The sequence below is a fragment of the Coffea eugenioides genome, unplaced genomic scaffold (genome assembly GCF_003713205.1).
Source record: "Coffea eugenioides isolate CCC68of unplaced genomic scaffold, Ceug_1.0 ScVebR1_3499;HRSCAF=4721, whole genome shotgun sequence".
NCBI lineage: Eukaryota > Viridiplantae > Streptophyta > Magnoliopsida > Gentianales > Rubiaceae > Coffea > Coffea eugenioides.
The window spans coordinates 1-53,321 of NW_020864082.1; the positions used below are offsets into that span (position 1 = coordinate 1).

The window sequence follows — 53,321 nt, forward strand, 5'->3', positions numbered from 1 at the left end:
ATAAATAAATAAATCTATTTTTTGAAAAGTAATTTCATTTATTTTTGGAAAACAAATTTATTAACTTTTGTTGAAATTTTTGCATTCTAAAATTTTTTATTTTCTGAAAAAATAATATTATTAATTTTTGAAAACTAAAAGTATATATTTTTATGTATTTCAAAAATAATACATTGTTATTTTCTAAAAATAATTAGATAATTATTAAACAAATACCCAACACTTTAAAAAATTAGATAAGAGGTTAAAGAAAACAAATGATGCAGTAGAAGAAATGATGGAGTGGGAGAGTAAGAAATTGAGAAAACGTTAACAATATTTATAGACCAAATTTTGAGAATTGAAAGTGAAAAAAAAATACTGCTGCACACTCGTGAAATTGAAACAATGCTACCATTATTTTACCATTGCAAACATGTTGAAAATTGGATTCAAGGGACCATTGAAAAAGTTTTGAATAACTGGATAAAATGAAACTGTTGGAAAGCTTTGAATAATTGGACTAATTAGACCCACTCTTTCGGCTTTTTTGCTTCAATTATGCATGTAGTGATGGTTATGCATGTATAGGCATTATATTCTTACTATGGGACAGTTTATAATGCATGGGTGTAATAAAGGGTAATTGTGGATACCCTAAACAATATTTGACCCCGAAAGGGCCAAAACTAGAGTTCAATAAACTAAATTGTACGGCTTTCGAACACCATATATTAAGTCTTTCGAACACCAAATAAAAAGTCCATAACTTCCCCAGTTGAAAGTTGTGGTGTGTTGTGGACTTTTTCTCACTTCAGCCCACCTCTAACCGATCCTGTGTGGCCCAATAATTATCAGCAACCTAGGTGAAGAATATTAATGGTTTTTTTATAATCATTCCAAGTCATGTACTTTCATAGTTAGGAGTTTATTCTCGTTGCCCACTATGTTGATTGTAGCACTTCAAAGTTGATTATAAGTAGGGATAATTTCATAAACGTCCTCTAAGGTTTTAGACAATTTCACTGAGCTCCCTTGAGGTATTAAAAATTGTACTTACCGCCCTTGATTTGATACATTTGGTAATCAAACCTTAGAACTACTCAAAAATTTAAATGAACATCCTAAAATGTCCTTGGTTTATATAGTTTATATTGCTTTCCAAAACAATTGTAAAATCTATAGCATCAAATATTAAAAAAAAAGCACCAAATTTTCAATACCTATATTTATTATTTAATAAACAATTATTACAATAGTTTTATCACTATGACAGGCTACTGTACATAGTGCTTTACTAGGGATACATATTCCTTGAAGGTTGGAGAAGAAAGTATTATCATAATTGTTTTAGAGTTTGTAGATTTTTGAAATGTTAGAGGTATCAATAATTTAGTAGTAGTTTTGGACAGTTTCTTTTTAAATCACTGTTGTTTTTGGTGCAAAGAAAAAAAGGATCAACAAAAAATTAGATCAGATTCAAATTTGTCAAAAAAAGGTCACTAATTCAACATTTGGTAATGATAATGACTAGAAGCAATATTTATAGTTTATAGTTCTGTGGTTTTACTGGTAAAATATGAAAAAAAAAAAGAGGAATAAGAAGAGAAAAGAAAAAGAAAAAATAATTATAAATATCATTCTTTCTATATGCATACCCAACAAAGGGAGTTTTATTAAAATGGTAAGACTAATATTGTCATTTTAAATGGGCAACGAAGGCTTTCTTTCGTCCGTCCACGAGGCTCTAAAAAGAGAGAAAGGGGCGGCTATCTAGCGGGAGTCGTTTCGGTTGTATGCCACGAGGTCCCTATGGACAAGGGGACAAGTGAATCATCGCTTTTGGGCGCAGGCAGCCCTCTACCATCTATCCCATTGCATTCCATCGTCTCGTATTGTACTGTACCGTATCAGACCAGATAGATCTATTGAGTGAGAGAAAGGTAATGTAACTAATTATATATTCTTTTTATATTGATAGGGATCCGCATTCATTCCTAGATTCCCGTCACTACGGATTGATTGTCCACTTTAGCCAAAAAAGTTTACAATGATAGTTCAGTAACCTGTCACTTCCACATTCGTCTTTGGTGCACTGTTTCTCAAGAATTTAACATGAAAAATGTGTTACTTCAAATTTTGTGCTCTGATGGCAAACATTCTAGGAAGGATGAGCTTCAAAATCTGGATGAAGATGACTTGGTTCAAAAGCTCTGCAAAAAGCTATTGAAGAATCGGTATCTTGTTGTTTTTGATGATGTCTGGGACATTAAGGTATGGAATGAGCTGAGAACTGCATTCCCCAATGACAAGAATGGAAGTAGAATCATCTTTACGAGTCGATCTTCTAATGTAGCTTCACAGGTTCATTATGGTGGAGAACCTCACTATCTTCACCCACTCAGTGAGAAAGAAAGTTCCGAATTGCTGCTGAAGAAGGTGTTTGGAGAAGAAGAAGAATGTCCTCAAGCATTGCATGGATTGGGAATGGAGATTGCTGAAAAGTGCTGGGGATTGCCACTTGCACTTGTTGTTGTAGCTGGAGTCCTAGCAACTAAAGAGCATGATATTTTGGTTTGGGAAAAGTTTGCTGAAAGTTTAACTTCAACCATGGTGTCTGGTACAGACCAGTGCAAGAAGTCGTTGGAGCTCAGTTATGAGCATTTACCATACCACTTGAAGGCATGCTTGCTGTATTTTGCTGCATTTCGAGAAGATGAAAAAATTGGTGCCAAGAAGTTGATGTGTCTATGGATTGCAGAAGGATTTGTGGAAATAATTGAAGGAAAGAGATCAGAGGATACTGCAGAAGAATATCTGATGGATCTAATTGGTCGAAACTTAGTTATGGTAAGTAAAAGCAGATCCATTGGTGGAGTCAAAACTTGTTACATTCACGATTTGATATTTGAGTTCTGTAAGGGCGAGGCGAAAGAAAAGAAATTTCTTCAGGTCCTGCGAGGTTATGATGAGCTTTCTACCTTTAATGAGCATCCCAACCTACCTCGGTTGTCCATTTGCTCCAGTGGAGAAGATTTTATAAAGTCAAGGCTATTTTGTCCGCATTTAGCCAGTCTGCTATTCTTTGATGCTACTGCTTTTTTGCATAAGTTTAAGTTGCTTAACATCTCCTTCCTTTTTTGCATCTACAAACGTCTTAACGTTCTGAATTTAGAGGGCATTAACCTAAGGCTGAACGAGCTTCCAGCTGAAGTGGAATCACTTCTTCGTTTGAGGTACTTAGCCCTTGAAGCAGAGCGCATGCGATTCATTCCACCATCTATAGCCAAGCTCTCACATTTGGAAACCTTCTGTCTAAATTCTCACCAGATAGTTTCATTGCCAGATAGCATCTGGAACATGAAGAAGTTGAGGCATGTACATGCAAAGATGGGCGTTGTTATTCGTGTATCTTCCAACGACAAAGGTGTTGAAAACCTCTCCACTTTACCCAATTTAGGCACACTCTCTTGTTTGCGTCTTTATAAAGAGGGAGAGAACTTATTGAGAAGGATTCCCAACGTTCGCCGACTTAATATTTCCGATGAACGGACTGGAAATGGAGTGTTGAACATGAGTCGACTAGACTGCCTAGAGTCACTCACCTTAGGTTCACGGGAACATGTTGAGCTTTCCTTTCCCATGAATATGAAGAAGTTGAGTCTTTACAATGTGGGTCTTCCCTGTAGAAAAATGTCATTGGTTGAACAACTACCCTATCTTGAAGTCCTCGAATTAAGAAAGCAGTCAATGGTCGGCCATATGTGGGAGCTGATGGAAAAAGGATTCCCTAAACTCAGGGTCTTGACGTTGGAAGAAGTAGAGGTGGAGGAGTGGACAGAGGCAGACCCTGACAGTGGTTATGGTTACTTCCCGCGTCTTCAGCAATTAAATCTTCAAAGAATTTCTAAATTGGAAAAGACGCCTGCTTGTTTAGGGAGTATATCTAATCTAAAAACAATTCAGGTGGCGCATTGCGGAAGTAGAGTCAAATCTTTAGTACGGGAAATTGAAGAAGAACAGAAAGATAATTATGGAAATGATGTGAATCTGAAGATCATCATCATAGATTGAAGGGCATCAGCTGGTGCAATATCTGGTAATTTCCTTTTTTGTCATTACCGTTAATCGGCTTGTAGATATTTTTAATTTATATTTACCATTTGTCATTACCGTTAATCGGCCTGTAATGCATGCGCGAGCACATTGAAATTGATGAACAAACAACTAATTATTGCTACGGTGGTTTTTCCTCTTGTGATTGTAATTGGTGGTCTGGCTTTCTTTGGTGCTTTTGTGGAAGATTGAGGTAAAAGTTGGAAAGGATCGATGGCTCTTTTCTTGTCAAGATATGGTGGAAACAATCAATGAGATTATTCAGATATTTTGCTGTTGGCCTATTTTGTGTAATTTCGTTTTGCTGAATTTAATGATGGTTTTGTGCTATTTCTTTTCAAACATGCCTTGACAGCAAATCATGTCTCAATTAGTCTTTTATAGGTTAGGGATATTAACTGTCAGTTAATAATCTTTTCAAGTCATGCCCCACTTTCATCACACATGCTGGCTCACTTTCATCACACATCATGGTCATTTTAAATTTGACTAATTCTAACTCTTATTAATAAATGAAAATACATGTCATACATCTAGATGAATACTGCGGAAAATGGAGAGAGAATCAATTAGAGATGAACCAAGTCCCACGTTCGCTTGGTTTCCAATTTTGGCGCTTTTGTATTCCGTGGATCTTTACAATACAAAATATGATTACTTTTGGTCCGTGAAGGTATTACTATTATTTAAAGTGAAATTGCTCTGGCAAGAATATAATCGTTTTGACAATATAGCTAACCATTTTCTATATTTTGCTACCAAGACGTACTATCGATAAGGTTTTGTTAAACAAATGATTTATATGTTTTGTTGGAGGAGAAAATTGATAGCAATAAGAAATTTAAATAGTTAAATTTCTATTCTTTTTAATTAATTTTAAAAATTATCTTAGTACGTATTCCTAAAACAAATGCCCACTATGTGCAACGCTTATGCTCCTATGCTAATTTCATCAAAATAGATCTTATAAATTTTAGTTATAAACTTAACAATTTTCATTTGAAGTTTAAAAACACCATGTAAGATAATTTTTATAGGCTTTTCAACGGTGTTTTGTTATATATGCGACCAAAGGTATATTCATGACATCCTTCTTCAACATTTTTACTCTAACCTAGTCTTTTTTTTTTCGGAGACAATAATTATTGTATAATCTATTCTATCCTAGTCTTTTTACTCTAACCTTGTGTTTGGATTGTAAATTATTTGAAATAATTTTGTGAAAAAGTATTATAGCATTTTTTTTGATGTGATGTATGTGAGATAAAAAAGTGATTGGAAAATATGTTGATGATGCAAGCAAATCAATGTGTGTAAATAAGGTGTAAATAAAGTGAAATAGAAGACAATCCAGTGACTTTTACGTTTTTCGCAAATACATTTTTCAATTACTTTTTTGATGCATACATTAAATTGCTATAATACATTTTTCAAGAAAAAACTCCAAAAAAATAGAAATCCGAACATAACTATTTTGTATATTACAATTCTTTCAAGAGCATTTGATACACTAAAATTCTCATTATATAACAAGCCACATTGTGATACATTTCAAATTCTCTAGAGGCAGAAAACTATGATGTGATTTGTCTACCACATATGGGGCAAAGTACAAATCAAAGAAAATGTAGGAAGAACAAGTCTTGGTTCCTCGTATGACAAAATAATTTCATTATTAGTTCCCGATATTGCATCTTTACCATACATGATTCTTTAAGATATAAATAATTTAACTTTAGTCCTTTACCTTTTAAATTTTTAAATTCGGTCTCTTATCTTTATGAAATTTGCACTTCAAGTCCACTCCTCCAGCATCCAACATGCCTTTCAAGAGTATAATGTTAGAAATAAGAGGGATCAAATATGTCAAGAAAAATTAAGAATTGAAGATCTAAATGAGAAGTATGCAATTCTTAAGGAAGAAAATATTATCTAAAGTGAAACATACTAGGCTATAGTAAGACTAGCCAAGCATGCATAGGACTAAAACTGCAATTTTTACTCGTACTCTATCCATTAATATGTTCTTTACCCTTTGCGCTTAGAATAAAGCTTGATAGTTGATACATGATTTGTATATATCTCAACTCGTTTATTGAAGTAAAGCTTTAACTTTCATTTTGTTTCATACTAGTAATTATCGAGTATCTTAATAAACTCAATTGTAGATATTTGAATGTAGATATTAAGAGAAAGCTGAAAACATATTTGCTTTTAGAGAAAATGAGGAACTTACTTTGCTACATTAGCCCCATGAACTCAAAAAAGATTTTACAACATATAACCATCATTTTTGGGGGTATAAACTGTACAAAAGAATATTTCTAGTTTAAAGTCTTCGTTTTAATAGAATTAATATTCTTATGGAAGAAATAGCAAGAGAAGTTAGACATTCAAATAAGATAGAAGTGTATAATGTGAACAAGCATATTGATTATAACATATTTGTGTTGGAAATTTTGCCTTAAATTTAAGTGTTCTTCATGCATTTTTCCTAAGCTTAATTAATATATTCATTCCCTTTTAGATTCATTCTTATATTCATGAACCTCTTGGATTCATTCCCTTTTAGATTCCTTCTTAAATTCATGTACCTCTTGGAATTTACTAGTTCTTTCATATAACTTCTAAATTCATGTACTTTGTAATAATGATGGTACATGCATCTCTATTCTTGTGTTCCTATAAATAGAGGATTTGGGTTTTGAAGTAAATTCTTTTTTATTCTTCTCTTTTGTATTTTTATTCTTTTTAGAAACTTTGATATAAGGTAATCCATTACAAGGTCAAAAACTTGATTTGTGAATCGACGATCGATATAGTCGTTTGTTCGTTGTTCTATCTTGGAAGTGACCGCTTAGTGACCCATATTGCACCATGGACATATTCCTGTGGGAGTAAGATCACTTTTACGGGCAATAGGGTATCCTACATTTTGACTTTCCTTCTAGTCGTCAATTACTCAATTTCTTTGAATTCTTTTTCCTAAATCAGAGTACTTGCATTCTAACAATTTGGTCCTATAAATTCTAAACAAATGTACTTAAGCCTCGAATTATTAAATTCCATTAGTATGCTCCCATAACATTTTTGGATGGACCATAAATTTTTATGCATAGAAACCATATGATAAACCAATTGTTGGTAATCTACAAAAGGAATCTTATGAAATCCCACATTTTACATAGTGATTTTGCAGAGTGCCCTGTATATAGGACCACAAGGTCAATACTATAAACAAAGCCAAATAGATGTGAACAAAAGGTCATGGAATAAGTGACCACGTTAAGGAACATGTAGCCAATTATCCAATTACCCAAAGATCCTCATTGATTGCCAAATCAATATCTGCCACCAAGTGGTTCCGGCAATAGCATTCTAGGTGGAAGGTCACCTGCTTTTGATGGAGAAATCAACTCACAAGTAAACCAAACCCCACCATCATATCCACCACCTAAATTTACTCCTACTAGAAGTTATTAGTGTGAATTAATTAATACTTTGTTTTTTTTTTCCTAATTTCTTGTTATTGAAAAAAAAACATGGTTAACTCCTATTTTGTCCTTTCGATTACATTCATGGATCATATGATATGAGATTATTGACTTGTACAATGCCTTGTTTGTTTTTAAACCAACAACTCCATGGTTGTGGGTTGAACCAATACTTAAACTTGTGGACCATAATTGAAATGTTTGTCCTTTTTTTCTGAAATTCATTGATCATATGATATGATGATTTGTCTGTTTTTTTATCGACAGTTTTGAGTTGATTTAACGCTTAAACTTGAGATGATTGACTTTTGTGGATTGATTTAACATTTAAATTTGGAAGCCATATAACATGAGATAATCAACCAGTAACATTATGGTACTGAATTGAACTTGTGCACATGGCAAGAGGACTTGTCTCATTAAAAGCCACATCCTGTTATTCATAAAACATATTCTTGATCTCAAGTAAAAGGAAGAATTCTTTAATAACAATGATGGCAATGGGAAACTTTTTAAATCATGACCTATTATTACAAGTAAAAGAGCTGCTTTAGAAATAGGAAACAATCCCAAATGAAAAATCCACCTACATAAGCTACTGCTTTATCTACACCTTCATTTCAAGGTTTCTAGAACCTTTTCCTCACAGGACTAAAAATATCTTTCTTTTCAGTTTCCATGATTGCTGTGTACTGGTGCAGACAAAGACAGACATTGACAGAAAATGACTGTAACCTTTTATTTCTTCTCAATTTTTGTTATAGTTTGTAATATACTTTCTGATGCATTTGAAGATTTGCCCCACTTAGTTTGACCTCCAGTGCCTTGCCATTTCAAAGCCATTCTTGGCATAATGATAATCCTCTACAGTTTGATCAATTTCAGCCTGTGTATTCATGACAAAAGGACCATATTGAACTACTGGTTCATTCAGTGGCTGCCCTCCTATTAGAACAAATCTCAGTGGCCTGGAAGACCTGTTCCATACACTGAGGCCTTCTCCAGGACCCAAAAGCAAAGCATGGTGAGCAGCAACAGGTGATGAATTCGGTATTCCAAACACCCCTTCTCCATCAATTGTGTACACAAAAGCATTCCAGGATTCTGGGATGCTTTGATGATATTGAGCTCTTGGTTTCAGAGCGAAATCCAAGTACATTGTTGGGGTTCGCGTGTAAACCGGAGAATGGACTCCCATTGATTCTCCTGCTAGTACTTTAACTTCAACTCCATCTTCCTCTGCCCTTGGAATGTCCTCATCCAGCAATTCTTGATACCTTGGCTCAATCCTGCAATGAGTACGGAGGGCGATTTTATTAGAGGAAAGTAGCAATAAGTCAATATTTACGGACTAATGATGTACTACTGTTGACAGTGCATTAGGCACCAGTACCATCCTTACTAAAAAAGATTCTGAAATCATTAGGCACTTATCTGAACCTTAGTGGATCAAATAGAAGGGCTTATTGATCAACACAAATTCGCAGAAAGTAGCCTTCTAGAACACCGTGTATAAACATGACTTTCTAAAATTAATGGAGTAATGTCACAATCCACAAATAGCCTGCTAAATGCTAAAATTCGATGTCTTAATCAGAAAGGTAATCTACATATATTCTGTGCAGTACATGTGTCTGGAATCAGGTCAAAATGGACTAGAAAATGGACATGCCTGGTAACTTACATTTTGTCCTTGGAAGCAAGATTGATCCAAAGCTGCAGACCTGTCTGTGTACCTCCTGCTGCAGGCATTTCCGAATGAATTATGCCTCTTCCTGCAGTCATCCACTGCACAAAACCCCACATAGGAATTGCTTACTACTGAGTTTTTTCATTAGTTCTTAAATTAGCAGTACAATACTTCAGTGAAAAAGTTGTAAGGAAGGTATGAAAATTTACCTGCACATCACCGGTGCGGATTGTGCCCGTGTGACCAGCAAAATCTTGGTGTGTAAAAGCTCCCTAAAGAAAACGAGTCCAAATTTCCGGTCATACATAAATTTTGGTAATCTAGGACAGAATTTTCAGTTACAAAAAGTTGGTCTCTTTACCTGCAACATGTATGTAACAGTCTCAAAACCTGCACAATATCAGGGAGCAGAAAGTAAGATAACTGATCAAATCCAACGAATGGAAAACAGAATCAGGTAATTTGATTGAAACAGAGTAAAATGTGTGTGTCATGAACCTCTGTGCGGGTGATCCGGGAATCCAGCAGGGGGTGAAACTGCAAGAACACATTGAATCAACAATCAAAGACAAAATTAAGCAACATTTTGCTTTCGGGCAAAATTAAACAGCTCTGAAACAGATAAAACATTGTGAAACGCATCATACATCAAAAAATATAGAATGCGTTACCAAATTCAGCACAAATTCAAGAATTCTGTAAAAGTTCTATCCAAAGAATCATGAAGAAAACCATATGCAGAGTTTTATTTCAGAAACACCATAATCAAGAACACTAGGATTTTAGCAAATTGTACCTGCGAATTCATCCAACATGAGGAAAGGATCAATATACTTCAGTTCAGACCTGTCCATCCATTCAACCAAACAAAATTCAGAGATAATCAGAACCCATGTCACCAAATGTACCAAAAATGCTCAAAATCAGATGAATTTCAGAAAACAAGAATGCAAGAATTTACGAAACCACGTTCCCGGATGCAATGCCTACGTATTACTACAACATAATTTCATTAAACAAACCAAAAAAAACCCACAAAAAAAAATAAGAAATTACCTGCCAATGCTCCTTCTAACAACAGCACCATCCCCTTCACTCTGTGGCTTAGCCAAGACTTTCTTGACAACAAGTCTTGGACTATCAAAACCAGAACTTTGGTCTGACGACGTAGACATGGTTATCCCTCTGATAAAACTGTAAACTCCTTTGTTGTTTCTTGTATTTGCAATTCTTGTTGGATGCAAATTCACTAGAAATTGTCTAGACAAAGCTCTCATGTAATATTTGCTTGTGCTTGATTTTCCAACTCTTGCTCTTCTTGTCTATATATATATATATGGACACGCCGAACAAGAAAAGATGGCCGTGGTGTTCCCGTATAATTTTAGTGTGTGAGTGTGTGTATTTTATAACGACTTTGGGGATGCGGGAAGCCAGGAAGGCTGGGGTTGGTTGGGAATCTAAAGGGGGCGTGGGGGAAATTGGAAATGGGTCCACTTCTTCCTCTTTGGACCAATGATTTGATGACATCATACTCATGTCACCATGATGGTGGACTACTAGCCTGAGCCGTTGGCCCAAAAAAAAAAAAAAAGAAGAAGATTTACTCAAAGTAAAAACATAATTTAAAATATGAAAATATGGGTCTATTTCTGACCCCAGAAGGAAGCTTTATTAGGATTTGAATCTATTCCAAAAGTTTTTCCTTTTGGGCAAAAAATTTTTTTAACTAAATGATATATAAACCGATTGAATAACATTTACTTGTTGGGGGTGAAGATGTAAAAATCTTTTTTTTTTGGGGGTAAACGTAAAGTATGCTTCTGTAAATGGGGAAGTGGATTAATTTAAAATTTTGGGGTATTTTACGTGACAGCATGGCAGGACTTCATTGAAAAATTAACCAAAGAAAAATCATAATAAACTTTGGCAATCAGCCAAAAAAAAATTTTGAGGTGAATTTAATAAAGTGTTTGACTTTTGTGGGGGGGGGGGGGGGGGGAAATGAAAAAAGAAAGATGATGAACTAAAAGCCAAAGTGAGAAGTGGAATGGTGTGAAATCAATTGTGCTCTTCATTTGCTTTAAAGTTCAACGTACAGGTATGAAAGGGAAGGTTGAAATTAGCTACAAGTGGATAACTAATATTTAGCCCATGCATTAGAACTGATTTTTTTAAAAAAAATTATAATTAGTTATGAATCGATGCAAAACATAAATAATTCATCAACAATGTTTATACATATTATTCACGTTTGTATTAGAAAATTAGCCTTTACAAACTTTTATACATCAATTTATTAGAATGTGATAATATTCATTAAATAATATAATACATAAAAAAGTAATAGGCATTCTTTAAGATAGTAATTAAATTTTCTCGTGAAAATAACTATAAACCATTTTATAATCATTTTCAGTTCAAGACCAAAAGAAAGCAGCAATCTATTTTTATATAAATCATTCATTAATTTGTACCAATGTTAATAAATTTAACAATATAACAATTAATTTACACTAAGAAAAGTTACCATATATGGATAAAAAGTAAAAATTCAAATTGATTAAATGAGATACGTGTTGTTAGAATGGAGAGAAATTATAAGTAAAATTGATTAGAGGAGATTTAGATGCAAAAAAGGGTAAAATTTACGTATTCATTCGTCAATAATTCTCTTCGATTAAGCACACCACTTGAGAAAGAAAAAATGATTAATTGAAATGAGAACTTTCATGAGTGTAGCCTCTAGGTAGGGTTTAAGTTCAGATCTATATCATGAGATGAATCACGCAAAATTAGACCCTATCCAAACCCATGATTTTGGTAAAGAATCTGGATCTAGGTAGAGTTTAGGTTGAAAAGTTGGATCCAAATTCAAGAAAAACACAATAGATCTGAGTTGCGATTGGTAATACTCTACCCATTTTCATGCTTACTAGTATTAGCCATTGACATGTACATTGATGTTTTAGAACAAACACCCTTTCTAAACAAATACCACTACTAATCAAACAAATACCACTATTTGTCTTTTTGTGTTTGTTTTTTATCTTGATTTTGCCAACTAACAAGTTCCGAAGAAAAGATCTGGTCTTCCTGTGTGCTATCCATGTTTAGACGTAATTGACAAGAATCTGTTAAGACTTGGAGAAAAGAAGGGGGTGGGAAAAGGTTGGAAGATAAGAATGAGTCCAAATTGAGTATCTAAAAAAAATTTTGAACCTACAAAATTTTTTAAATAAATTTATTTAAGAAAATCTCATGAGATCTTGAGGGTAAAATTGTGAATGGTTAAGCATGAATCCCAGTTTATTAAAATGAAGTAGAAGAAGTTACAAGAAGAGGAGAGCGAGGAAAAACGTAGCACCCGTAAAAATCAATTACAGTATTGATATATAAAAAAAAAAATCTCCCTTTATTAAAGGAGGTATATTAGATTTTTGAACAACAAATATATTGTGTCAAATTACTCTCTTATCATACCCATTATTTCATGGTTATTTTGTTATAGGAATGTTGACAATATGGGAAAATAATGCTGAATTTGAAAGTTTTGTTGACTTACTACATTATTTCTTCTTTTCACATCTGTTTTTTGAAGTGTCAAAATGACTATTATGTAGACTTTAAAGAAGAGAGGACAAAATGTTGGTGAAAGATAATATGCTACATATTGTAGTGAAAGCTAGTCCATGTTAAAATTGATAAGGGAAAAAGAAGTGTGATCGTAAAGAGAATAAGAAAAATTTTGTAATTATGACAAAAATGGAGGACATATGGTGATCTATTCAGCAATCCTCCAGTAAAAGTAGATTTATGAAGATTGAATATGGTTTGAATAACAAATATCACAAATTTGCCCTATTTATCCAACGTGTGATCAATGTCACATATTTACAAGGTAACAAGTGTTTTTTTTTTTTTTTGGCATTTTAGAAACATAAGGTTAAATCTATAAAGACTCAAAGAAGCGAGAGAAATACATGAGTGTTTTTGTTTAGATAGTAAATTATGTTGGTACATATTATAAATTACCGATTATCGATTGGACACCTATAAATTAAAATCATCTTAAATATGTATGATATGAATTGATTACTATTACACATATGTAAATCTTTTATATACTATCAATGTAAATCTTTTAATTGCACCTAAATGCTTATGGCATAGGCAATTTTTAAAATATATGACTAAAAATGATACGTTGTAAACCCTAAATTTGGTTGTGTTAAAAAAAATCTATATACAACCCATGAAACACTTTTTATGCCTAAATATATAATCATAAGTATCTCTTATAACACGAAAATTATAAATACATATACCACGAAAACCTAAATCCTTCGGGTGGAAAGGCAAAAAAAAAAATTCTTTACACTGAGAATGCGTAAAATTGTCTTTCAGGCTTTTGATTCTGGAACATCTTTTGACCAATCCTCAGCCTTCATTCTGGTTAATCTCTAATAAATGGCCTATATGATATCATATACGTCATCCAACAATCATCAATACCATCATTTTCACACTTTGGAATATGCTACTTATACATATCCACACCAAAACAATAGAACACCCGTATGGGTTCTGATGTAAGGTTTATGTCCCTATAACGTCAATGGCTGTTCTTCCATTTGTGAATCAACTGATCTGATTATTGTAAACGAAGTCAATTGTATGAGGATCACGTAAAGAATTTCAGCATAATTTTGTCATACTTTCCAGCTTGCAAAATGGGTCCTCAGGAATACAGTTTCCACTTGAAAAGAAAACAGAACAGTTTTCTTGGTATAAGATAAGGATCGAAAGGAAAAAAAGGTGCAGATTAGTTTAGTGTCATTATCTCATTTATGGTAATGTTTTATTCTTTTTGAAACCAATTTTCAAGTTAAAATTTTGCTTAATAACTGAATAATTAGTAGTCTTAAGCTACTGCTACAGACTAATTTTCGACTGAAATTGTGCACTTCAACTGTTTTTTTTTTTTTTGCTACAAGAAGAAAATACATAATAGCCTTGCATTTGGAAATTCTAGGGTTAATGTCCACAACGTATTATTGTTAAAATTGCATTAATTTCAAGGATTAACATTCCACTTGTTGATTGTGGGAAAGGTAAAAAAAAAAAAATTAATATTCATACTTTTTGAGTAGCTATCACAAATCCACTATTTATTCGGGTTAATTTGCAAAGTGGAATCGTCACCTATTTATCCATATTTTATTTAACTGTGCTTGTATATATCCGGCTTGTCTTTCTCCTGCAACAGAAATGGATCTTTGGCAGAAATTAAATGCATGCGCACCTTCCAAGTAGCAACATGGAAAAATGAGTCACGCCAACTATACCATGTTGTCATTGTTGAGTGTTAGAATTTGGAGGCATAGGTCATTTTTTTTATTGGAAACGGATCAAATCAGAACTTTGGAATCTCTTGTTTTTGGCAAAAAAAAAAAAAAAAAAAAATTTCAAGTTTAGTTCCCGAAGTTTGGAAGAGGAGCTATTCTAGTTCTCAAAGTTTGGGCCAAAATAAATCTAATCTCTAATGTTTCTAGTTTGAAACAAATTTAGGATAGTTGACTGGTTTTTTCAATTCTCATAGGAATGGAGCCACGATAGATCATGTGACCATTGTTAAAAATTTTGGTCTTGCATTTTCTTTTAGAGGGAGAAGAGAGAAAGAAACAGAGTTGGAATCGAGATTAATTTTGCGATGCACGAATGTATATCTTTATATTTTTACTAATTTTTTTTTCTTTTAGTTACACATATGTGATTATATGAGTAATTAATTATTACTATCATGATTTATTTTATTTAATTTTAGGACAAGGGTCACGCGTCTCCATTTTGATAAAAAAAAAAAAAAAATCACTTGTCCTAAATGTGCTTCAAATTTAAAACATTAAGGGCCAGATTTTTGACCCAAACATTGGGGACTAAAGTTGCTCCCATGCCAAACTTTGGAGATCAAAAATGCATTTTTCCCATAAAAGAAACTGTAATTTTTCCCATTATCAAATAAAAAAACTGCATTTTTCCCTTAAAAAACAAAAGGAGTTTGATTGGATTCCTTTCCAATTCCCGAAATAACTTAAACCAGTGTTTGATTTATGGGTACGAGGGTTACGAATAGGCACCAAAGTTGTTTACACATGTTAGGTCCACCAATATGATAATTATCTTACCAGAATGACAATATCAAAACTTACTCCACATCACGATTCTCTACTTTTGATTTAGCAAATATAATGAAATTTACTCCTTTTCCAAAATAAACCTGCATGAAGGAATAACATAAACTCTTACTCACAGAGGGATTTATAATTATTCTTCTATCTGTTAATTTACAGATCTATTATTTTTAGTGTATGTTTATCCTATCATTAGTGCAGATTTTTATAATATATAAATAAAAAAAGATCGTATTGGACGATTTCTAATAATTTTGTTAATGAAATTCACTTTTATCCCAAAAAAAAAAATTTCTCATTTTGATTCTTATTTAGATTCCACAATGAAAGGCAAAACAACTTCTGAAATGACATAAATCATACCTAAGCATTGCGCTATAAATCATACCTAGGCATTGCGTTTGCCAAATTGGACCGACAACGAAATGAAAGGCGGCCGACGACATTATTGGAAATTTCTAAAGGAAGTGAATTTGCATGATTCGTGCATGCACCTCATGCAACTTTTACGCTTTTTCCACTCTTCTTCCCTTCTTTTCTCTTTTCAGCCATATCTAAATAGAGTATTATATATATACATATTTAATTAGATCCATCTTTCAAACATATCTAAAAAGAGGATTATATGTTTGGGTCCAGTCTTTTACAAATACTAGTATAATTTATGTCCCTTTATACCAGTCTAGTAATCACAGACTATATACAGATTCAACTCCATCATAGAGAAATTGCCAATTTGACTATCCAATAGATGGACAATCCAATTTTCGGAGCAAACTTTTTCATTTTTCAGTCGCCCCTGAAAACTTCCATGTTACATACAGGTCAGAATATAAAAAGGAAAAATGCAGCACTGAATACCAAAAATTTTTTTTAAAAAAAAATTCTATTTGAGCTGAAAGAAAGTCATATGAAAATATATTATCTTGAGATAATTAAAATCTACCTAGAAAAAATGGAATGCTATCATATTAAACCAACGATAGATTGTAGCGATTTTTTAATTTGGCATTATTTTTTTTGTGAAATAATACGGATCATTTATTTTAATAATATTTACGTTGTTATTTCACCAAACTATTGTGGAATTTTTAATAAACTTGGAATGCTTGTCAGCCTATCTACTTTTTAATTAAAATATATTTAAATCTGTAGTAAGACAAATCCCTTCTTGGGAGCTCATTGTCGCCATCATACTGATGGGAGTATGATGGGATAGTTGCAATTGAATTGCTATATTAATTGGTCGTATCACAGCCTGGATTGTTGGTCAACCTCTGTATCTGCCTTTATTATTGGTTCATCTATGTCTGCTTTCAATAGCTGTCACATTTTCAAATAACAATATAGATTTTACGTATTCAATTAGAATAGATTTTCAGTTCTAGAGTTGATTAATGTTTTCTTTGGTCAAAAAAAGGAAAATAAAAATTCTGCAGTCAATAGCCATCATATTTTTTTAAAAATAAAATTATGCGTATAAAATTCAATTAGTACAGATTTTCTGCTCTTTAAGTTCTTGGGTGTCTATACCTCATTCGTTTAGCTTCAAATGCTTACGTTACTAAGTCTGAATCATTAGCCTCTCATATTTGTTTGGGTTATTCTTAAAAATTTGAGGTGTGCTATACATTAGAAATATGTCATGAAATAGATTTACCCCTTTAAGAAATAAATAGTCAACTTTGTTGCCATGAACCATGCGTTTTGTTTGGTTTTTTATAATCTTATTTAGTTTATCGTCTTACTTAGTTGATTAAAGAAACGGATAATAAAGTAATGATTTAATTAACATTTTGATTTACTTTGTATTAGCTATAAGTATAGGTAATAAGTGATTTTCCCTTTAATGTCAAATTAATTGCACTAGACTGCAAAAGAAGAGTGATAATTGTTAATATTCATGTGCAAAAATGATTAGTATAATATATATATATATATATATATATTTATATGGTCCATAGAGGGATCTCAAGTCTTATAAAAGGGACATAGGAAAGGGTTTCAAATGCTAGCAAGACATTTCGGTAATAAAGCTAGTTTATTTGTTGTGTTAAAACAACCAAAGGTAAAATTTGAGCCAATTATAGTAATGAATGTTGATATTGTGCTAATAAATCTAATGACTTTAATATAAAAAGATTATGAAACAACTTTTTCATGTAAAGGTACGGCATTAGCCAAATGATTTTGAAACTTTAGTAAATGTTTGAGGCATTAGACATTTATTCTTTGTTAAATAACTTGTGAGAAGAAGTAAAACATTATTTTTGTCTACATGTTTCATAGACTTGTGAGAAAAGATCTTTGTAGAAAATGAACTTGGTAAATAGGATATGATAATTTTCTTGTAAAAAATAATACTCCCTCCATCCCACTTTAATAGTCCTGTTTTTCTTTTTCATCTGTCTCAAATTGTAGTTCACTTTCCAATTGAAGAATGTAGTTGTATTTTAATTTTTCTAAAATACCCTTATTCAATGTTGGTTGTTGTTACTATAAACCTACCATATTTAATGAGAATTGACTCTTTTTTTACCATCAATTCAAGTTTCCATAAAGTTGTACTCTACTTAATGTGAGGATATTTTAGGAAAATAGCAATCTAAATTTACTATTCCAACAAAGTTAACTACTTTTTCTTCAACTGTGTGAAAAAAGAAACAGGACTATCAAAGTGGGACGAAGGGAGTATTACGATTCCCTCAAAGAGTTTTTTTTTTTTTTTCACTCTTCTTGCTTCCATCCTCCAATGACAATCCCATTTCTCTCTCTGATTTATCTCATCTAGCCCCTCTTCTCCAGGTTTCTTTCTTCTTATCTTCTTCTTGACTAACCTTTTTTTTTTTCTTTTTTAGCAAACCCCCACACACATGAGAGGGATACAAACCATGAAATTTTATTAATAATCAAAAAAATAAATTCAAGGAAAGGGAATAAACTAGAAATCCAATACAAGAGCCAAAAACTTTAAAAAAGGAGTACTGCTCCTTTATAGTGATTTCTCTAACAAAAGGTAAGCTAATACTATCTAGAGAAAGAAGAGCATTTGTCCGATCTAGAAACTGAGAAATAGAGGTGAAAATATGCCATCCTTGTGGGGGTAAAGTAGCTAAAGAATTGGTAGCTGAATTTGTGTCCCAATAAACATGCCTAATAGAACCACGAAATTGTTGCAAAGGAACTCGATTTTTTCCTAAGAACATTGAAAAAATCCAAAATAGCTTTTAAACCCTTCTTAGGCCCTATTTAGAATTGTAGTGCTTTTGATTAAAAAAAAAAGTATTTTTCAGTGCCAAAAGTACCTTTGGAAAAACGCCATCCCATAAAATTAAGAGTTGAACTTTTGGTGTTAAAAGCACTTTTAACAAAAACTCAAATTTAGAACTTTTACAATAGTTTTTATGTTTTAAAAAATAAAACATTAATTTAAAGAATGTGCTAGTTCATAGTTCTCTCTACTTAAGTAATAAATTATGCATTATAGATTCATTTTAAGTTTCATTGTTAACTTCCTTCTTTTTTTTTGTTTTGTAAGAATATTCTTCTTTAATAGTTGGTTTAAAGTGTTGAAATTATTTTTTTGATATATGATATTGAACATTATTTTGCTACTATGTGACAAATTAATGCTACAATGTAGTAGCTTAGTCAAAAGGTCTGTTTGCATGAAGTAACGAGTAGACTACTTGTTATGCTACCCTGGTCATTAATTATTCTAGAACTATTCCCAAATTTGGTTTGAAGTATAATATAGGGTAAAGGTAATCATTCTTGAGACATTGGTGGGTAAAATATGAGAAAAATAAAGTAGAATATCTCTAAGTAAAAATTCTCCACCTATGAAGCTACATTATCAATTACTACCTACTTACAGAAGTACAAAAGAAATAATTGTTTAAACAAATATGTGTTCAAAGTATAATTAGGATAGAGGAAATAGTTATACAAGCAATAGTAGACACAACATGAGATGAAAAAAAACATGAGAAAAAAATTGAAGTAAAATATCTCTATGTAAGGATTCACCAAGTTAGAAGAATTTTTTTGTATTACTTAACAAATATGTTTTCAATCGTACCTTTATTATATCAATCAATTTTAATCTCACATAAAATACATCACAAAAACAAAAATGATATAGTATTATTTTTAAACAAATTTATCCAAATAAATTTCATTCCAAACGCACCAGAAGCGTATTTGTTCATAGGTATCCAAGAATAGATTATTTTTTTTTGACAAGGGAACTGCAACCGCTTCCCGAGAGTACGCATTGAGTAAACCCTGTCCCGTACAATAATCCACCAACCACATGGAGGGATAAGACACACTAGGAAAGCAATGTATGATCGGCAGATGTTCCAAGAGAGGTTCGAATTTGGGTTGGTAGAAATACATGACACCAACTCTACCATCTTAACCAACTCAAGGGACAAGAATAGATTAGTGTTGTTACTTAAGTTAACCACTGATGTCAATAACTTTTAATTTAGACACATAAAATAAAATGGGAGAAATCGCATTTATAAACTTAATTAGTGGAACACTAATCGGTGTTTATGAGATTCTTAGTTGGACTCTCCCTTCCTCCTTATAATGCTTCAAGTCTCCCCTTCAAAAAAAAAAAAAAAAAAGGGAGTAGAATGCTAAGCATGCCTTTGAATTTAGACTCCCTAAAGTGCACCTTTGCAAGGTTTAAAAGTTCAAGTGGAGTCCATGACTCAATGCATTATATATCCACTCAATGGCTTTTATATCTCCTCCACTTAATATTTGAGCAAAAGGCAATACATAACTTTTTTTGCACACTCATCACAAATGACAAAACAAAAACGAACTGAAAGAAGATAAGTGATAGGTCGGCTCAAGATCATGTATCTGGATATTCTCCAATATGCAGAAAAAGGTGATGATTCTAAAAAGTGAGTTTCAAGATTTTAGTGAGTCAACTTCTAGAAGCTTAGTGTTGAGGCTTAGAATGTCAAAGTTGAGTTGACCTTGGAAAAGCAGTGCTTGAGAGAATTTTGGTACACCATCATGGCACAAATTTGGATGATGGGTTTCATAGATAGGGGCTGCTACTGTTTTGTCAAAAAGACAAAAAAAAAAAAAAAAAGAAGAAGAAGAAAATACTATACGACATGAAGAAACTAATCTCCAGATCAAAAACTAATGAATCCGTCCATTCAATTCCCTTCTGGCACGAGATAATCTCTAAATCAATATTAGAACAAAAAAAATGTTACACTTCTATTGTTTAATCGTCTGAGGAGGAGATTTTAATTAAGTTTTGATTGTGCAAAGGGATACAAATTAGGAAATCCATTTTTATTTTATATAAATAAGGGTAGAACTATTATTACTAAGCTTACTGAAAATCGTCCAAGTCCAAAGAGAATCGATTAAAGTTCCCGGTTTAGCAAATATGCTAATTCATGAGCTATTTTATTCGATTTCCTTGGAACCGAATTAACTTCAGTAACACTAGAAACCATCTTAGCAACAATAGAAAAATGCGCTTAAGTATCGCAACTTGTATCTAGAAGAAATTTATGAGTTTTGGCAGAAATGTCTTTTTTTGAAGGTAAATGGAGGAGGTATAAGAATGCTGCTGTGTTGTCTTAAAAAGGATAAACACCCTTTATGATGCTTTACTGGTAAAATGAGCCCATAAATTAAATCGTTTCTGGGGTTGGAATAGTGTTAATACATGAGACATTGTTTTGGTTTTAGACTTAGAGGTGTATAATAGGGATAAAAATGAGAAAAAGAACATAAAGGAAACTGATTTCTCACACGTATCTTTTTGTAGACTGCTGCACGGAGGAGAGGGAAACTGTTCTGCTTCGACAATTGAAGTTTACATGCAAATTTAGCCAGTATAGGTATGAGATTAGCTATTCAACTATTAAGCAGCATTTTCATGTGAAAAATGTCACAATCCCATTACTTTCAAAAAGAATGAAATTTGCATTAGTCCAAAACATTACCCTAAAATAAATGACATAAAGACACTAAATCATATTTGTTTTTTTTTTCCTTTTGCTTCATGCAAAATAAATATAATAAACAAGAACATTAAAATAACTAATTCGCCTTAGGTGTCTCGGTCATTGGACAAAATACAAAATACACGACTGACTATGGGGGAACAAGTGGGAAAGGAATCCATTTCTAACCTAAAGGGGTGCACTATTACACGCCTTTCGGGTTTTACCAAAAGGCGCACAATGGCACTTGCAGTAAAATTCAGAGGGCGTATAGTAGCCATTCCTTTAATCTAGAGATGGATTCCCTTTTTTACTAGTTTTCTCTTGGCTAGCTTAGTTAGACCCTTTCCTAAATATACATATTAGAGTAGAACTAGTGTAGATGTTGTCGATTGAGGGGAAAGAAAGCCTTTTAAATGATAAAAAAGGAGTAATACAGATGTTGCTTATTAAGAAAAAAAAAAGAAATAACAAAAGCTTTTAATTGATCAAAATGTTTGTGGTGTGCAATGCCTTAATTAAAAGGACTTAAATCACTTTAGTGTAGATGTTGTCGATTGAAGGGGGGAACCAAAACCTTTTAATTGATGAAAAAAGAGTAGTGTAGATGTTGCTGATTAAGAAGAACAAAAAAAAAAAAATCAACAAATGCTTTTAACTGATCAAAAGGTTGTGGGGTGCAATGCCTTAATTAAAAGGACTTAAATCACCTTACAATCAATCACACTTAAAGGACTTAAATCACCTTATCGATCAATCACACTTAGGAAACGTAAAGCAAATATATGAGATACTTAAAAGTAGAATTAAAATTTAAAGACAACGAAATAATGAAAAAAAATTCATTGATTAGAAATACCTGTCTTGAAGCTGTATTCTTGAAAAGAATGAACTACAAATCTTTGTTTCACTCCTTAATCGACCATCTATTAAAACAGGAATTGAACCTATACTAAAAATATTTAAGCTTGAACAGAGAGCTTAAACTATTGAAAACCTGAAACTAATCATGAAGAAAAAGGAAATGGAACTGACGTCCTGGCTGATGAGTATTTTTTTTTGGATAAAACAGAAGCCAATGTTATTAATAAAAATGGTGGAAATCGTTTAGCACGTTTTACTTACAAAGATAACTGCATCAATGATAGAAAATACATCGCACATGTCACACATATATCTAATCTAAAAATAATTATATTGTGAAATACAAACCATTAAATCTGACCAATTGCACGAGCTGCACCATAAATATCTGTGCATGCCTATTCTCTCAAATCTATTATCCAACTAGTTCAAGTTCAAAATTGATGTTAAGATCTTATGGGAAAATCCAAGAAATTTCAAATCTAACATATGAATCTGAAAAAACTCTTAGATCTAAGAAAAATAACAAAAAATTAAATAAAACTCCCTCTAGAATAGCCTAGGATAGAAGAAAATTCTTATTAATAAACACTGGGAGAGAAAAATTCTCACTAAAATATCCTAAGAGAGACTTTATTAAATGTAAAATAAAAACAATATAGGAAGAGAAAGAGACCAAGATTTCCCTCCTCCTACGGACGAATAAGGGTGGCGAGAAAATTGAGAGTAGAGACAAAGCAAAAAGAGAACAGGCGGGCAGAGAGGGATAAAGGTAATAACTTTTTGGCTGATGAGTTTGCGTTGCTTAACCGCATCCAGACCTGTCAATCGAGTCTAATAAGTCGGGTTTTAATAAGCTCAAGTTCAACTCACTTAATTTGAAACATTTTCGGGATTCGGGTTATGAGGTTCGGGTTCATAAATGTGAAACTCATATTCAACTCACATAATATTCGAGTTGTGAACCTTAATCGAGTTTAGTCCAAACTCACTTATTACTCCTTAATTTTCTTAATATAATTACTAAAACTATTAAGTTGTAAAACTAATTTAACATTTACAAGACTATAATATTAAAACTAAATATGAACAAATAATATTAAAACTAAACATGAACAAATAATAGTTCTTAAAAAGTATATAAACAAAAAAATTTTCAACAATATCTATATTTAATTCGTTCAAAATGCATGAAAAATAGTAATAAAACATGCGATCATAAGCCAAGACATCTTTAAAAGTTGAAACTTTTTTTATAATCTTGTGATTTAAATCCAAATATACTTGATGATTTGTGTTTGTAGACCAAAAAGAAATCAACCAATATTATGCCAATACAAAAATTTACTCAACCAATAAGAAAAGTTAGAGATTTAGTTATGCATTACTAATATTGATTCTCAAAAAAACTCGTGGAAGAGTCTTTAGATGTATTTTGTACTTTGTAATTTATATATATATTTAGCATTTAGTAATAATATATTTGGATATATAATTATACATAATATCAAAATATATGTCTATTTTTTAGGCTCAAATTCAAACCGGCTCACTAAATGATCGGGCTTATCGGGCCGAACGAGTCGAGCTCGGGTTAGCCCAGCCCATTGACAGTCCTAATCGCATCCCTTGGTTTTAATTACCAATGACCTTACCGAAGATGGCAAAATTAATTGTCTTTATTGGATTTTAATTTTAGTAGATTACTTGTATATGAATTTAGGATCCCTAATTTGTAGCCTCAGCCTCAATGATGACCAAATCACAGCCTTTTGATTTGAAAAACTAATATTTGAAAATCTAGTTTTTGCAATTTGTTATTTATTTACATTTTTCTTGTATTTTAGCTTTCTATTTGACTTTAGCTAGTAGCTCATTAAAGTTGATTGTGGGAACAGTAGGATCAAAATTTTGTTTGGGTCACAATTATAATTATCAAAAACTTTTTTATCTCACATATATCACGTCATATTACATCACAAAATAATATTTCAAATAGTCTCTTACTTTTTGTTTGTGTCAGCAAATTGCACTATCACAGCAACCAAAAAAAAAAAAGAGAGAGAGAGAAATAGATTGCTTTGATCAACCCATCCTTTCTTTTTCTTTTTTATTTGTTTCTTTTTTTTTTGGTCGCCCGCTTTATTTTTTGATCAACCCATCCTTTCTTCTTGTCTAATTTGCCGCGACTTCAAAAAGGGAACAAGCTGTGGCTACTAGAATATTAGGATGCAAGTTGAAGAGAGGCAACTGTTCCGCTACACACCTTCTTTTGTGATAAAGCACAAAATTTTCTTTTTAAAAAATAATAATCAAAGCAAAAAAAATTCCTTAAACAACATATAACTGTTCAAGAAACCATACAATTTAGAATTTCTTTTTCGTTCAAATTTATATAAAAAAAAGCACAATAATTGTATTGAAACAATCACACGTCACATATTTTTTAACGAGTCCATTTACAAAGAACGATTTGAAAAACACGGAAATATGACTAAACGTAATGATAGATATAAATATGAGAACTTCTAAATATACTATAGTGCTTAGAAAATGAATTTCAAAAGAAGATTAAACCTTCTTCTGTAGGCCTCACATATTTGCCTTTCTCTCAACAAATTGCAATCTTGCAACTTGTAGGGCATGGTTGTAATACAAAAACAACTGTAGGGACTAGATGAAGAAATATACTAAATCCTACGGGCGTTTAATGCAATTAATCCTAATTTAGACCCTGGTAGAGTCCGTTACTCTCCACTAAACAGAGCAAATAAACCTAAACCAAATTTCGCCTTCACAACGACCACCACCAGCACTACCGCCGCCGCCGCTGCTGCTGCAGCAGCCGGAAGTAGAAATTCAACGGTGACTAATTTCAAAATGGGGAGTAGGAAGCAGAAAAATCAGAAGCAGCAGCTTTCAAAAACACCCACCAAAAAGCATAAAAATCAAAAGCCTTTGGGGCCCAGGAAATCCGATACTGGTAATAGTAACAGCAATAGCAAAAGCACCAAGTTCAAGAGAATCAGGAAGGGCGAGAAGAAGAAGAAGAATCAGAGCAAGGAGTATAAGGAGGAGAGGAAGGAGAACGAGAAGAAAGGAGTGAAAAGGGAAAACGACGCCGTACAAGTCCAGCAGCCCACGCCGTCGCAGCAGCTGAGTTATTTCCTCCACCAGTATCAATCAGCCAATGGGATTCAACTTTCCACTCTCGAACTCGAATCTTTCAAAGGTCTTGCCTGGCCCCGTCTTGCTTATTTAATCTAATTCTTTAATTTAATCTTTTCATTTTTGTTTTTGGAATTTACAAGGGAATCATGAACATGGTAATTGAAAAAGTGCATTTCAAAGTTTTGCTTTTCTCATTATTTCTTTTTTCTTGTGTCAAATTGGCAATTTTTTTGGCAGTTTTGTGAGTGTAATAATTTGACATGGTTATCTTTTGCACACCATCCAAGGGGCAATTCTTGTATTACAAAACTGATCCAGGGCTTTTGCAGATGTCAGTTTTAATTGCACCATGAAGTGTATGCACAAACACAACAGATGTAGATACTAACACATTAACGGACAAAAACACAACAAATTTTATCACTCGTTGAAAGTCGCATTTGTTGTCGGTTTCATTTTTTCTTTATTTGTTTGAATTTACCTTGGATTTGAGGAAGTTGGAATGATTGATACTATAGGAATGTTGAGGTGTAATTAATATTATTAAATTTCCGGACCTTGTGTTTTTTTTCATTTCAAATTTGCTCTGTCTTGGTCAGTCCTATATTTGCCTCGGTTGTCTTGGACAATAGTCATCGTGTGTTGCATGCAAGACATGCTATTTCAGATTAAAGGCATTTGTTCGGTTTTTACTTTAAAGGCTGCTTCTGCAATTGTCAATTTCAGTTGCACGATACACGCACAATAGATGTTGGCACTGACATAACAAACTTATACGCTAAGACAGTAACACTTAAAAACACAACAAATTTTGTCACTCATTATAAGTTATGTTCTACAATCAATCCAATTCATTCGAATTTAAATTGAACACATCTGGACCACCAACTGCACCTTGGAATTGCTCTGACAACTGTATAGAACTCAATCCCACAAAAGCCAGTACAAATGCCTTTGACATTAGCGTTAAATTTTACCATCATGAGCTAAACGCACCGTTCTCCCTAGTTTTCTCTCTTTTTTGTTTGGGGTTTTTGTTTGGTTCACTCTTTCCTCTTACAGTAACACTTAAAAACACAACAAATTTTGTCACTCATTATAAGTTATGTTCTACAATCAATCCAATTCATTCGAATTTAAATTGAACACATCTGGACCACCAACTGCACCTTGGAATTGCTCTGACAACTGTATAGAACTCAATCCCACAAAAGCCAGTACAAATGCCTTTGACATTAGCGTTAAATTTTACCATCATGAGCTAAACGCACCGTTCTCCCTAGTTTTCTCTCTTTTTTGTTTGGGGTTTTTGTTTGGTTCACTCTTTCCTCTTATGATATTGTTCTTTTAAATTTTTTGTTTTGCATCTTTATTATGATTCTTCTCTCGATTGAATGTATTCTCACAGTAGTTCTGTTGTTTGTTTTGGCAGCAGATACATGCATGGTTGAGTTAAGTCAGGTTGCAGCACAAAATAATTTGGGAGAACACATGAAAACAGCATTTGGATCCTCATTCAAAGAAGTTCTTTGTGAGAAACAGCTTGGAGAAGGGAATGTTGATCCTGGAAATCCTGCACTTCTTGTAATTTCTTTATCAGCCCTAAGATCATTAGAACTTCTCAGGTTAATGCCTAGAAACCTTAAAACATATTGCTGTAGAATTTCTGAGATTCCACATTCTGTAATAAAAGAATCAGTAGCTTCATTTTTCTAAGCAAGGCCTAGCAATTATCAGAATAATGTGGTTTTGTTCTGACTTCACAGGGAATTGCGGCCTCTGACTAATGAATGCCATGCTGTGAAGTTGTTCTCAAAGCATATGAAGATAGAGGAGCAGGTACATTAGTTTGCCTCTCTTAGAGCAGTTTTACTAGGTCTTGATTTCCTTAGAAACTGTACAAAAGTTAAGGAATAAGTAGAGATCGAGTGATGCCCTTGTATTGGTACTATGATTGTGATTATCATCTTTAATTTCTGTATGCTTGGCTTCTAAGTATTATAAGTTGAAAAAGATTAAAGTTAGTGTTGATAGAGATAATTGACAGATAAAGACGTGTCTAGATTAGGGGATGGAGAAAATTATTCACATCTACTGTTCAAATTGGTTTCAGGTTTGGAGCCATCTTTTATTGTCTGTCGACTCTTGCAACAGATTAGAACCTTTCAAGTTTCAAATAATAGCTCAGGACTTTAGATGAGATCTGAGATGCAATTCTAGGCTTAGTCCTCACCAGCATCAGTAAAGCATGCACATTTATGAGCCTGCTGCTGGCCACAAGTAACTCCCTTGTCTGACAGTTTATCGGTCTTCAATGACAAACTAGTAAGCCTAATTTTCTGCTTAGCATGAACCTGGAATTATCAGTTGAAAAATCACTTGAAATAGCATAAAGGAATAAGTTGTTCAAAATCCAATACTTTTTAACTTCTGCATTTTGGCTGTTCACATAATTTAACTTCAACCAGGTTTTTGACAATACCTTAAAAAATTACAAGGAAAACTTGGTCCTCATTTTAACTTTGAGCGCGATGCAACCACTTAAGGATGAGGATCGGGCTAAACTTAGGTAAAGCTATGCATTTTATTTTGGTAATAGAAAGAAGCATCTGAGAAGAAAAAAAGCAAGTAGCAACATTTAAAACAAATTCCAAACATAAGATATAGAAATCATAGATTGATATTCTTCTTCTCAAATTAAGTAGGTCTTGATTTTCTGTCATGGCTTTACGAAGATGGTCCTTCATATGCCTGACAACCCCCTTGTATGGTCTTGATCATTAGCTGTTCTTCTACAGGAAGCGCATTAACATTTTGTTTTTGTTTTTTATTTTTTCCTCTCTGTCACTAATCATTAACTTTGTTTTACCTGTTTGCACGGTTTATTCCCCACTTATATACTTGGTTGTTCTTGTTACTCTTTCTCCCGGCGAGCATCTTGTTTCACATCCATTGTAGTAATGAGAGATGTAACTACATGGTAGTCAAAGCTTTTTTACTAATCCTGTTTTTTCAAAACGTTCTCATTTGGCATCCCATCTCTTTGAACCTAACTTATCTAAAAGCCTTTCAGGCATCCCCACATTTAACCAATTTAAATGCTGTGTTGATTTGCCTCTTTTGGTGAACTTTTAGCAGTTCGAGAGGAATTGATGCAAGTGTTTTTGTTTTCTAACTAATGCTTAGCTTTGATGAGCTTCTTATTCATTGAATGGCTGATTCATAAAACTTTACTTGCTTTGGTTACATGGGCTTTTTTTGATATTTTTTAATAGTAATCCAGATGATTAGTGCATTTATGTAACTTGGGTTTGTTTGGATTGAGGATTATTTGCCAAAATTTATTTGCTTACATCATCATTACAATTTCCAACACACCTTTTTATCTTTCCAATTACCTTTTTATCTCACATACATCACATCACAAAAAGTGCTACAGTAAAAATATCTCAAATAATTTACAATCCAAACAGAGAAATGGAGGCAAAAAACCGGCGAAGCAGGCAGTTCTGAAAATTACATCTGTCTGTTAAACTTGACAAGAACAAATGGCAATCTGTTCATATTTATTTTTTTTGGAAACTGAAGTTAATTTCCTAAGCGATATGCAGCTTTGCTGAATTGTGTTCCTTATGCCATTTGGTCTGGCTGCTAGTTTGTACATCACTACAGTGAGTCAATGGATGTGTTTTTTCTATAGACAAAATAATTGGTATGTTATTCCTACTCATAAATAACTTTTCTTCTAAAACCAGCCTTTCTTTTTGTTTTTTGCCAATCATGCGTGTACTTGTGTCAACAAATATCTTTGCTATGTAGACAACATGGAATTTTCTTTTCCCAAACATAAATAAATTTTTCTGATAATAAGGCTGTCTTTTTTTTTTCGCCCAATCATGTACTTATTTCAATTTTTACTAGGTTAGGTATTGACTGTCAAGAAATTCATCTGTTGGTAAAAAACCATAGGAAAGTATAAGATTACAGTGTGAGAAGCTTGTTCTGCATTTTTCTTATTGTATGACCTGAAAGAGTGTAAAGCATATTTTCCTTTTGAAGTCATTCTCTTTTCTTCCTTACAGTGTTGACTTTAATCCTGTCTTAGGTTCTATGAAAATCTCAAAAAGTTAAGGAATTCCTGTAGTTACAAAACAATATTGGCTGTCTGCAGCATATGTAATGTTTCTGGTGTATGTGACCAAGTCTTCTCCTTTCTTTTGGTCTTGAAGTTTGACATATTTTCTTTACATGTGTGGTGACAGGTTTCTTTTCTAAAGAATCGCGTCAATGTTGCTTGTGGAACACCAAATAGGTAGGTGAAGCTTCTTTCTTGCATAAGTTGGATGTGGGTCTTTCTCACGCTGCTTATTGGTTGTTTGTATTTGGCATATGGTTTTGGAACTAGATATTGCTTTTGTTTGACTTAATTTGGGTTGCCAATTTATTGTCTCCTCTGTCTGATGAGTCTTCCAGGAGTCAGAAATCTTATAGTTAGACGAGTTATCCATTTACTGGAAGGGTTTATTGTAGTTAGAGAGAGAGGGAGAGAAGAGAGAGAACTGTCTTAGGAAATGTCATTTTTCTACCCTTACTCTTTGGTTCACCAGCTGTCTATCTTGATTTGCTATCCATTTTGCATTTGTTGTAGGATAAAGAAGTTGATTGACATGGAAGCATTGGGCTTGTCAAGATTGGCAGTTATTGTTCTTGACATGCACACAGATGTCAAGGGCTATTCCTTATTCACACTTCCTCAAGTCAGGTTTGATCCGTTTAGCTGATATTCCCATTATGATTATGCTTGTGAACCAAGTGATATTGATATAGGGCCTGCAGAATTTCAATATCTGGAATGCCATGGTTGTCCTCATAGTTGTCTCTCTCTTTCTTTGATTTCCTTTTCCATGGCTTCACCCTTTACTTTGAATATTGTCTAAGCATTGCACACACCACCTATTTTGCAGTCAGACAGGGTCAAATGGGGAAATTTGTGTCATACTGCTTTTCATGCAACTCAAAATTTTCATCCCTTTTTCCTTGATTACGTAATGCGTGCACATTTTCTTTTCACTCGAAAGATGGTTAATTTTATACCTGCATGGCAAATATCATTTGACAGAGAAGAGTTCTGGGACTTGTACAAGAGCTATATTCATCCACGACTGCTTGAAGGTGATCTCCGAATCTGTCTGTATGGTCAAATACCAGCTATTCGAAGAGCTCCAACGGAAGCTAAAGATAACTGAAGTGGCTTATTCATGCCATATTCTGTGTTACTTGTACCAGTGCAGACACCTTTTTTTTTTTTTTTTTTTAATTTTAGGGGGTTACCGAGGATAATATCAAAAACCTTATTGTGGTAGCGACGAAGTAATAGTTGCAGGAAGCAATAACACATAAATTTTGGATTGTATGTAACCTGAAGTTGCAAATTGTGCACAACCTATATGTATACTAATCTAAAGCCATGTAGTTCTGGTAGCTTTTAATCTGGATTAGAATGGAGCTTCAAAATTTTATGTAAAGCTTTCTAATGATAATAGAGATTGTGCGCACTGGGGAGCTATATTTGAAATCTCTAAAATCAGGTTAAGTATCAAAGATGTTAATGATAGAGATTGAATAAATGATTTGAAAAGCAAACCATCTCAATACCTGCTTTGGACTGCTTTACCATGCAGGTAAATTTCAAAGCCTCAAAAAACCTTCAGAAATTCCAGAACATGTGGTTTATGGTGTTAAGGGTTATAACTTGTAAGATTGAAGAAAATGCAATTTGCTGCATGGCCAAAATCAGTTAATCACTCGAAGGCTTCAGCTCAAATGATTATTTTTATTTTTTACTTGTGTCACCTTCCCTTTTTTATTGTTTTGGACAATTGACAATGTTGATTATTTAGGTTTAGAATGAAGGTAGGATGCATCATGGGTGGAATGATGATTCAAACTTGCAGATGTACTGTAACACAAGGAACACCCTCATTGATGTACATGCTTATTCAACAGATGTAAAACTTATTTGTATAGGTTTATACATTGTAGATTGTACGTGGAGATGGAATATGGTTTCCATTCTACAATCAATCTTAACTATTAAAATCTTGGTGAGGATCCTTACCGATTACTGGGAATATGGTTTCCATTCTACAATCAATCTTAACCATTTCCTGGTCGGGAGTAGTTAGTAGTATAGTCTTGTATCCTAAATTACCACTATAAATGGATAGATAATTAATTTTCTGGAAGTGACAACCATTTTAATTGTCTAAATATTGAACATTTTTGAGTATTAATCAATAATTCTGGAGTGATTAAAAGTATGAGAGAAATCCCACTTTGTTTTATTCATTCCCCAAATCCAATATACAAATAGGATTAATCCAATCCAAGTAAAGATCAGTAATCTTTTGGGTAAATTACTTATAACCCCCTGTAATTTTACATAATGTCAAATGATCTCCCTAAAGTTTTAAATTAGTCACATAACCCCCTATGATTTTGTGCAAAGTGGAAAATGGACAGACTACACAATCAATTACAATGTTTATATCAAACATGCTCTAAAACCATGCTCAAAAATCGCGTATGATAAAATCTCAATCTCCATATAATCCCCTTATGGTTTATTTAAATATCCACTTTACCCCATGATTTTACATTTATCTACGCAATCCCCTTATATTATTATATAAGGTAGTTAAGTCATCGATTAATTGAACATTTAAGTAAAGGTACTATTAATATTTCAATTAACAACGAGTGTGTTTGGATACCCCAATTTGGCCAAATAATATTTCGCTTGCATCATAGATACATTTTCCAACACACCTTTTTATATTCCCAACCACCTTTTTATCTCACATACATCACATCACAAAAAGTGCTACAGTAATTATTCCAAATAATATTTCAAATAATACACTATTACATAGGTTATTTTCTGTCAAATTCCTACTTTATATAAAACCATAGGAGAATGAAATGGATATTTTGAAATACCACGGGATTATGTGACAATAGATAAAATCATAGGAGGGTTATATATAATTTACCCTAAATTTTTAGGTGTTTAATGACTTTGTACTTTAAAGAAGCTACATACCAATTAAGAAAATAGCTTCAACAGGCAAGTTAAAAGATCTTAAGTGACCTTCACAACTTCTCAATCTTTGGCGAAGTTAAGAACAGATTCCAACTCGTTGAAAAGTCGTCCTCGTGGAAAAGAATAAAAAAACTGAATTATAGCTAAAAAAAAAAAGCATCCATTGTTGCAGATGCCTAATTTAGAGTAGGATATTTGTATGACAATTTTGTGGTCTACTGCTTAAAAAAATTGGTCTTCGTCAGTTATCTTTCGCCTCAGAACCCTCTGTTTAGTGGGGATTTATTCCTAGTCTTCCATCCTTAAAGGGATCTTTCGTACATAAGCATAGCCACAAAAGCTTCTTTCTCTTGTTCTTTATTAGGGGTTTCAATTTCTTGTTCTCTCCTTTTGGCAATTCAAGCATCAATAAACGCAAATTTTAGTATCTTAAATATGTTCTAAAGAGAAAAGTGCAATTTCCAACAGAATTTTACACACCTAGTGGTTGCTATATGACTGTTCTTAATCAGTTTAGATGCTATATGCCTTCAGAAATGTGGATTGTGCAAAAAAGGGGAAAGAATAAATAAAGAAAGGAGGTACATTGATAAAAGAACTTATAGCTATATTACCTTCTTGACTAAATGTGATGAACTATTTATTGAAGATAGATGATGTCAAGGCAATCCCTAAGGAAAGGGCTGCCATCCTAATAAAACAACAATCCATATACGGAAAATCAAATAGCTGTTTGCATCTCTAATTCACAACTATATGGAAAATCAAATAGCTATTTTTTTTTACAAGAAATAGATGTATGGCAAGTTTTATGAGTGTAGTAATTCATAGTACATACTACAAATAAGTCCTCCTTATGCGCCTAATTTTAGGTGGTGCAAGTTCTTTGTTATATATAGATAACATGCTATTGAGCTCAGAGATTGCAGCACCATACTTCCATAGACTATATCTTTACCAAGTCATTGATTTCAGTGCTCTGCCTAAAGGCTCTGCTGCATGTTTAATATCTTTACCAAGTCATTAATTTGTTGACAAGAAACAAGGTTTTTTTTGCAAAATTAGTTCATTAGGTTTCTCCAAATAATTAGTGTACAAAGGTAAATTTTCACAATTTTTTGTCAGCAATAGTCCCACCCCTAAGGGAGGTCAGTGCTATTTCTTAAATCATATGAGAGGTGAGTGCTAATGTCAGAAACGCCAGAGGAGGTTTATGCAATTATCCCTTTTCTAAAGTTATATAGCTAGGCTGGACAGTTAAGTACTGTGAAGTTACACTGCAACATTGTAAGTTGACTAGTATAAGTGAAATGATAGATAGTGATTGACATGATGAAATTCACGAGCATACTATGATTAGGGATACGGGGGCAGGGACGGTCATATGATTAGTATCGTCTAGTTAACAACACTAAGGGTTGGTTTTGGTTCAGCTACATGCGATTTGAAAATTTTGGACAAGTTTGGAAAATTTTGCTAGCTTGCCCAAAAACCCTCAATTTCAAGAATTCATAGCATATAACAACACGTCCACACATTTCCAATCCATTCAAATTCATAACACAATCACACCCATGACAAACTATCGAGTTCCTTGACAATGTTCAAAACCATTAGTAGTTTGGTAAGGGCCAAATCCAAGTAATCAGAGCTAGTATTTGCTGTCAACACACGCATCATTCACTGTAAATCCCTAACCCTAAACATTGATAATCCTGCACACGATTTAGTGTCTCCACCTATGCTTATAGCCAAAAGGCTGTGGCTGTAACAATTTTCAAAACAATGGACTTTTAGAAGTCATACAAACATGAAATATTTACCTAAGTCATACAAACTGGGATTCTGGCATCTTGTAGAACCATGTTGTGGACTGAGTTTTGAGGGTCGCAAACGATTTCAGATGCTAGCTCCACATGATAGTGCCAAACATGTTCCTGAAAAAACGTTGGGAAATTTAAAAGTTTATTTATGGTATATGCTTTTGGACAAAGCTTTAGACAAAAGATAGGGAGAGATTAGATAATCGCAAATATTGTTGTAATACTAGGACGACTACCCCAATGCCTCATAAACTTTGTAACAAGAACATCACTGTCGAGGTTGCCAAAAAATATCAAGAAGGATAGGACAAAAAAATAATCAATGTACTTGTTTGAGAAGATAAACTTAAAGACTGGAATCTTAACACTAGTACCTATTTTCTGTGAACTAATGCGGCACATTGGCAATCCGAGACTCATATTCGGCTAAATCCAATATACACTTGTAGCTCTCTTTTTTTTTTTTCCCGAACATGATAAATGCTATTTTGCACCTACTCCTACTCTACATTAAGAGGAAGGGGTGGACCCAAGAGAATCAATGGAAAACCCGGAGGGATTGAACCGCCACCGGACCAGACGGGTGCCTTTTGCACATGTTAGTGAAATTTTCAAGAAATTTTGGATTAGAATGCATGTCAAGAGATTCAATATCTTGACCTACACTCAAACAGAATTTTAAAACTCTCCCTAGTGGCCTAAAGTAGTTGGTCAGTATACACTTGTAGCTCTCGGGGGGTAATCTAATGGTGGATGCCCTATTAGGGCAGGAGGAATTGAGGTTGGGACAGGGAAAGTCTTTCTTGAAATCCCATCACCCTCTCTCAAACAGGACCACCCCCTCTCAAGAAGAGTTCTGTAACTTTAACTAATATAGTGTCAAGGGACTGAAGGACAAAAATTGAAAAAGAATTATATATAACCTGAGACATATTGATATGGCAGTTGTGTTATACCAATAAGCAATAAAGTTATATAAGACAGCTATATAATTACACCCGATTTCCAAGTCTCTCAACCAGTCCAAATTATTACACAACCGAAGAAAACAATTACACAACTCAATATACGGGTTAGAAAGGTGTAATTAATTTGTGTTTTAAGGTAAAAATTAAACTTATTTAAATGTCTATAAGATAATCTTTGAATCTATGATGTTGCATTAATTTTATTACAAACTTTTTTAAAATTGAAGCCTAAGTACGAAAAAAAAGAAAGAAAAACAAAAGGGACAATACACAGTTAAAAAAATAAAAGAGAAAAACACTAATAAGCAAGGCATTGAACAGAGACTACAAAGTTAACGAGAAGATAGGAAGGGGAAGATTTGGGGTATGTTGAGATGCTTCAAAATCTGCTACACTGATAGTGCATAGACAATGCATTACTTTTTTCTATCCTTGTACCATGTCATATATTTCAATTACTATACTCTAGATAGTAATCCAATTACCAAAAAATAATGGGAGAAAAAATATGCAAACATTGTCTTGAAGAGTTCTTACTAAGAACCTATAGTTTACTTGAAGGGGAGGGGAAAAAGTAGAGCAGAATTTTTTAATTTCATGATCAAGAAAATACTTCATAAAGTATGGCAAATAGAAATAAAATTTCAAATAGCATTGAAAAGAAATATAATGAAATTTGATTCTTTTAATCAACAATCACAATCTGAGACAACTTTATCCAAATTCTAAATTCCTTAAACAAAAGGCTAATACATCAAAGTTAATATTTTTATTTGAATATAAGATATTGAAGCTTCACCAACGATTTGCACAAGATTGGAACAAACAGGTTCCACATACCTTTACAAAAAAAAAAAAAATGTACAAGAGACTCGGAGCATTTAATGAGTAACCTTCCCGAGAATTTAACAGCAAATACTAAATTCGCAAGTAAAATCCGAAGAATGTAGCAACTTTCCGGGTAAAATTCATATTAATTTCCTCCAATAGAAACACAAGAATACCATGCTCATCTTCCTTCTGTTGATTTTTTTTTTTTCGTGCGAAAAGTTGCTTTCCGTTAACTGTGTTTCTATCTATTCTACAAAGTACAAACACTGCTCCTCGGTTAATAACCATGCACTACTCCTTGGTTATTACATCACAACACTGACAAATTACAATATCAATAAATTGGGTTGTTTAATTTTTATAATTCTAGGTTACACTTTGTATGTTCTGCATTTATCTCTTATCTTCAATCTCCTGACGAAATCATTTACTAGTTAGAGTTTAGATATGTCTTGGTTGAATTAACATCAATGGAGGAAGTTCTGATGAAATCATTTAATTTTAACAATTAAAAAAAATGAGATTTGGCAAAAATATTTTGACATAATTTCAATAAATTCGTATTACTTCTTGCACTTTTTCTTAAAAAATTGTATTAGTATAATTATAATAAGTATTATAATAAGTTCATTATTTATAACTCGAATGTAGGACTAGTTTTTCAAAAAAATTTTTTTGAGCAACTTGAGTTTCCATGCCAAGTAAAACTGAAGTTTTTGTATTAATGTTGTTCACATGCTTTACTATGCCAATTTCACATGTTATATGAGTTGAATTTGTTAGTCAAAATTGTTCAAAACAAAATTAAGTATATATGAATTCTTTGAATACGAACTTTCTGTATTCGTTTTAGTGTTATGTTTGTTAATTATGGGATGTAAATATTCCACAATAATTATTCCTAGTTTGTTGTTGATTTTTAAAGAGGAATTAAAATTTTATTAGTAGAGGTGATGAGTTTATCCTCTTTATTCTTTTCTTTCACTCTTGTTTGTAGTTTTTATTTTTTTTCTTTTCTTTTAATTTCATTTTAGTTGTTATTCTTTTATTTTGATGTGTATTTTCTTAGTACTTGTAATTATAAATCTATTTCAATAGTATTAATATTATTGAGCGACCATGGATAGTTAAATAGTTTTGGTTAGGAAGTTTTTCATATGAATTACCATTATAATACAAATATAATGGAATGTGGTTTATATTGATAATTGCCACCATAAATGAAATACAATAAATTACATAACAAAAGAAGGAGGGCATAATAGAAAGTACAAAAACTAAGACAATATTGTGCTTATACTCCAAAGGACCAAGACTCACCATAATAGTAGTGATGATTATGATAATGATCATGATAATGATTTGTTACCAGGCTGTCATATTTAAAATGGAATTTCTGTACATAAGCATAATCAGGAAAGCTTCTTTTTTGTTGTCCTTTAATTACTGGTTTCAATTGCTTATTCTCTCCTTTTGGCAATTCATGTATCCCCAAAAGCAAACTTTAGTTGCTTCAAGATAATTACGTTCAAACGAGAAAGAACAAATTCCAACAGAATTTTACACAGTTAGTGGCATCTAGATGACTTTTCTTAAAACGTTTAGATGCCATTTGCCATGAAACATGTGGAATGTGCAAAAGAGGGGAAAAGAATACAGAATAGGAAAGAGAGGCACGTCACTAAAATAACTTATTTATACTACATTCTGGACTATATATTATGAATCACTTATTGAAGATAGATGGTGCGAAAACAATCTGTAACACTACACCAATCTAAAAATGGAAAATCAAATGCCTATCTACATCTATAATTAGAGCTGTAAACGAGGCGAATCGAACCAAATATCTCATATTTGGGCTCTGTTCGTTAAGCAATTCGAACAACGTTCGTGTTCATTCGTTAACTTTCGAATTTCAAACCTGTGTTCGTGTTTGACTCGTTAAGCAAAGTTCATGTTTGAGTTCGAGTTCGCGTTCGACTCGTTTAACATAAACGAGCCGTTCGCGAACATGCTCGAAAAGCTCGAATACAAATTATTTTAAACCTTAAATATGCCATACAAATCATTAATCATCCTCAAAAACAATTAAAGCACTAAGTGACTAAATTATATTATTCATTAACTATATAACTAGCATTAACATAAAAACAATAAATAAAACAAAGCAATTTGCCCTCCACATATAAAAGTCGAGCCATAAAATTAATCCTAAAACTTGTCAAATGGCAATTATGTCAATGTTCATGAACGTTCGTTAAAACTCACGAACATGCTCGTGTTCGCTCGATTATTAATCGAACAAAAAAATTCGTTCGAACTCGATTCGTTTAAGGTTTCGAACGAACCTTGCACGAACACGAACGAGTCGAAACGAACCGAACCATCGAACAGTTCGATTTGTTTAACAGCTCTATCTATAATTTACTATTAAAGAACCCTTAGTGGAGACTAGTTTACCCGGAAGCCTGTTTGGGTATTTTACTTGGGACCGCTTTTTCTTCTTTTTGCACTCATGATATTACCATCTCCTTGTCTGTTTTCTACTAAGATGAAAACTTTGGAAATCATGATCAAGGCTGGCTCTTTGTGGATGCATGTAACAAAATTTCTTGTGACTGAAAAAAAATGCTTGTTGGTACAATATTCTGAAGTGTAGGGTATCACCATACTATCATTGAAAAAACATGTTCATTACACCATTTCTGTGTGTAAATTAGATGTATGCATGGTGATCTTTATCAGTATAATGATTCATACTGCATACAACAAAGTACAAATGAGTCCCCCTTGTACAGCTAGTTTTAGGTGCTGCAAGTTCTGTGTTATAATAGATAACATGCTATAGAGCTCATGCATTGCAGCAGCATACTTCTATGGGCCATGTCATTTATACCAAGTCATTGGTCTGTGGAATCCCAGTGCTCTGTCTATATAAGCTCTGCTGGCTTTTATTATTTTCTGCAATAATTCCTGCAACCTGTGCTACTAATGACCTTTATTTCAATCAGATGTAGCACGTAGGCACGTATATGTAGTAATGAAATCCTTGTTCAGACATCCTATGGACCAAAAACGGTCCTCAACAACAAAAAAATATTATTTGATCTCAGTAGTAAAAAGAATCTTTAATACTACTGATTTTCCTATATATTCCTACCAGTTGTCTCCTTTCATGTTCTTCTAGTCTGCTCGATTATTTTTTTTGAAGCATTATTCTGCAAGAAGAATAAGTCCATATTCTTCTGGTTCCTGTTCAACCGGGACAGCAAAACATTTGAGTGGCTGGCATCAACTTCCCTACAAGGAAGAAGTTTTACAGGAAAAATGACAATAATAGTAACCTTCTTAGCTCTATTTAAGGAGTTGGTTGTTATCTTTAACAAATCAACAAGCATATCAGCCATCACTTAACTAGTCAAACCATTGTCCAAGCTCACTCCCTCTCTCTCTCTTAGATAAGCCAGCCAAAGATAATAATGGCGGAGGTTTTGCTGAGTGCATCTGTGGATTTCATAATTCACAAGGTAGCTTCAGTTGCAAATGAAAACATCAGCTTATTGTCAGGCTTCAATGACGACCTGCAAAGGTTGAGAAGATCAATCCCCATAATACAATCTCTCTTACTTGATTCTGAGAGACAGCAACCCGAAAAAGAAACAACAAAACATTGGCTGAAGAAGTTAGAAGAAATAGCTTATGATGCTGATAATGCGTTGGATGAACTCAGCTATGCGAATCTTCGACATCAGATCGAGGTACGAAATCAACTAATGGGAAAGGTACGCTACTTCTTCTCATTGTCAAATCCCATCATATTTCGTTTGAAAATGGGTCGAAAGGTCAAAAACATCAATATGAACATGAATCTGATAAATGATGAGGCAAATAAATTTGGCCTCAACAGGCTAGGTAGTGCAGACACCTCTCCTTCAGTATCTAGAGTTCCTTCAAGTAGAATAGAAACTGACTCCACAATTGATGGAAAAGTTAGGGTAAGGCAAAATGAAGCACGAGAAGTGGTGAGGGTAGTGACCAGGCCAACCAATGAAGTACTTTCCACATACGCCATCGTGGGGATGGCCGGCCTTGGAAAGACAACATTGGCTCAGTTAATTTACAATGATCTCATAATTGAAAGTCATTTTGATAGTAGAATATGGGTATTTGTAGGGGAAAATTTTGATGTTACAAGAATTTTGCATCTTATTTTAGAGTCATTAACACAAAAAGAAAATGAGGTACGAAGCAGAGATGCTTTGATAAAAATGGTAAAAAGAGAATTGCAAGTGAAAAGATACTTGCTTGTCCTTGATGATGTATGGAATGAGTTCCCTCCATTGTGGGACGACTTCATGGCATCTTTGATAGGAATCAACCCAATGAGTGGAAACTGGATCATCGTGACAACTCGAAGCCAACGAATAGCATCACTTGTAACATCACATCCTTGCCCTCCCTTGGAAAAATTGTCAGATGACGATTGCTGGTCCATCTTGAAAGTCAAAGCATTTGCTAATGGAGTTGTGCCTTCAAAAGAAATGGAAACTATAGGAAAGAAGGTAGCACAGAAATGTCAAGGTTTACCATTTGCAGCAAGCTTAGTTGGGGGTATTTTGCGTGGTAAGGGAGTAGAGGAATGGCATTCCATTCAAGAAAGCTTTTCTAATGAAGTTTTTGAAAAAAACATGGCTTTGCAACTACTAGGTTTGAGTTTTAATCAACTACCCTCCCCGTCTTTGAAAAAATGTTTTGCCTACTGTTCAATTTTTGCCAAGGGCTCTGAAATTGAAAGAGAACAAGTAGTGCAGCTTTGGATGGCAGAAGGTTATCTTGAACCAAACAAGGGAACTGACATGGAGGACATGGGGAATAAGTTCTTTAACTTATTGTTGCAGAGTTCTTTATTTCAGGATGTGAAGAAGGATGTTTACAACAATGTAACATGTTGTAAGATGCATGACCTTGTACATGAAGTTCTATGCCAGGTCTCAAGTTCAGAAACCAAAAGAATGGACGAGACAGCTTTGGATGATATACCTCAAGTTCATCACCTTGCACTAAATTCATGCAAGGTAGAAAGATCAAAGACCATTGAGGAGAAAGCAAAATATGTGCGTACCTTGTTCTTGAAAGGTATAGCATATGACAAAACGTTTCAGGTTTTCAGAAGCCTGCATGTTCTAAATCTAGATGGCGCAGGGATTGAAGCACTGCCAATCTCAATTGGCGTTCTGTTACATCTGAGGTTAGTTGATGTATCACATACCAAAGTAAAGGTTTTGCCAGATTCCGTTTGCAGGCTCTACAATTTGCAAACCTTAAGGACCACTGGGTGCGATTCTCTTAAGAGGCTTCCTAACAAAATGAGGAATTTGATTAGCTTGAGGCATCTCCATTATTACAAGGATGAAAATGTTAAGATGCCACTTCAAATAGGAAAGCTAACTAGTCTTCGCACATTAGAGTTCTTTAATGTGTGTCCAGAGAGGGGTCGGGGAATTGAAGAGCTGGGAAGTTTAAAGAATCTTGGGGGTAAGCTAGAGATACGTAATCTTGAACATGTTAACAGCAAGGAGGAAGCTAAGAGGGCAGACCTATCTGGAAAGAGAAATATACGTGAATTGGAATTTCTGTGGAAGTGGAACTATGATTGGGAAATTGACAACAATATTGGGGGGGATATCTTGGAAGGCCTACAGCCTCATCCGAATTTGAAAATCCTTACAATCAAGAACTTCATGGATGAGTTTCCACCTTGGGTAAGGAGAATAGCTTCACTAGGATTTGATAATGTTGTCCAAATAAAATTCTTAGGCTGCAAAAGATGCAGAGAAATTCCATCACTGGGACAACTGCCAAATCTCCAATATCTTGAATTGAATGGATTTGATAATGTAACACACATTGGGCCTTCATTCTATTTTACTAATAATCACAGTGAATCTAATAGTAGCGGCAATGATTATCATGGAAGAACATTGTATCCAGCACTGAAAAGTCTCACCATAGAAGACATGCCCAACCTGCTGGAATGGATGGAAGCCAGAGTCATGTCAACTGTAACCGCAGCAGATTTCCAAGTTGCAGTATTTCCAAATCTCAAGGAGCTGACCATTAACCGTTGCCCCCAGTTGAATTCTGCTCCAAGCCATTTTCCACGTCTCAAGCAATTAAGTATGTCAAGCATTGAAAGTGGCTTACTATTGGAACGGATTTGCGGAAATATGCTCACAACTCTAAAAGATGTTGAGATCAGACTTGTGCATGAGCTCACTTCTATTCCCCACCAGATGTTGTACAATAATCGAAGTCTAGCATCTTTGACTATCAGCTCTTGTCACAGTTTAGAGCATATTGCTGAAAACTTGACTTGCTGCAGCCCATGTCTCAGAAAGTTGGAGATCATCAACTGTGAGAAGTTGACCATGCTGCCAGAAGGCCTATACTCCCTTCAGTCTCTAGAGAATCTAATTATATCTCAGTGTCCTAATCTCACATCACTTCCTAGCATACATGAAGAAGTAGAAGCCTTCACATGTCTGAGAAGGTTGAATATTTCACACTGTGATGGATTGACCGTTGTTCCAAGTAAGATATTATGCTACTGCAAGAATCTAGGATTCTTGGCAGTCTCTCAATGTGCCAACCTCATCTCCTTCCCGGTGGAAGAATTGCAGCAATTGGGATGCCTCACGACCTTATTTATATATAGGTGTCCAAGACTAACTAGTTTGCCAAAGGGGCTTGGATGTCTCACTAAGTTAAGGGAGTTATGGTACGGTCCATTTTCAGATGGAGTAGAGTTTGATGCATTTCAAGCTAGTCTCCATGGTCTAGAACAACTGCAGTCCCTTTATTATGTGGAGTTGTGTGGATGGCTTCACTGGAACTCTATACCTTACCAGCTTCAGCATCTTACAGCTATGAAAGAACTCTATATACATGGATTTGGGGTAGAAGCTTTGCCCGATTGGTTCAGATATTTTCGATCTCTTGTGTATATTGGGTTCTTTAATTGCCAAAAACTGCAACAGTTGCCCCCCAAGGAAGTCATGCAGTGCCTAACGCACTTGGTTGATCTCACAATTGATGACTGCCCACTGTTGGGGGAAAGATGTACAAGAAGAAGCACGACAGATTCCGAGTTCCACAAGATCTCTAACATTGAGAGAATCTATATAAATCAAAAAAAGTAAGCTATTCCTACCTCTGTAGCTTAACTTGTGTACAAGTATCTCAAGTAATTCTTATTTTGACACACTGATCTCTTACTTTGTTCTCATAATTATGCAGGCTAGAACACTGAAGGGCTGAATAATTCTTGTATAAATACTATGTCTGTCCTTGCGTTTGGTAAGAACCCTTCCTTAACTCTGCACTAGAAAATGAAACAGCTCCCTGTCAGAAATTTAAAAATGAAAAGTTTGAATTCATGTCGTCTAGAATTCTATCATTTTATCTTTTCTCAGTGCCTTCTTTCCCAAAGTCCGTTCTGCATGAATGAATCACGTTGTTGTGGACCTATGCATGAGCAAAACAGGATCACATAGTTCACTAAAATTTCACATTTTACTTGCTTCTTGTGTACAGTTTAAGCACTAACTTGAATACTTTAGTTGTTCTCGTACTATTTCACCTTTGGAAAATGGATCAAGTTTCGCAATTTCTCATTCATTTTGAAACTTGCATCGATTTCTGCTGTGTCTAGCGAGCAAAGTGGATTAGCTCTTATATTACTGTACTCCAGTACTTCCTTAAAGATGTCAGCACTAGTTCACTGAACTTTAACAGAATGGTTGGTTTTTTTAATTTACTGCTATTATGCTTAAATTTAGTCAGTTTGTTGATGGGTGAAGGTTCTAAATTTAGCAGAAAGCCAGTTATGCATATCCAATGGTCTAGGTTGAAAGATATTGATGCTTGTGGCACACCCGTATATATATTGTTTTTCCATCTGTTCTAGCAAACCAGAACCTTGTTTTGAATACTACTCTTTCTGTTTGAGGCATAACTAATATATATGCCTAACTCCTTTTCCAACTTTTCTAATCCCTTGGTTCTTTGTTCACCCCATTTTTCTTTACAATAGTTATATTCTTCTTATCAAGTATGCTGTTCTACATACTCTCACGTCTTGACTCTTTTGTATCACAAAAAAAGGGTAAGAAGAGAACTGATCTGTTTTTTTTTTTTTTTATGTTTTCAGGTTATCTGTACAAGCATTTGAAGCACCTAGAAATAGTGTGTTTTTTTATTGCTTATGCTCAGAAGTAGAGATGATCAGTTGGACGTGTAATCCCAGTGATTTCACCAACTGGATTATCAGTTTCTTTTTGGCTTCAATCAAGCAATTTTAAGGCGATAATAAAGAGATGTACATGATCGCATCTGAAGGAAATTTGGAGGGCTTGTACTCCATGCACCATTCTGCTTTTAATTTTTCCTTGGATCTTGATTTAATTGTTTGTTGTTGTGCCCTTTATTTGGAATGTACTTAGTTACTTAGCAATATTCAATAAAGTCCTTATTCCATAGACAATTACCGTGTGAATTGCAACAAGGAACTTTGTACTCAAATATCAATAAACCACTTCTAGAGAACATAAAATTCGTTTAACTTCTGTTATTACCTGTAAAGCAAGAAAGATAGTGCTGAGATATGTTGAACTCTAGAAGAAAGTGTTGAATTCACTTCTTCATTTGCAAATGATTTGTGGCACTATATACATTGATCACAAAAGTTTTTAGGAACAGCAAGGAAACTGTAAGCATATTGATATGATCCGGATCCCCCTACTCTAATCCACGAAGATTTCGCATGCCCTACTCTAAACGCGAGTTTGGCAAGAGAACATAACCTCAAAGCTATTAGATCCAAGTAATTTGATTAACTATATCGTACGTCAACATCTCCAAGAAAATGTTTGTCCAATCGTTCAATTTCTGCCATGGACCCTGAAATTGAAAGAAAGCAACTATTCCAGCTTCAGAAGGCAGAGAGGTGGCTCGAACCAAACCTGGAGAAAAGTTCTTTAATGTAATATTGGGTCTGCTTGGGTGTTGGGAACTCTGTTTCTGTTGCAAAGTTCTATGTCTAGTTTTAAGTTCAGAAACCGAAAAAGAAAAAGGGAGGAGACAACTTGGGATGACATGCCTCAAGTTCATTACCTTGCAATGAGTTCACTTAAGGCTTAATTACATATTGTCCCACCGTAATTAGGGTCAAGAAGCAAATATCCCCTTGCACTTGACCTACTAATTGCTGTTTATGTCTACTAATTAAATGTATGTGGCCCTCATTGTTAGAAAATTGTTAAATGATCCTTTTTCGTTTTTATTTTTATTTCTTGTTCATCTTTCGAGTGTTATATTTAGATTTCTTTTTCCTCCTTTTCCTTTTCTACTACGATATGTAATTTTGAGAATAATGTGCTAAAGAATTTCTTTTTGTAGTACTTAAAATATATTCCCTCCATACCATAGGCTCATTTTCTTTTTGTATCTGTTCTAAATTATATGCTTTTTTCCTTTTCAAAAAGGTAGTTAGATTATCAATTTACTATTGTGTCAATATTAATGCATATCGTTATCAACAAAATATACTACTCCATTAAACAATTGTTCTTTTAATAGTAACTAATAAATACAACATTGAAACTAGTATATATTAATGGAGGGCTATATGGGCAAAGTACTAGTCAATAATGATTATATTAACTTTAATATCTCACATTTCTGAAGTTGTATGAAAGAAGTAGTCGGAATATTTTTTTATGAGATAGAGGAAATATAAAATATTTAATTATCATAAATTATGATAAGCAATTAGAATGTGCATAATTTGTATAGATAAATTAATATATAATTCCTATTTCCTTCGATAGTTTCTTATTATGCAATAAATGTTGATAAAATTTTTTCGTTTTCTAATGCAAAAATGTTGATAAAAATGGTGTTGATGCACTAGTATGCATTAATTGTTAATAAAAATTTGTTGGTAATAAAAATAAAAATTAATTAAAATACCATGACTAAACATACACTTTTTAATTTCTTGTGGTCTTTGATTTTTCTAACCAAATACCATAGGAGAGAAAACAAGATATGTGGCTACCTTGTCCTCAAGGGTATATAGTAAATGACAAAGTGTTCCAGTGTTTCTGAAACATTGTCCATTTCAGCTGGCATTCTATTACATTTGAGGTTTCTTTATGTATCACATTGATGATGTTATTGGAGAAGTTACTCATATAGGATTTACTCAGTCCATGATTAATTGCAGACTAAACTCTTGGGAGACGCCAAGAGAAACCAATGAATCTACATGGTTGCCGGAAAATCACTTGTCTACATCAATTAGGCTAAACAAACTTTAAAAAACACAAACACTTTTAGGATATTTAGGCCAAGAAAAAACAACACTGAACACGAGCATGAGAACACGAAAAACAAAGCAAAATCAAGATAACCATACAGCTTGAGATACCAGAAAAAGGACTAATTAAGCATGCAAGGCACAAATTAAATACAAGCATTAGTCAGGATCCGTAACCTCACAAGTTTGAGTTATTGTCCAGTTCAAATCAGCCGTATAATTCTTACAACACCTAGTGTAAACTAGCACAATTTTATTGTAAAACTTGCGTTTAGTAAATAATTATATTTGTAAATAGATCGTGATTACCCTAAAATTATACGAGTTTACATCAGATGCCATTAAATTTACACAACTGGTTTGAACAGGTGCTTGTGAGGCCCCAGATCCGACTAATTGTAGTAGTACAAATTGGGAGCCGAGCAGAGAAGCTAGTTCCAACTTCCAAAACATTGTACTCCATCAATCATATGTAATGTTTCTGCTCTTGTTTCTCTTGTCCTCAAGGACGAACCTTCACTGAGGCATCCTAACTTCCTTATCTTGACATGCATGCAATATTTGACCTAAATCAAAGTAGGATAAGTGTGAATTATGAAGAAAACCTTGCTGAAGTTTCTATTTTTGATGCTGCATGTGGGCCGATGGAATGAAGTTGGGAATTTTCAGCTTTACCACCAAAAATTTTGTTGGTTTTGGATAAAAACTTACTTTGTATATCATCCATTTCCTTAATCTAGCCATGCATGTGAAATTTGTTGAGATAAAAGTAAGAAAAGATCAATTTTTGAAAGAAACATCAAAGATGGAAAATTTTCTGGTTGAACCATGAAGGATCAACTTTAATTCCTCCTATTTTGTTCCAAAAATTTGTTGAAACTTACAAAGAATTCACTTCCTATGTCATTAATTTCAATTATCTTGTCATGGATGAAGTGTATAGTGGATAAAGTAAGGAATTTTGAGATTTTGGGAAGAATTTGAAGCTTATGGTCTCTTGGTTGCATGTTAGGTTTTAAAAACAAGGGGAAAAGAAATTTTGCTTCACATATAACATATTTCTTTTGTTATGATATAGATATTAAATATATTTGATTTAGGGTAAAAAAGTTGTGAAAACTTAAATGATAAAAGGGGACAGAAGTTTTATTAAACTTAGGTGAATTTAGATCCTTAGAATTTATGGTACTAAAATTAAGAAGAAAACTAAAGATGATGAATTTTAAAACAAAAGAAAATAAAGTAACACTTAATCAAAGCTATAATGCTAAGTTATTTGAAAATTATAAACACAAAACATAAATTTTCAGAAAAGTTGGGGTTATTTCATAAATATATAAAGTTTAACAAAATACGAAGGACTAAACTATAACTCAAAACCATAATTTTTTAAGATTTAAACTTGTTAATTAGATTAGTATAGAAAATACACCGTTTAGTATCTTAGAATAAAAAATTTGAGATAATTACATATATAAAAATACTTATGTTGGATTTCAAGAGTTGAATTTAGTCAAAAACCCTACCTTGAAAACATCGTGTAAATTGAACCTCAATCGGTGAGTATTCCTGTTGTTATATGTGATTGAATGATTTTGATTGACACTTGGTGTATACTTGACCAGTTTATGATTGTTAGAATTAAAATGGATGGTTTGGATGACTTATTTTGAATCAGTTGATTGTATAAAAGTATTATTGCTGGAAGGGGTGTACTTTATCGCCCTTATTCCAAATGGAATTGAAAAGTTAATGTTCCAAAAGTTATGTTACTTGTGCATGTATTGTGGGTCGGGTGCGTACTTTATCACGTCGGCCGAACTAGGCCCTAAAACCCATCGCCAGACAGCATATTCGAGCTGACAACGGACTTGGTCGTATAGGCTAGCAGTCTTGGATGTGGTTGACTCATGGGAGATTTATGGGTTTTTTGGTGTGTGAAATTGTGGTATAATTGAGTATTGCCTTGTAGCCAGTGATGATTAAATTGCTTATTGAATGAAATAAATCGTTGGACGATTGACAGTGGATAGTACGGTAATAGTGAATTGGCTTCCATAGTGGGCTCGTATCCTTTTAGTGAATTGTGCTATTTTACTTCAAAGTTGTTAATGAGCCTTGTGGAATTTGCATATATTATTATAAATTGATACTTTGGTTGGCAAATACTTGTTTCTTGTACTATTGCTTGCTTGGGACCTCACTGTGCATAAACTCATCCATTAATTGTTTTCCTTGCAGGGACAGCGGATAAGGAAGGTGAGGAATAGTGGATTTAAATCTCGATGTTTTAAAATTGTAATAAACTTGATTTGTAGTTATGATCTATGATTATAACTTGTACTTCAAGTCCTTTTGAGTTGCAACTAGGATTATATGACTCTTTTATGGTAATGATATGTTTAGATGAATGTGAAATGAGTTCTAGTGAGAACTAGGCAGGTGATTCGTTAAACCCTAAGGGGTACGCCTTAGGATATGGTGGGGTCATCATATAGAAGCCTATAGATAGGTTTGTGTGGATTGGAGATTATTTGAAATTTTTTTTTGAATGATAGCGCTCTTTACAATTTAATATTTCTAAGATAACAAGGAGGTTGCAAAAATGAAAATATGATTGGAAAACATGTTTAGATGCAATAAAAAAATTTTTAGAAAAATTTAGAAATCCAAATAAATTTTAATAGCATCTAAGCATGGTGTATTGAAAGACCAACTCTATAAATTTTGAACTCCAAATCAACCATGTTTCTCTTTTTTAGCATTATCAACAAAAAAAATGTATACTTCTATATAAAAAAAATTAGCTACTAAAAGAAAAGTTTAGGCATATGCACATTCCCAAAAGAAACTGACAATATCCCGATCATTTTTAGACTTTAAAAATATTTTTCATATTTTAATTTTTAATAACAATTTTTCCCATTATTAAGGCAAATTAGCAAGATAGTTTTCTCAATCTAAAAAAAGTGCAATTATGGAATGAAATTTAACTGAGACCATATATATAAAAATATTATTTTTTATTATTATGTTAGGAACATTTATTTTTTAGATATTAATTGCCCTAGGTGTTGAATATTAAAGTTCACTAATAATTTTAATAACAAAAAAGAAATTGATAAAAAATGACATTAGGGAAAAAAACACAAACAAGGTATACTTTAAGGGGATTTACCATAGTTAACTCTTAGAGGTATAAATGTCTTTTTAATATCATCATTACATAATATTAGAATTAACTGAGAGTTTTGGGATAAAGTGAGAAAAAAATGATACAAAGTGCAAAAGTGACTATACCTTAAGGGGAGTTTTTGCTAGGGGTGATTCCACTTTGTTCACTCAAATTATATGTAGAATCCCACTTCAATCCCTAAATTTCAAAATGGGATACTTAAATCCCTATACTAAAAAATCCGTTCCACTTCACTTTAGTTTTTGATGAAATGCACAAAACCTAACAGAACAATTGCCAATACTGTTAGTTTGTTATTTATACTATATATAATGTTTGATCATCATTGTATGGTATAAACACATAATGTCATTTTTTAAAATTCCTAATGTACCTTTAATGACAAGGGTAAAGTTGTCCTAGTTTATTAGAAAAAACTTCCCTACAATTAGGAGAGAGCTATTTAAATCAGTTTTTTGTTGAGATTATTCACTTTTCCACACTAGCTTCCAACTGTCACGTAATCTGCTCAACTTCCATCATCTTTCTGTATATGTATCTACATTATAAAATAATTTAACCAATAAGAAAAGTATTATTGTGGCGACCCCACTTCCCACTAAGGCGAACCAAAGGGTTGGCGGGCCGTCTGCCCAACTCTCGCCAGGACTCACGCAAGCATTCTAACCTAGAACCTTCCGACGATTAACCTAAGCTATTACAAAAATAATTCTTCCGAGATAAATCAATTTCTATCACCACATTAGCTTCAAAGATAACAGCATACAACTTAGCCAACCGACGGCTCTTAAACACGACACACTTTACTCGCAAGGGTTAAAGACATACTATACCAATACCAACATACAAACCGAATATTAGAATTTGGAATTACACTTTTCCAGCTTCAAGTGGCAATCCAAAATGAAAGATACAATGCTTAGCTTAGAGTCATTACAAACCGAAAATTAAATTCAAGTTGTTCAAGTACAACCATAGGAAATATAAGCTGCTCAAATACTTTCAGACTTCCCATCCTGTAAGGAAAACAAATAAACATGGGGTGAGCTCAAGCTCAGTGGTGCCCCAAATCATGCAGTCACGTAAATCAAACAGTGAGTAATAACTTAAACAAATTAAACAATTAGAAATGCGTATAACAGCACAAGGTAGGATACAGGGGCTCTCAGGAGCCATTTCCCCGCTTGATCACCATTCATCGTAGTTGACCCTCCGTCAACTCTCACACTTATAGTCCATGTAAATCACTCATTTTAATCCTAACCCGTCACCATTCACCATACCTCCGGTCCGGGCCCGCTCGAACTAAGGACGCAGTATACTCGAGATATACCCGTAGATGATTGGTCGAGGGATTTAACCCAACGACATTATTGTAGTTAGATTCATGCGTCGAGGAATTCACCCAACGCGACGTAACTACGTTTAGATTTAGGGTAGTTGGATACAGAAGTCGAGGGATTCACCCAACGACGTAACTACATTTAGATTTAGGGTAGTTGGATACAGAAGTCGAGGGATTCACCCAACGACGCAACTACATATAGATTCAGGAGAAAATGTTTTGCACAAGTCACCACTCGAACGGCTAGTGCGATAAAGTACACACAGCTCATTTCGATGGATCAAAAACCAACTTTTCAACTTATCACACATCAAGTCAAGCAGGTACTTTAAGCAGGTAAGCATAGAACAGGCAGGGACACTCACCAAGAGTGGAGTTCAGATATCAAGTTGGAAATTTGAATTCCGCGTCCTCGCAAAACCCTAAAAAAAAAACCAAATTTAGAAACTATAAGTTTCTACTCAGTTTTTAAGCTTATAGATATTGGGGTATATCTAATATACTACTAGTTCACTTTCCCTTAGAAAAATCAAGAATTTCTATAGGTTGAATCTTGACGAGAGTAGAAGAATTTCTTCCTTTAGTTTTCCTTGGTATACTTTTCTTATAAAAGGTAACTAGTATTATTTTCTTGAAATAAGTCGACAAAACTCTTAATATCCACGTTAGAAGTTACTTTGAACATTTCTTTAAAGTTACGGCCTTTATAAAAATTATCCCTAAAACTATTTTTCCTAAAATAGGGTATCTTGTCGAGCAAGTTTCCCAGGCTTTTCGCTAAAATTAGTAAAACTCGTATTTTGGAACTTTTCCTATAGTTAACTATCCAAGTGCAAAGCTTAAGGAAAGAAAAGGAATTAAAATAAGACTTAGAGTTTTCAAAAGCTATAGAACTTATTTACTATAGCTATCAAGGCTAGATTGAGCTAAAGAAAATTATCGAGTGGGAAAGTTTTAGGCAAAACACTAGATATGGAGTTTTTTAATATAATACCAGCTGGAAAAATATTTTTTATTAATTTGATCACGGTTACTCGAGTTCGCAAGGTCGATACAACTTCCACAGCTCCGATTCCGTTTCAAAATCATAATATGGATCAAAATATGGCGAAAGTCACATAGCAAATTACTAGGGTTTCGTCAATCATTAGCCCTAGATTTCAACAAGTGCATTTCTGAATAAAATAAAATGATCAACCAAGGCTTCATCAATCATTAGCACTTGGTTTCAGCAAGCCCATCATAAGCAAATAAAAATAAAAGTAAAGCCTCCAAGACATTCCAGCAATTAATTCCATCATCCAGTAATACTTATAAAATCATTCCAATGGCCAAGGGCTTCATCAATCATTAGCCTTTGACATCATCAATCACTACCAACCACAATTTAATCAAGAATTTAAACCACAAGTAGGTTACAAGTTCAATCCAAATCAAAATTTAGTTTCACGAAGAAAACAGGACATTTATACCAAACAGTCTACTTTGAGGATTCACAGACAGCAGTACCCATGGAGGAAAAATACGAAATTTCTACAGAACCAAGGCCTATGTTTCTAGTTTCAAATGCCACTGACGGCACCTTAAACGGATTTTTCTACACCAAGATATAAGCATTTTACTGAAACTGGTCAGGGACATCCGAAAATCTGAAATGTCATTTTTCACTTGTGAAAACTCCTTTTTCTCTTTTAACACCAAAATGTTTTTATTCAAACCATCCATACATTTCTTATAGAACTCCAAGACAACAATTTCCAGACATTTCCATCCATCAATATTCAGGGAAAAATTTAAAAACCATGCTAAGAATCCAACTCACCCTTTGGCTACCACAAAAGGAATTCCAGGATGTATGTACCAACTTTTCTAGTTCCATCTTCCAACTAATCAATTGTTTCATTGTTTAACAACTTACACAACTTAAAACTTACAACTCTTATGTATCTTTAACCCATTATATTCCACGGAAAAAAAATAAAATAAATTTCCAGAAACCGATAAAATTTTCAAAAGACAACCTGAAATATCTAGCTCAACCTTGCGGCTTCCAGAATTTTCCAGCAACTAAGATACTTTAGATCAAATTTTCTTTTGGTTTAAACAGGGTGTTAGGTACTCAAATCCAGCATGTAAACACTTAGCTAGTTATTAAAAATTTCCACTTCAAAACT

General features: G+C 33.5%; 4 protein-coding genes across 4 annotated transcripts; 3 read left to right on the plus strand and 1 right to left on the minus strand.

The window, feature by feature from the left end:
- The first annotated feature begins 2,094 nt into the window (after positions 1 to 2,094).
- LOC113758016 (putative late blight resistance protein homolog R1B-8) lies at positions 2,095 to 4,053 on the plus strand. The gene has a single exon (XM_027301047.1). It carries the CDS (start codon positions 2,095 to 2,097, stop codon positions 4,051 to 4,053), a length of 1,959 nt encoding a protein of 652 aa, XP_027156848.1.
- Positions 4,054 to 8,055: 4,002 nt separating this feature from the next.
- Positions 8,056 to 10,642, minus strand: LOC113758018 (pirin-like protein). Its single transcript, XM_027301049.1, has 7 exons — positions 10,336 to 10,642; positions 10,076 to 10,125; positions 9,778 to 9,816; positions 9,641 to 9,669; positions 9,489 to 9,551; positions 9,274 to 9,377; positions 8,056 to 8,878 (listed from the first exon to the last, which is right to left on the minus strand). Exons 1-7 carry the CDS (start codon positions 10,554 to 10,556, stop codon positions 8,395 to 8,397), a joined length of 990 nt encoding a protein of 329 aa, XP_027156850.1. The 5' UTR covers positions 10,557 to 10,642; the 3' UTR covers positions 8,056 to 8,394.
- A 14,465-nt stretch (positions 10,643 to 25,107) lies between these two features.
- LOC113758017 (protein CMSS1-like) lies at positions 25,108 to 31,026 on the plus strand. The gene is made up of 6 exons (XM_027301048.1): positions 25,108 to 25,562; positions 26,934 to 27,126; positions 27,268 to 27,340; positions 29,764 to 29,813; positions 30,150 to 30,263; positions 30,621 to 31,026. The coding sequence occupies exons 1-6, from the start codon at positions 25,211 to 25,213 to the stop codon at positions 30,745 to 30,747; spliced, it is 909 nt and encodes a 302-aa protein (XP_027156849.1). The 5' UTR covers positions 25,108 to 25,210; the 3' UTR covers positions 30,748 to 31,026.
- An 8,617-nt stretch (positions 31,027 to 39,643) lies between these two features.
- Positions 39,644 to 44,770, plus strand: LOC113758015 (putative disease resistance protein RGA1). Its single transcript, XM_027301046.1, has 3 exons — positions 39,644 to 43,423; positions 43,525 to 43,584; positions 44,438 to 44,770. Exons 1-2 carry the CDS (start codon positions 39,708 to 39,710, stop codon positions 43,535 to 43,537), a joined length of 3,729 nt encoding a protein of 1,242 aa, XP_027156847.1. The 5' UTR covers positions 39,644 to 39,707; the 3' UTR covers positions 43,538 to 43,584; positions 44,438 to 44,770.
- Positions 44,771 to 53,321: the final 8,551 nt, after the last annotated feature.

Bases quoted from the DNA above. Each gene is read 5' to 3' on its own strand.
- LOC113758018 (XM_027301049.1), bottom strand. From the start codon at position 10,556: ATGAGAGCTTTGTCTAGACAATTTCTAGTGAATTTGCATCCAACAAGA. The intron at 10,126-10,335 runs GTAATTTCTTAT...ATGGATGGACAG, and splicing joins GTTAGAAGGAGCATTGGCAG to GTCTGAACTGAAGTATATTG. The intron at 9,378-9,488 runs GTAAATTTTCAT...GGTTTTGTGCAG, and splicing joins TCCGCACCGGTGATGTGCAG to TGGATGACTGCAGGAAGAGG.
- LOC113758017 (XM_027301048.1), top strand. From the start codon at position 25,211: ATGGGGAGTAGGAAGCAGAAAAATCAGAAGCAGCAGCTTTCAAAAACA. The intron at 27,127-27,267 runs GTTAATGCCTAG...CTGACTTCACAG, and splicing joins AGATCATTAGAACTTCTCAG to GGAATTGCGGCCTCTGACTA. The intron at 27,341-29,763 runs GTACATTAGTTT...GTGTGGTGACAG, and splicing joins ATATGAAGATAGAGGAGCAG to GTTTCTTTTCTAAAGAATCG.
- LOC113758016 (XM_027301047.1), top strand. From the start codon at position 2,095: ATGAAAAATGTGTTACTTCAAATTTTGTGCTCTGATGGCAAACATTCT.
- LOC113758015 (XM_027301046.1), top strand. From the start codon at position 39,708: ATGGCGGAGGTTTTGCTGAGTGCATCTGTGGATTTCATAATTCACAAG.